The sequence below is a fragment of the Lipophrys pholis genome (genome assembly GCF_963383615.2).
Source record: "Lipophrys pholis genome assembly, chromosome: 6".
Classification (NCBI taxonomy): domain Eukaryota; kingdom Metazoa; phylum Chordata; class Actinopteri; order Blenniiformes; family Blenniidae; genus Lipophrys; species Lipophrys pholis.
The window spans coordinates 23,829,946-23,902,034 of record NC_137629.1 but is presented as its reverse complement, the minus strand read 5'-3'; the positions used below and the strand labels follow the sequence as shown (position 1 = coordinate 23,902,034).

General features: G+C 43.6%; 2 protein-coding genes across 3 annotated transcripts; one reads left to right on the top strand and one right to left on the bottom strand.

Moving 5' to 3' along the window:
- Positions 1 to 25,534: 25,534 nt before the first annotated feature.
- Positions 25,535 to 29,632, top strand: egr1 (early growth response 1). 2 transcript variants are annotated; one of them, XM_080465602.1, is made up of 3 exons: positions 25,535 to 25,869; positions 26,309 to 26,731; positions 27,578 to 29,632. In XM_080465602.1, the coding sequence occupies exons 2-3, from the start codon at positions 26,521 to 26,523 to the stop codon at positions 28,903 to 28,905; spliced, it is 1,539 nt and encodes a 512-aa protein (XP_080321728.1). In that variant the 5' UTR covers positions 25,535 to 25,869; positions 26,309 to 26,520; the 3' UTR covers positions 28,906 to 29,632. The 2 variants fall into 2 exon arrangements, with proteins under 2 accessions (XP_080321728.1, XP_080321727.1); XM_080465601.1 differs by lacking the exon at positions 25,535 to 25,869 and having other exon boundaries at positions 26,030 to 26,731.
- Positions 29,633 to 59,117: 29,485 nt separating this feature from the next.
- Positions 59,118 to 63,781, bottom strand: LOC308111444 (cell adhesion molecule DSCAML1-like). Its single transcript, XM_080466344.1, has 14 exons — positions 63,573 to 63,781; positions 63,148 to 63,486; positions 62,549 to 62,677; positions 62,267 to 62,434; positions 62,131 to 62,201; positions 61,799 to 62,045; positions 61,637 to 61,717; positions 61,484 to 61,540; positions 60,722 to 60,850; positions 60,471 to 60,635; positions 60,117 to 60,163; positions 59,864 to 59,966; positions 59,743 to 59,773; positions 59,118 to 59,641 (listed from the first exon to the last, which is right to left on the bottom strand). Exons 1-14 carry the CDS (start codon positions 63,622 to 63,624, stop codon positions 59,584 to 59,586), a joined length of 1,677 nt encoding a protein of 558 aa, XP_080322470.1. The 5' UTR covers positions 63,625 to 63,781; the 3' UTR covers positions 59,118 to 59,583.
- Between the last annotated feature and the right edge of the window lie 8,308 nt (positions 63,782 to 72,089).

Genomic DNA, 72,089 nt, shown 5'->3' with positions numbered 1-72,089 from the left:
TTGAAAACAGTACAAAGATCTTTTTTTTTTAGTTTTTTTTTTTAAACATTAACAGAAACAGAACTGGAAAGCAACAAAGTGATTTTGTTTGTTTTCTTTATGCTTACAAATATCTGCAGTTTGCATTCTTTATATTTCAATGAAAGGGGGCATTCATTTAGTTTCAGTTTGCACGACTTTAAAACTTTTCCGACACCAAGACTGATATCAACCAAACTGGGACAATAACACTTAGAAAATGTGATGCATTTTTCCATCCATCAGTGCATTTCATTTGCATGACAGGTTAAAAAAAAAAAAGACGAAAGGAAAAGATGTGAGCGGGCGTCTTCGTTGGCTATGATGCCTGCAACAGAGAGAACTAGTACGGCATCATGTGTGAAAGTGAACTTGATCACTTTCTTCTGGAAGACATCCCTTCATCCGTGGTTTTATTTAAGAGAAATGTTTGAAGTTGTCGGCTTGAAGAACAGAAACAACTGAAGACTTTCAAAGATCTACTTTTCACTTTTTATACCTTGAGCACATTTCAGAGACTTTCTGCCTTTTCAACGTGAGTCAGACAGTTGGATCCGTATTTCTACTTACATGATCAATTTGTGCACTTTTGAAATCTCTGTTTAGACATTTTCCTGGTATGTCGTTCTCATTTTGTACTTTAAAAAAAAAAAAAGAAAGAAGGTAAAATCGTCTGCTTGCCTCCAGCGTCCCTTGTTTTATTGCCATCCATCACTCGTTCCATCTCTCTCCCTGTCAGCCTCAGCCCCTACTCTTCTCATTTAATGTCTGCTGTGGGCTGGCCAGATCAATAGTCCAAAACAAACATGGGCAGGCATAAACACATACACACATGCACTCTGACTTTAACTCAGGGAAAAGAGCAAACCACACACACATGCACCTTAAAGAAAAATACCTTAGCTGTGCGGCTGCAGTCCAAAAGGCTCATACTGGAGGGAAGACATTGTTTCTCACAGGTGTTTTTTTTATTTCATTTCTTACAACATTACAGCCTCCAATTGTTGAAGACCGATAAAGATAAACAGGCCGAGAGACAAGAGTGACCGGAATTGAGCGTGAACAGGAAACAAAAAAGAAAAGAATCAAGTAGACTAAAAACCATCAATCCTGCTGCATTCGCACAGGCAGCCTGAGCCAACAATCGCAGGGCACAATTACCATCTTGTGAATGTGCATGAGCAGAGCGGAGCTGAGGTGAAATGACTTGTGTCATGTCTGTAGACCACTGGAGGCTGACGGCCTCCTCGCACATAGCCCCCAGCGGCCCGCATGCAAACCACCGCTCGCCCGTTTGCGTAAAAAACCCGATTATGACTTTTTAGCTTTTCAGATTGCGCCTGCCGCCTGCTCGGCAGCGGATGCAGCCAGTCACAGTTACTCAGTCCTGGCCCGTGGACGATTAGGCACCATCTCAGTCCAAGCATGACCAATTCTTCTGCTCCCCTCTCACACACTCATCGCTCCCCAGCAGGGTCAGGGGACAGACAGGCTGAGGACTTCATTCCTTACGCTTCTGTCGTTTAAATCAGGTCGGATGAGTGTCATCCTCCCCTCTCCTTCAACAGCATGGTAATCTGATTCTTTCTACTCATGCCTCTATCCACTCTCCTCTCTTCTGCCTCTAACTCTCTCACTTTATCCCCCTCCAACTCTGCCTCTCTCGCTTCATCATGGGCTGTGTTATGATTGAATTATGCCCTCTGGAGTGGCTGTATCGGCCCCTGTGTGGCTGCTTCACTGTCACCAACAGGCCTGCATCTCCCCTCGATGCTGCCCAGGCCGCTCCCCATGCCCTCACGCTACATGCTCGCTCGCCCTCTTCACCCCAGCTCTGCCCTGTCACCTTGGATCACCAGGCCAGAATGAAGGCCGGGGACGAAAGAAGGAAAGCAAACACTGACCTCATGGCTGCTTGTTTTGCCTGCAATTTATATGTGCATGTGTAAATTTATGAGAGGGTCTGGTTGTTTTCATGAGAAATGTCAAACTGTGCAGGTCTCCCCCCCCCCCCCCCCAACTTCTGTTTTAATAGAAACGAGTCTGATACAGTCTCACACTTACACAAGATGAAATGCAAATAAACCCTTTGTATTTCTGCTCATTTAGCAATCTATTTAATGAGTTCCCTGATCTCTGTATCAAACTAAGGTATATACAGCCACCATCAGATTCCTACATACATGTGCTTGGTGACACAGTGCAAACATATGCAGGTGCAGCTGATAATTCACACGAGTGAAGTGTGGATGGGGCTGAGAGTCAGAGGTTAACCAAACACACTGGTTACGGGCCTGTTGTCCTCATTACGGCTGACGGCTTTATCAAAGAACATGAACCCCCCCCAACAACCCCCAGCCCAACGGAAAACCTGGACTTGCTCATGTTTCAATGATTGAACGTGTGGTTTACACTTCAGACATGTAATTATTGCATAGATAGTGTGAAAGGGATGTGTGAAAATGTGTTCATGAAAATAAATAAATAAAATAAATAAATCATAGAACGAGAGAGCGAGAGAGAGGAAATCTGACAGAGAGCCAATCACACACGGCAGTATCTCTGCTGTACACAGTGGGCTTGTAAGAAAAAGGAAAATCTATTTGCTATTTATACTGTTGATTCACCCACTTTATAAGAAATGCTCCAAGTGCAACAAAATATTGCCTCTATTCATTGTGTTCAACTCTTTTCAAAGCTTTCAGAAAAGAAGCAACTTTTTTTTTCCCCGTCATTCTTTTTCTCCTGAATCGCAGGCAACTCTAAGCCATGGCCTTTGATTTCCATCTCACTTTATCAGGTTGACCAGAGGGTCCTTGAGTGACTTACCTTTACTACACTGGCTTCCTCTCTCGCTCGCTACCCGGGCTCTCAGAATAGTCATATGCTCGTTACCAAGGCAACCAACCAGGACCCATGTCCAGAGAGGGCTGACAGACAGTGAACGGAGGAGCGTGAAACACTGGCTGCTCTCACTAAACACCCTGTGCTTTTATTTATAGGCTGAAACGGTACCTGTGAGACCGAATCATATAAAGAGCCAGTTAGCAAAAGTGATGATCAAATGAAGGCTCTTTTTTTTTATTTTTTTTTATTTATGCTCTGTGGGCTAACAAGATCACCCGGTGTACTATTTTCCCTCGCCAAATGGATGAAACAAACGATCAGCAGCAAAAGCAGCAGATCCCCTGGGGGTGTAAAAAGAGACTTAATTTCCCTTTCCCCTGGGTCAGCACATGGAGCCGGCTCCATTAACGTGAAGAGAGAAATTAGAGGCGCACAAGAAGTGAATAAGAAAAACAAAAATGAGCGAGCCAGCACGGAGAGAGACGGCTGCTATCAGTGGTCTAATTAATCTGTTGGCTGTGTGATGTCCGGGGACTGGAAGAAGGATAAGGAACTGCAGTGACAACAGGAGACAGGAGTGACAATAGAAATCGCAGTCTCGCACTTCTTGTGTAATCCTGTTATTTAGAGCAGAAGAGCGGGACAATCAGGAGCGAGGCACTCGACACAAAGAGCTTAATTGTTGTCCAGCCTCAAAAAGACAGGGACGCACTGAAGAAACCAGAATACGATCCTGCAAAGAGAAAACTGTCACCTTGTACTGAAAGCTCCCATCAACAGCCTCAGGTCACACATGGGTTTGTGGGCTGCCCCTCAAAGCAGTGCTTTTGCTCTTCAACAGGGGGTGCTGTTTCCTCATTTCAGATGAGGCAAAACTGGATGATGAGCCCTCTCTATTGTCAGACTGCAGGCAAGGCTCTCCCAAATTTATCCCAGCATCCCGACTGACACGAGCCTCCAAGGTAGACATGCGTTAACTGCTGCTTCCCTCCTCTGCTCATCACATTAAATTGTATAAGGAGAGCCATGGTGCGAACGAGCTGCTGTGGTTTCAGCCAAGAGGGCAGAAGAACACACACTTATCACTAAAGTTAGGGTAGAGGAATTTGAGTAAAAGTAATATAAGGTATGATGCACCATCTGTACTTGAGTAAAAGTGAGATCTCTAAATTTTGTAAAGGTAGAAAGTGACACCTATATGGTGGCAAATCCCTTCAGAAATGAGATCCACACACAGTTTATCTATTCTTTTAAATATAAAAGAAATGATGCAATATTCTCATATTTGATATATTTTCTTTTTGTATAATATGGAAGCAAAGCATGGACCTACAGTTGTAGGTCCTCCAACGTCCTTTCAAATATATATCTATAGCTATATGAGCCCTCAATGCAAAATATTTTTATTTTTGCATTAATATTAAAGGAAAAAGTGCAGAAGACAGAAGAAAAACAGCTCAATTTGTGCAACTGCCTGCAAGATTATTTAACTTGATTACACAATGAATTTGGAAAGAAAACATTTATTGAACTGTTTATTTAAAAAGGGCTAACTGTGATTTTCCCAAAAACACATTTTAATTGAAAAAGAGACCTAAACAATTGAGACGTTGGAGGTCTGTCTCTGCACTGTGATGGACTGGGGACCTGTCCAGGGTGTATCCTGCCCTCACCCATAGTTAACTGAGATTGGCTCCAGCACCCCGCACCCTGAGCTGCTGGATTAAGTAGTATAGAAGATGGATGGATGGATACCATGATGACCAGGGTCCACCAAAAAGAAATCCTCTGAGTGAACGTTTCCCAATCAGGAGAGCAAAGAGTGCTTTATGCTCTCCTCTGCACTGGACACAATATTGCTCAAATTAGAGGTTTCCACGGGCCAGTGCTGTGAGATTTCTTGCAAGAAATGTTACGATCCCCCACAAAAGTAAGTACATGAGGTCACACACGACAACTACCGAGGTGGTGGCTGCCGCAGGCTGCTGCTGCCGCCGGGCCGGAATAAGGGAAGAGAGCGAGCTGCAGTCAGTCCCCTCCTCCTCTTTACAGGGACTCCAATTGCTGAGCAGCCACACCTGCTGGGAAGGAGGCAGACTCAGGCCACGTTTACACGCACCCAAACGGATATTTGGGTTTGTATATGTGTGTCTGTGTGTGAATGTGACAGACCATGCAAAGCGGGATGAGTCTGACCAAACAGCAAAATGAGCGACCTCCCGTATGTCTCATCCATCTACATGTTAATTACTACCTAAAGAAATAACCCTTGTGTGAAGTTGCAAGGAGTAATTAGTATAAATATAAATACAGTGTATTTTCTTTGACCAGCAGTTTGCCATCTATTTAATGACCACATCTTGTTTTAGTGTCTCCAACATCCCGGATGAAGTACCTTTTTAAAAAATATAAATTGGCCCTATTTTAAATATTCACGGCCTTATAACCCTGGTTCGACTCCTGGCTGGAAGAAGTTATGGAGTTTGTATGTACACTGCAAGACCATTAGGTCCATTATATCCCGTCGCTGTGTGTCTGTGTGTGTGTGTGTGTGTTTGTGTGTGATTGTCTGTCTCTGTGTCTCCCTGATGATGAGGTGAATTGCTCAGGGTTCACCCTCCCATTTTTCCTTTGTCAGCTGGGATCTAATTTGATTTCCCTCAAACTTACCAGGGACAGAGCAGGTAGAGTAGATGGACGCTTGAGTGGATTTTTCCAGCGGTGATTACTCGTCCCTGTTGATGTGAAAGACATGAGAGAAGGGGCAAGTGACAATGGTGGCTGCACTTGTTTGGGAAATGTTCAAGATGGCTGACTGTTGATATTGAGTTGAAATCACTCTAGTAGGAGAAAAACAAATTGAACTTTGTTCCATTGGTCTGTAAGTACCAGCGACTGAGCAGTAATGTCAGTGAATGACCACAGCCAGCGACTGGAATCTTCTTGATCGCTTGTGGAGTTTGTCGGTATGAGCTGCATAGCAGGCCTGCCTGCTTGATTCATGAAAGAACGCTCAGTTTATAGGACAATGTGAGGCATTTCCCCTGCTGCATCCTAAATGTCGACGACCGTAACAGTTTAAAGTGCCAGAGGGACCGGCAGGGGACATCGTGGTTTCCGCAGCTGGAAAGCCACTTGTAGGGACGGTCAGTGGGCTTTGTGTTTGTCCCTGTGGAGCGCCATCAGAGACATGGCTGGACGGGTTAGAGGGAGCGAGAGTGAGTGGCCTCATCGCCACACCTTCAACCTGACAGACAGTCTCAAAACAATATATAAAGTAAACCTTAAATAATGTTTGGGAAAACAAATAAATAAACAAACAAGAACAAGAATTTCTACAGTCTGAAAGCTCTTGCTAATTTTTTGAATCAAGATTTTCTTTTCTTTTCTTTTTCGAGGCTCGAGATTAAAATGATCAAGGCTTCCCTTTAAAAAATATGGCGCCCCGTTTTCTTTTTTTTTCAAATCCAAATTATAAAGTACCGGTGGAGTTGTGTCGCGCCTCAACCTGTTCATCAACAAATGAAAACCGAATAGCTGAGATCAAAATTGTGAGAAAGGCAAGAAGACGCGGCTATGTTCTCAAATTCAGGTCTTGTACAGTAGATTGGGGAGTCACAGTCCTTCAGTTTTCTTCGAGTAACCCTGCATTTCCCTGTGATGAAGCCTTAAAGATCTGAAGAGCATCAAGAGACATATCTAAGAGAAGTGCCTTCAGTTTTTATTCATGTTCCTTCCCCTTTCTTTTTCAAGTCATCCGCAGCTTCAGAGAGAGGACGATGAGGGAGAGAGACAGAGGGAGAGCGAAAGAGAGAGAGAGAGAGAGAGAGAGAGAGAGAGAGAGAGAGAGAAGTGTTTTCCAATAGAAATGAGGCGAGATGAAGTAGACTCCTCAGTCAGGCTGAGGCTGTCACTGTTCAGTTCAAAACATTCTGCCATGCAAAGCAGCCAAAAGCCCAGAAAACCTGTTAGATGACTTCACTTTGAACATGAGGAAAGCTTATTCACGAGCAGGTCGGACTTTTCCAAACTTTGAATATTTTCAAAGTCAGCTCCTCCCCCTCCAAAACTCCTCAAAAAGCAATAATAACAATAATAATAATAAAAATGATTTGAAAGCTGTTAAATTTCTCTCCTTTCTTTTACGTATATTTGTTTGTGCAAAAATTTATTTCTGGCTTGATATTGCTCTTTGTCAATGAGGATCATTGTCTCGGTTATTGGCAAGCAACATGGAGTGAATTTGTCATAACCACAAGCATGCGCCGCAAACACACAAATACACGCACACACATGCACAGTTCTCATATTCTGGAGGACAGCTGCAGGGGTGTGGAAGCCTTGGGAAAATGGATCGTGGCATCGGGCCAGTCAACTTCCTCTGTAACCGGCACCTGTTTGTCTGTATCTGCTGCTGACACTTTCACAATACAGAATGATTATTGAAAAGTACCTGGATTAATGCAAACATTTGGTATGTAAACACCACAGACAACACTGTCGCAAAACCCGGCTTTTCTACGCATTTTCTTCTGGCGTGGAAAGTCTTGCGGTACAGTACGTAGGTATGATTTTCCGCTCGCATGTTTGCAACCGCCGAGGTTTATTCATCAGAGATTATGTAAATTTGAGTCTATTACACATCCTGGCCTAATTCACTAAACCCTTTTATAATTAAGACACACATCCACCATGAAGACACACACCAACACACACACACACACACACACACACACACACACACACACACACACACACACACACACACACACACACACACACACACACACACACACACACACACACACACACACACACACACACGGAGCACAATAATAAAGTGTTACCTTGAAATATTCCCTGGACCAAAACGAGAGATGAAGAGATGCTGGGATGGTGACAGTTAATATGCCTTCATGTTTTTGTCACTTCGACAACAAGAAAACTGTGTTTGTGTTTGTGCGTGCGTGCATGCATATGTGTCAGTGTGTGTCATGAAGGAGGCTGTGCACGTGTGTGCATGTGCATACGAGCTTTGGGGGGGGTAGACGATCTTCTCTGAAGCGGCCCAGGCAGGCATCAGCACTCAATCATCCCAGATCTGCCAGACGACACCAGCAGAGAAAACACATTACCCGTGTCGTGTCGCCTCGTCTTCTTCTGTTGTCTTCTCTTTATTATATTTAGGGCTGCCTTGCCTCAGGGTCAGGTGACAATCTGCATTCTCTTTCTGCAAGTTTTCTCAAAACTGTCTGGAGTTTTTTTTATTTTTTTTTATCGTATTTCATTTTTCAAATTTTTTTTCTACCTCTCTGTTAAAGGGGAGCTGTTGATGGTTTTTAATCCCTACATGAGTCCCTTTGCAGATGACTCTGCTGGCATGGTGTCAGAAAGAAACTAACAGAGAGCAGCGCTACGCATTAGACAAAAGATGAATACCCTCAGAAGGGAGGGAGGGAATAGAGGGAAGAGGCAAAGAGCCCATTTGAAGTGCTTGTCTAAGTTTTCGTAAAAAAAAAATGAGTTCTTTATAACGGCATATAAATATATAAATGAAACACTTAAAGACATTATCAGGCACTTTCATTCCCCTTGCCTTTTGTGTGCTGGTTGAGGTGGGAAACAGAAGGGAAGTAAACACATCTGCATATCTGAGTCATTGGTTCCAAGGGAGCTGTTATGGGCTGTCTCTGCAAATCTCTTTTCCACGTTGCTTATAGCCCACCAGCAGCAGAATCACCCCCCCTGCACCGCTGATGCCGGGTCAGATATTTCAACAGTATGGTTTCGACTGAGGGTGGCAAATCCGACTTTATATCTCCTGATTCTAAATGGCTGTGCACTCTTTGGGGTTTTTTTTTTTTTCTCTCAGGTCTGAGTGCGTGCGCCCGCAGTTTATAGCAGAGGAAGGCGCCGCACGTGTCGCCGCCATTTAGTGTCCCTGTGACAGTAAGCTGGCACAGTTGGTGTAACAGAGTGGGCCAAGACCGGTCAGGCCCTCTGTCGCCACGGTGGCCATCACCTGGACAAACAAGCATGCTCGCCCCGAGGCCACATCTGATGGATTGGAGTAACGGCATCAGCTGGCAACAACTATTAAAACGGGAAGCTTTTCTTTCTCTACCTGCCTGCACAGCACACTCGTGCATATTACCAGTGCACACGGGAGGAAAGAAAACAATGGTATGCAACATGCACTGTGATTGCCCAGTTCTCACAGCAAGTGCAGCCGAACCGTAACTACGATACTTAATAATAAATCAATATAGGGAAGAAAATAGGTAACAACAGCATGGACACACACACACACACACACACACACACACACACACACACACACACACACACACACACACACACACACACACACACACACACACACACACACACACACACACCGCAAATCTGCAGGTCAGGTTTAACTTTCCCCCTTATATATAATGTACACAAACAGAAGTGTGTCCAGGTTTGTTAATGTTTATAAATGTTTAGAAGTGTTCATATTTATTAATAACTGAAAATCTAAGAGCTTAAAAAAGCACACCGTTTATTTAGCAATTTATTTTAGGTTTTTTTCAAAGCATTCTAAAATGCTTTGAACGATGGATTGATGTATTGTTTGAAAATATATCTGATATACCTTTTGGTTTTTTTTCCTAAACTCAGACTATATCATTTAAAGGAAACCAGCCCCAACACACATTCATTTATCTAAAAGCTTCTGCTTGTATTTGTTTACAAGTATTTTAGTAAAAGAGTCATCTTAATAAGTGCTCTCCATTCATCACTAGGGCCTCTCTCGATCTAAAAAAGGAAAGGCACGATTGCTGTAATGTGGTTTATAAACGCACTGTATTTAAATTAAGTTAACATGGGCTGAAATTGATTAATAATGAAGAGCCTCACCTAAGAAATGTATCACCAGCCAAACCTTTTAACATATATTGTGCCAGAAAGCAAAACAGGCTCAAAACTCTTTTATTCCTGCTGCTATTGTCTCTTAAACACACAATGTTTTTACTTTTGGTATTTCTTTCTGCCCCCCCCCCCCTTTTTTTTTTTAATTAATTGCAGTATATGTTTTTGCCTCCTTGATACTAACATATGAAAAATAGCGACAGTATAAATAATTGTTCAAATTTTATCACCGTAGTGACTTAACTTGTATTGCCTGTTTTAAACTGGAATTCTATTCAGTGAAATGGAAAGAACGGTGCTTTAAGTTGAGGGTCTTAACCTAAACCGTTAAAAGGAGTATATTATAAATGTGGTTCCTGATTTATTGCCTCTATCACCTTTATCGCTTCCCTGAACAAGATGTCAGAGGAAGTTCGAGACAAATGAAGCACTTTGTACTTGTTTATATGCGTTTCTGTGCCCAAGTCGACTGGATTGCTTCGAACCTTGACATCCGTTCTTTTTTACCTTTTGTTAACTTTGTGTATTCCCCCCACCACCGTGTGTGTGTGTGTGTGTGTGTGTGTGTGTGTGTGTGTGTGTGTGTGTGTGTGTGTGTGTGTGTGTGTGTGTGTGTGTGTGTGTGTGTGTGTGTGTGTGTATGTGTGTGTGTGTGTGTGTGTCCCTTCTGGTCAGTGAGAGGAATCTTTCACATCGTCTGTCACCCCCAGGATTGAGCTCATACAACAGGAATAATGAGCAGCTATTCTGTTCTGTTGCCGCAAACCAAACGAGGTTTACAAGAAAGAGCGACTCCGGGGGTCAAGGCTGAGAGCTGGTTCGCTTTCTCCAATAAGGCACACACACACACACACACACACACACACACACACACACACACACACACACACACACACACACACACACACACACACACACACACACACACACACACACTTTCTTACTGATGTCCCTAGTGTGTTGGGGTCACCATGGTAACCTTGTCTTATGCAGCAAAGGGCCGGGATGTTGAGATGGGGTCTTGACCAAAGTTTATTGATTTACAAGATTTGGTGCCTGTTCTTGTTCTGCGTTGTCGAGAGCAGTGATCGATCTGAAGAAATCCCTGGGAACAAACTTGATAAATTTACACTCCTGAGATCATCAAAGTTTATGGCTTGTGTTTATGTGTTATTTGTAGCTCGTGGTTTCTTCCAGCATTGTTCCATTTGCCTATGCATAGTGTATACTGACTGACTGAGTCTGTGTGTGTGTGTGTGTGTGTGTGTGTGTGTGTGTGTGAGAGGGAGAGCGAGAGAGAGAGAGAGAGAGCAAGAGAGAGAGAGAGAGAGAGAGAGAGAGAGAGAGAGTGTGTGTTCCATGGGTACTTCCTGTGGTTAAGTCTGTGCAGCAAAGATGATTCATGACTTTCAGTGTTGTTTTGGAGAGAGAAAATTCACACTATAAATTTGTCCAACACTCTGTCGCTCTCTCTCTCTCTCTCTCTCTCTCTCTCTCTCTTTCTCTCTCTCTCTCTCTCTCTCTTACAGTGTTCCGACTCCCACACAAACAGAAACGAATGCATCTTCCGTTCTGCTCTTTAGGGTAACCGGCAAAAATTAACCAAAAATATCTTTCACGTGTACTCATTTCCTTTGACTAGCAGTTTGTGGTCATGGATAGAAATATTATAATCACATAACAATTGGCAAAATGAACTCAGTAGTGTCTTTTAAATTCAGTCATGTAAACAAGCGGTTTATATAACAGATTATTTTCAGAAATCTGTCTCTTAATTCGAGGCTGTGCTGTCCTTTATCAGGAAACGCTCCAGCACACATGTCTCTCGTACGTTGTACAAAGTCCTTTTTCTGTGGTAGTGAAAAGGCTGCGTGTTGCAAATGATGCACTGCAGAGGTCATCGCAAACAATAGCCTTCAGGAAGTGAGAGTGGCTGCAACGGCTCAAGAGGCTGAAAATATAAAAGAGAATGGAGAGTGTGTGTACATACGTGTGTGCTTGTGGAAATCATTTTGTGCAACAAAGCGCAGAGTGAGACAGAGTAGGGGCAGCAATAACAGCAGCCCCGTATTCAGTCCGTTGCTCACCTTATCACCACTGTCTGTCGTGTTATCTTAAAGGGGAAAGTCCACACACAGGAAACTTTGCAGTTGACTTACTGTATCCAATTACAGTTCGGTTGACAATTTTTCCTTTTTCAAATCAAGCCACAACTTCCTCATTGCTGATTTTCCTCGCCTCTCTGTTGCTCTCTTTTTCTTTTTTCCAAGTGTTGCGTCACTGGGGCTGTGGTTTTCTCACTACTCACAGCGCACAGGAAGTGTGTTGTGGCAAAACAGGTCCCTGTCACTGTTTCCACTCCTCACTGAGGACCGCAGAGCTAAATTTAACACCAATAACAAGATCACAGGTGCCCAAAATACTCACTTCCACATACATAGAGGTTTAAATTAACTTCTCGGAGCTATTTATACTCAACCATGTTAATATGCTTATGTCTGGGCTGAGGTTAAGTTTACTGTGTGACGCAGTCGGCCACAAGGGAAACGGCCTAAGCCAATTAGCAAACCTTGTGGGGTTGGAGAGGAGCAAGTCAACTCAGTAAAGTTTCTCCTTAAGGTGCAACTAGTCATGGCAATCACACAAATAAAATCTGGTCACAAAATAGGCTGACCAACACCTGACTTAGTGCCGGAGCATAGATTTCACGTAGATGTTTTCGTCATTGATCAGTTTATTGGCTTATCCCTTTAGTTCAGCTAAAAATGTGCTCCAGACTGAAGAAAACACAGAAAAACGATTTATATAAAAGTGAGTGACGACAGAGCTCAGGTCAGTTGCCTCCCACAACACAGTTTTGAGGAAGTGAATAGTTCTCCACCTCAAAAGATCTGGTGTCATATGTCAGTGTAAAAATAGAACATGAACATGTTTTTTTTTTTTCCAATTACAAATGGGACTCGAGACTTTATACCAAAAGAAAAAGGGAACCAGAAAAGAGACGCTTGCTTTGAGTGTGTAGGGGAAAAAAAACAACAAAAAAAAAGCACAAATCACAAAATGAAAGAAACATTCTGAACCATCTGAAAGTAAACATGTAACAGAAAAATGTACAGTAGGAAGGATAATTCCAGACATATCAGTCAGACTGAAAGGAGAGGTGAAAAAACCCCCACTGTCGAACAGATCATGTCCTGGAATTTATTGGAAAAAAAAAAGAAAAGAAACAGCAGTATTGATGTCAGCCCTTTTATCTGGAGCTGCTCCTCTCTCCACTCTGCCTTTGTGTCAGAGGTATTGTGAGGCCTCGGCTGATCCGACTCCTGCGTACGCTCGGTATCAGCGCGTCTGAGATGAGGCGGGAATCAGGGGGGGTGAGACGGAGGCCAGTGGACTGGGAGAGCCGCCAGCACCAGCGTGGGTTTTACTCCAACTAAAGTTACACGCTGCTCCCTGTGATGGCCTCTCCGCTCACTCGGGCTGGCTGCGAGCTGAAGCCAGCAGTGGGACAATTACCCGGACACTGCCGAGTCATGTTGGCCAAAGTCTGGTCTGAGTTCATTTGGGTGAAGGTTCAGCCACAGACATGCTCACAAGCTCTACAATACCACTGTTTGAAAGAAAAAAATGGACATATAAGAACAGCTTCACTCTAAATTTTAGCGTCTGTCTTCTTTTCTGTTATTTCCTGCCTCCTACACTTTATTTTTCATGTATTTCATCCTTATTTGTGACATGCACGATTCGAGTCCTTTTGCCAAAACAGGTCTGGGTCGTAGCTGATGTGAGGTAGATGTGGCGAGACTTTGGATGAAGAAGATTAACTCGTATTGTCACCAGTAAAAATGAACCAAACGGCCAGCTATAAATAGACGGATTTACTCCACCCCACTCCTCTGAGCTCTGCAGGAGATCAAGCTTGGGATCACAACTTTAAGGCGAGGGTCAGTGTGTTACTATGGCGACATGGCCACGGCAGTACGTGTGCTTATCAAGGGGTGAGAGCGCGGATGAATGTTGAGCCTCTGTGTGTGTGTGTGTGTGTGTGTGTGTGTGTGTGTGTGTGTGTGTGTGTGTGTGTGTGTGTGTGTGTGTGTGTGTGTGTGTGTGTGTGTGTGTGTGTGTGTGTGTGTGTGTGTGTGTGTGAACACCCCCTTGTTCTCGCTCTTGTGTCTCTCCAGCAGCCGTTCTCTCAGCCCATGTTGAGAGAGAGCATGTTGGGTAACAGCAGTCTGGAGTTCCCCTGGACTCGCTCCAGACCTCCTCTCCCTTCCCTCCTGCCTCGCTCTCTCCCACAGTCCTCCCCTCCCCACTCACCCGCTCGCCCACCCGCTTCCCCTTCTCCCTGCCGGCTGCTTCACTTCGGAGTGATATGAGGATGTGTGTGTGCGTGCATGCATGTGTGTGTGTGTATACGTGGTTGGCTATTCCCAACAGCCCATACAGTGCAACTACTGGTTTATTTGTCCTATTCACAGTGGGTCATCTCCTTTTGACATTTATAGTGTTTTCAACACCACCCTTCCTCCTAACATGGCTCTTGGACCATTTTTCCATTAACCCCCGTGGGCTCCATTTCCTTATTAAACCATTATGTAGAACTGATCTCAGATCGGTGCCTGCTGTCTCAACATCCCAACACATCTGCTCTGACTCATTTTCTCTGGTTCCTCTTTCTGAAAATGAGAAATGAAGGCAGCTTTCAAAACAATTTGAGCCTATTTGTGGCTCTGGCCAAGCCCAGTCAGAACGCCATCATCAACACCGTCGTCATCATCATTATCATCATAGCAAGCAATATTAACTCATGACTGATGACATGGTTCTGTTTGAAGCATTTAGGCTTCAAAATCCCACTCGAACAAGTTTCTCTTTGATTCAGATACTCTGGATTAAATTTGTCATATAAATAAACAGACGTGTCAGTTATTGGTCTCACAAACAATTTTCACAATATGACTACTGTGGGAAAAAATGTAATGACGACAATTTTGCCACAGGATGAACATATACCTAAAAAAGAATAATACAAATTGTATTAGAATGAATTATATAATTGATTAAACTTATAGTTCACTTTATTTATTATATGTTTTGGGATATGCAATCTAATTCTTGGCACCCCAGTTCAGACAAATAGTGTGTTGGTCTTAGTGCATCCATCGTGCCGATAGCATAGCACACCAGCTTAGCACATTAGCTTAGCTTAAGGACTCTGGGAAGCAGTAATGTCCAACTGTAAAAGTGTAACAATCCACACAACTAACCTACGCTGTCTTGTTTGCTGGTTATCTGAATTAAACATTTATCAAGACTACAACAGATGGGAGAAGGAGATGAATGGTAGAAGCTATAATCTAACTACAACCTCCGCTAGACTCAATCCCCCGCTGTCCGTCTTACTGCTAGCTATCGATGTAGACAAAGGGCCTAACTGTGCTTTGTTTACAAGAAATAACCAACCTGTTCGCTAGTGTCCAACGGGACAGATGTCTCCACCTGGTCTATTTCTTCGACTTTAAAGACACAAATAAAACCTCACACTCACCCAAATGTTCATGCAAAATATTCTGTGACAAAACCATCAGGGGGTGTAGGTGAAGGTGGGTGAAAGGGTTTGTAGTATTCTCCCCTTTGGCAGATAGTTTTGTTTGGTTAACTGGTGTGTCGTCGTGTACCTACTTTACAGAACCCGAAAAACTCCCCACACAGGTGAGTTCACTCCTCAAGCGTTAGAGTGTGTTGCAGGTGTGTGTGTGTGTGTGTGTGTGTGTGTGTGTGTGTGTGTGAGTGTTTCCAGAGTGTCACAAACTGAAGGCTCTGTGTACATTGTCTTCAAGTGGCACTGCCTTTTTATTAATTAATACTGCTAACAATACGGCGATTGTCAATATTGATTATTCCAAAAGTTATAATTCAAACACTGTGCGTTGCGGTGGACGTGGAGATTTTGTTTGGCTCTGCATTGATCGCTGCCAGAAACCCCGACACAAAAAAAGGCAGAGACGGAATGACGACAGATAATGAGAAAAAGTAGGTGTAAGAGCGTGAAAGATGTCAACAAGGCAGCTCAACTCCCAAAATGGCCTGTTTTAGCTTGTTTACCTGCACCCACTTCATTCAGTGTTCAGCCTACGTGCCAGGGGAACAAGCCGCTGCACGCTTTTGCCACAAAAGCTCACAACTGTAACTCACCCTGCCTTTACACCCTGCGCTGACGAAGCACCGCGTCACAGTTTCCGAAGCCTCTCCTTCCCTATTTGCATCATAATGCTTGCAACAACAACAAAAAAAAAGAATTTGAAAAAAAAAAAAAAAAGAAGAAGAAATGGTATGATATCTGTTATTAAGAATGTCACGCTGGATTTCTGAAAACAGATACATTTTTTGGGTTACATGCACTGAAATGACAAACATTTAATAAACTTTTTCTTACTTGAAGATTATACAAGCTGCAATGTAAGAGAAAATGTACTAGTAATGTAATCATTTTTGATTATCCTTATTCTTTTTCTCAAATTCAGTTCTCTGAGAGAAAGCATGTATTCTTCATACAGTGTAAAGTACAAATGCCACAGACTCATCCAGCAACTACTGACGTCAGCCAAAGTCTCGCCCAGGAATATTTGAATGCTTGTAATATTATTAAAAACAGCTTCACATGTGGTGTTTCACGACGGTCATCTGAGAGCAAAACAAGATGAAGTAGATAAGTGAGTTAATTTGGGTGTTTTTATTTGTCTGGATGTCTTTAAACACGACCGCAGAGTCTGGGACGTCTGAGCCACAGCCACTGAATGAGAACGAAACCCAGACGACTTCCTCTTTCCACCCATCAGCAGAGCCCCTCTCTGTCTTCTGCCGCTTTTCTTCCTTTCACTCTGTCGCTTCTCTGATGAGGCCCAAGCTTATCATGGAGCAGCGGACATGATGTCACTTCCTGTTTGGTTTTTCAGCTGCGACGAAAAAAGTCTCAGCTTGCTGACAGCTGTGATCTGAGCTGGAAACATGCAAATGAACAGGGTCGAAGGTTCAAGCTTGCCGATTGTAAATGCTTTGCCTTTCACCACAGCCCTTTCAAGTCGCATCAGAATCAACTTATTGTTCGGGTTGTTGCTGGATATATGTCACCGCCAGCTGACTGTAGTGTAGTGTGTGCCTCCTATACAGGTGTCTCCAGATCAGAAATTGCTTGACAAAGGGTATTTAAAAGTTATTTTTTGCATACCACAATATGCATTGCTGGACGACAGTAGTCTGTCATTTACTGTATAATATAAATCTTCTGTATTATCTCTTCTGCCAGGAAGAGCGTCAGTAAGAAAACTCCAACTCCTTTGCCTCATCATCTGTCGTTAGTTGAGAGTCTCCTGGTGACAGACAGGCAGGCGCTGTGACACCCAGCCCTGGTAATAGAAGGCAATTATAAGCCCTGGCGAGAGCAGTGGCAATGGGGAAAACTTTTATACAGCCCCCCTCCTGGGGCGCTGACATGCAGACACACTGAAATTAATTGCTACAAAACATCAGACGAGCTTGACGCACACATGCGCACAGTCAAACTCCTGGAAAGGAGAAGGATGAAACAATACACATCATGCGACGACGCATTGATGCTCGTGAGGAGAAGGAGAAGAAAGAAAAAGCAGCAAAGGAAGCTGCGAAAAAACAAGTAGATCCCTTCCAACAAATCATGTTTTCATCTAAATAAAGAAGCCAAAGACAATAGACTCGGGTACCTTGGAGACCAGGAGGACTATTTCTCCATGGCAACCAGTGTGGTGTGTGACAATGCCGCAGTGCGAGGGTTTGAACTGCTAAAGCTGTCTGGGAATGCAGAGATAGATGGGGAGAGAGAGAGAGAGAGAGAAGCTCAGAGAGTGAGACCCGCGGAGGGCTGTCGGTGTGCTCGTAATGAGAACACACACTGTCACAATCCCACTGCGAGAAGAATGGAAGTTCATGACTTTCCAACTCACGTTACTCCTTTTCTTGACTCTTTAAGTCAATACAAACAGAAATCCTTTCCCCCGCTAAATTATGACACCAAGACTGTTTATGTTTCCAATAGTGCAAATCCAAATATCCTCATTCGTAAACATTTCTCCGGTGTTGCTATGGAGTTGTTCCCCTGTTTGAGTGTCAGAAAAGGCATCGCCATGTGGCCTTCCGACAAGATTTATTTTAATTGTGTGGTGTATTGTGGCCAAGAGCGTGTCAGCCTATACGCTGGGTGTGTGCTGTCAGCACACTTGTGGATACATGTACTGGTGTTGGCCCATGGTCGTGTGTGTGTGTGTGTGTGTGTGTGTGTGTGTGTGCGCGCACGTGTGTATGTGTGTGTGTGTGTGCGTGCATTGGTCTTGTGTTTCTTTGCAGGAAGCAGATCCTGGAAGAAAGCGACACTTGTTGGGTCAAATGTACCTTGTGGCGCCCTAAAAGTGTGAGGATCCACAATAATGTCCTTGCATGTGACGGTTAAGCTGTGGATATAGGGCCAAGGTTACTCGAGACTACTAACAAGATTGAGATTCGTCCAACGAGTTGGCAGATGATACTGGAGAGCTGAGGGTGATGCACAGGCCATTGCTTGTCTTCAGGGTTAAAGTCAGAAGAAGACAGACTTGATATAGAAGTACAGTATATTCAAGGTTGATCCTAGAAACCGAGAAGTTAGGTTAGGGTGTGCATGTGTTTGGACGGCAAGACAAATAAATAAAGGAACATGTTGGCTTGTGTCTTTATTACAATCTCACCTTAATGTTCACGTTGAAAGCTTGTCAAAAAAGGTATTTTAGTTTCTGTTTGATTACTCCGTTTCATCCGAGTGTTAAAAGAATGGATTTGATTGAGATCATTGTTATGCAGCTGAGGTTTTATTTTTTATTTTTTTCATCCAGGGTTCAAACCAGGGCTACTGCGAGTCTTTTGCAAACTGTGTACTACTGCAAGTTTCAACACCGTCCTCACCCATTTCTCCTTGTCAGCATCGCCCGACAACCATCAACATGCAATCTCCTTTGTGTGTCTTTATTTTTATTTGCAGTGCGCTTTATAGAAATTCATTACACTGTCTGCCGCCAGCGTAGGCAGAAAAATATTCTCTCGGCTCGGCTGAACTCTCACCCTCCTTTAATGTAAACACTGCTCACCAGTCACGTTTCTCCTATTAAGGTAAACGGCTGCATTATGCATGAATTCAGTCTGCTTAATCTAGTTGCACCATTAACCTGCGCTCCATGGCACTACCACAGCCTTGGATGAAGAGGACGAAAGAAAAAAAAAATCTGATTTGGTTAATGTGTAATAGATTATCTAAATTTGAAGCATTAGTTCAAATTAGATTATTTATGATTATAGATCACTTACAGTGCCGAGAGGCGCTTTGTTGCCTGGTTAGAGCAGCCTTATATCAGTTGGTAAATCTTTGGTCAAAGTGACCAGAAGTGACATTTGGCCCTCGAGCTTGAACTCCTGAAAAACCCAGTGTCCCATAAGCCGAATACTTTTGACAGTTATTCATTTATTCATTCTCCATTTCTGTCAATTTCCTGTTTGTTTTTTTGTTTGTTTTTTTGCTCTTTAGAAGCATACAACGGGTGTTGCAGTTATTGTTGTTGGTGTCTGTCTGCCTCGTCAGCCGTCATGGCTGTTGACACACGGCACTCAGAGTTAAATGATTATTGTGCGATTGTAAAGGGTTGCAGGGCTTTCTGATGGAGACCTGTCTACCCAGCCCTGTAGGCTATCCCAGATCGGCGGTCTCCAGCTGGGGTTGGCGGGGGAGGGTTGGTTGGAGGGTAGGGGAGTGTGGGGGCTGAGGATGGAGGGGAGGGAGAGGGAGAGGGGCCTACCTGAATCAACCTGTCGTACCTGCCCCCGGGCCCACCTGTCAACAACACGCTAACAGTCGCTTTCTCTTACACTCTCTGTCGCTTTCTGGCTCTTCTTTTCCATCACTTCCTCTGCTTCTGTATCTCTCCTCACCCATTTATTTCCCTGCCTCTCAACCCCTCTACTCCGACACTACAAAACAAATAACTCTCACCTGAGCAGATTTGTCTGTCTCCCTCTCGCTGTCTGTCATTTTCACTTCACAGCGGGTTATTGGAAACAGCTTTGGCCAATGGACCCAGGGAGACTATTTGTCTTGGCAACTTCTGATCTGACTCAAAACTCAAATAAACTCGAGAGAACAAGTTAAAGGTTTGTGTGTGTGTGTGTGTCTGTGTGTGTGTGTGTGTGTGTGTGTGTGCGTGTGTGTGTGTGTGTGTGTGTGTGTGTGTGTGTGTGTGTGTGTGTGTGTGTGTGTGTGTGAGTGTGAGCGTGTGCTTTTTACCTGTTTGTATAAGGCCAGTTTGAGACAGGTCACGCTTTCAGAGACCGAGTGATTTCAGGGTGAGTTTACTAAATCTTCACTAGCTTGGGCTATGAGTTTTCAGCTCTTTATTTAGAAAGAAAAAGATCAAAACCAACTGTCTCCCCTTCCAAGCCATTCTCTCAATAAACGTCACGGGCCAAGGAGTGAGCAGGGTGATGGCGTGACTGCCTGATGCAATAATAAACCCACGCTGCTTTAAGCTGCTCTTCCACATAAGCAGATGTGAACTGGCACAGCTCCGTGTGACTGCAGACTGAAGCAAAGTTTTAAAATTTCGGACAAAAAAACCCCGACGACTGCCGCAGACTAAAAACAGGCCTACGAGTCTGGATGTTTTCTTTTTTCGTCGAATACGTACGCATGTGAGTCACACCCAAACGTGTTCGCTAAAGACAACAAACCAGTTGCGTTGCAGTCTGGACGCTGAGGCTACATTTTTTATTTTTTTTTCCCCCCTCTCTCACTGCTCATCTCTTCCTGTCTGTCTCCCTGCACTCACAGAGACGGCAGCAGCGTGAGGAGCAGATCCAATCAGCAAAGTAAATCAGCGAAAACGCGCCGCAACATCCAGGCAACCATGAGGGGAATCCGAAAATTAGTCTCGTCTGTGAATGATTTTCTTCTTCAGCCAACGGGTTAAAAAGAAGCTCGTGAGGCAGCTTAAATGTCACACAATAGAATAAGCAACTGTAATCCATTTAATATAAAAAAATCTTAATGTAAAAAAAAAAAAAAAAAAAAAAAGTGAAAAACACAATTAAAAATAATTAATGTTGCACATAACTGACAAACTTCAGAAAAGTATTAGAATTAAGAATTTGCTTTATTGTAATCAATTAAATGCTTTTTGTTTGTTTTGATATGTTCACTCATTCACTCGGGTAACCAATTCCTTTATGTAGATGAATGAATTATGATTTGCTTTCAAAATATGAAACAGACGGTTGTTTATGTTTATTTGGGTGACATTTCTATTTGTGTTGATTTTTAATTTCTTCTCTGGTGACATTATTAATGCTAATATTTCCAAATAGCTATATACCAAAAGTTAGTTAACATCAAAGAATATCATTTTTATATTGTGATTTTTATGTGCATTTATACACGCCCCAATATACCATTTACCCAAAGAAAAGTTTATCAATGGACTAAAATGTATATTAAAAAAAAGTATATCTTTTTTAAAGTTCCTCAGTATTTCCACTGTAGACTGGCAAGAAAGAAGAAAATGAAAAGGAAATCATATTTTAATTCTTGGTACAGTTTGTACAAAGTCAGATTAATCAAATGTAATCTCTCATCAGTCAGTAAAAGTGGAACAGGAACCTTTTCTCATCAGGAAAAGTAAAACCTGAGAGCATTTTATATTATTTTCATTAAATTTGCAATCAGAAATCTTTTATTCGAACAGATATTTAATGCACTCGCGTCTTGAGTCAATTCACCAAAAAAGTTCTTTATTACTGCTGCTGAGCGGCGCTGACCTGGTTCTGTAAAGCCCTGTCGAGAGGCGGCGGTCACCCCAGGGTGTCACCGCAGCGCTCTGCTCAGGCAAACATTCAAAAGTGTTTTGTGACAACCTTTAAATGTTACCCGTTGCTGTGCGGCCAATGCTGCATGGTGTTGGGGAAGCCCCGTCTTTCTGGCATGCTACCGGTGACTCATCGGGTGCTGAAAGGTCAGGGGTCAGCTCTTTTGTCGCAAGCATCAAACAAACAAGGCCCGGGGACTCGGTGAGTCACGTATCCTCGGGGGCCACGGTGGGGCCACTTCGTGGTGGGCTTTGTGTTGTGTTTGGTAATCGTCTCTCTGTCACCTAAAACCTTCAGGAGGTAACAACAGACAGATAAGCAGATACAGACGCCATTCGCCGTCGCCGTCGCCGCCGCCGCCACCGCCGCCACCGCCGCCACCGCCGCCACCGCCGCCACCGCCGCCACCGCCGCTCTGTTTCTATGCGATACGCCAGCGGCGGTGCTGCTCCACAGTCTGGGCCGGGGGGAGTGAGGGGTAATAAGACGGAGCCGAGATTGCGGCGATTGTGAAGCTTCAGTCGACTGTTTTAAAACATCAAAGAGTTACTACCTACTGTTAGAGAAATCATATCTTGTAATTACATGGAGCTCCAGTGATCTTTCTGGCTTCATGTGAGAAGAGAGAGAGAGAGAAAAAAGAAAAAGAAAACACGGGAACGCGTCCGAGTGTCAACAGGTGGGCTATTTTCATCTACTGCAATGTGTTCCAGTTCAATCAGTGGGCTGAGGTTTACCATGAAGAGAGAACAGAAGTGAGGTGTTTAAAGCATGCGGTACCGAACGGACTCCCCTTACATCCGTTTGTCTTTTCATATATGTCAATTAGTGGAGATTGTCTTTGACCTCTTTGCACGACCAGTTTCCTCAATGTCTCTCAGAGATTCTATTTCTCTCACGGCTGCTGAACTTTTTGCAGGCGCATTTCACTCTGCGTGTAAAAGGTCAGGTCACACACTCCTGCTGGCGTCATTCTAAAAACTGAAAGAAAAATGACATTTATCAAATAGGCTCCGATCGTGTTCCCTGCTTCTCTCCCCATCACTATATGACTGTGGGCTAATATTCAGCCTGTCACTCTGCCAGAGACGATCGGGCCCCCGCTCTTCTCCCATTTAATTATCAACACGGGCCCCATCGTAGTGAGGCCACATTTAATTTTTACCATATGAAAATCCAGATTTCTCGCCCCTTCCCACTTTGTACAATAAAACCGTGACGGCAGATTTCCGTGTTCAAAAATAACCAGGTCCACTCGCTTTCTCTCTCTATTAAATCATCCCTGCCTCCCTCGCTCCCTCCCGTCGCCTCTTACATAACAGCCAAGCTTTGCTAACTGTCATTACCCACCTTCTAATCTTGGTCCGCCCATCATGGGCACACCTGTATGCTAATGGGGAGGGATTGCACCACCGCTCTGTGTGGGCAGCCGTGGAGGTGAGTAGGTGTGACGGAGGAGCAGTGGTGTCTGCCTGCATGTCAGTCCTGTCTCTTCTGACTGGCACTGACTGCTGACAAATGCCAACACAAAGCTTGGTATTTGCGCCCACGTACACTATGTGGGTGAGAGGATTCTCTCTCAGGCTCTCTATTTTCTGTTTTCCTACAACGCTCACTCTTCATTGCCACCGTCTTCGTATATATTTTCCTTTTTTTTTTTTTTTTTCAATCTGCCTCCAATTCTTTTATATCTATATGTCTCTATTATCTTCCTTGCTCTCCTCTCACCTTTTAATGTTCCAACTCTTCTTCTCTCTTCCACCTTCTATCTTTTTTTGGCTGCTACATCTACCTACTTCCGCGTTTTCTCTTCCTTGGCAGATTGGGGCGTGATTAAATATTAACTAGTTCTCGTGCTGTGTGTGTGTATGTGTGTGTGTGTGTGTGAACAGGGGTGTGGCGAGTGCGTAGGTAATGGTGGAGCTTCTTTTTTTTCCTGCCGGCTGGCAGCGCGTTGGAGTTTGATCAGCCGAGGACTCCTCTGGCTGGCTTGTGTGGGCAGCACTGGGGAACACACCGAGGAGAGCGCACACACACACACACACACACACACACACACACACACACACACACACACACACACACACACACACACACACACACACACACACACACACACACACACACACACACACACACACACACACACACACACACACACACACACACACACACACACTAATTCTCCTTCCACTGCCCTTACAGCATCTGGCTCCCGCCCCCTCCATGCATCAGAGTAAAGGGAGGCCCAAACAGCCACTGTGAACTGTTTATCATCTTTATTACTTTATTACTTTTCTGAGAGTTTTCCCTAACCTGATTTTATTACATTGTCATCAGATGATGAGTTCTCTCATCTAGCTCTCGCTGCTTTTTCTTCTTTGCTTTGCCGCAAATTTATCGACTTTGGTAACTGATGCATGACAGCCAAGGTGGATGCAGATGGGAGTTTAGATATGGTATCATCACCTCACCATGTATGTATAGTCATTTTGTGTTAACTTACCCTCCTCATGTCTCATCTCCTGATCTTTTTCTGCCCGTAAGGTTAGAGGCCCATGGAGGAGCAACATCACATTTACTGAAAAAAATGAAAATAAAGAGTTTGTTAGCAATGGGAGCAGCAGTTTCTTTCTCCTGAAATGTAACACCGCTGTGCCACATACCTTCAAAAAGTTATCAAGGCTGATCATTTATAAGTTGAATATCTGTATGAATAAACAACATTAAACATTCTCCAGCTGTGCCCTCCACTCTGGGCTTATTTGGATTTTGTAAAGGAGGATCTGCTCCAGATCATCCATAATATATGACAGAGTTTTGCAATCAGTCTTGATGGGCGTAAACACAGAGATTTGCCAGCGGCTGAATGGGAAACGCCTGGGAGTGAATGCAACCTGGCGAAGACCAGAAGAGCCTTTGTCAGGATGCAGTAAAATACTATGGTTAACATTTTGGATTGTTTAGTATATTTATCTTTTTTAAGATGACATTACTATTATCTATATTCATTGTCAATATTTTGTTTTGTTTTTAATTGAGCACCTGTGGATATACAGACAGTTTAGACACGCAATCATCAGACTTGATGATAATATCAGAGGGATGCAGGTCTCTCTCTGTCTCTCAGCTCTGTTTTCACATGCACCAGGAGCAGATCTTCTGTCTCTGTCTCACCTTCTCTCGGGCCACCTTAAAGGCTCCTGCCCACGATATTTCCCAATGAGGTTGCTCGCATATAGATCCAGTCAGCAGCAAGAGAAACACATTGATTTCCCGTCAGCATCCACCGAGGAGTGCTGGCGCGCCCACCGGAGCTGGAGCAGCCGGGGGAAACATCGGCATCCCGCGGGCGTCCTGGCAGCTGCGCGCAGCGTTGTTAATGCGGCCCATTAGGCCGCTGAGTGGCAGAGAGATTCCCCCGAATATTGAGCCGGGGACACCCCTCAATTAGACCGATCGCCCCGCACCTCGTCAGCATCCGCGGCGATCTGTTCTCATTAATCAATGACACGGCCGAGAGAGACGGAAAGTTAATTTGGAGGAAGTTTGCTGCCGTGCAGCAGAGTTTTGCAGGGTCGCATTCTGCGCCTGCCTGCATGCATTATGGAGAAAAGTGGTGCAACATGAGGGTGAAATAACAGAATACGACCAAAGGAAAAAAAAAAAAAAAAAAGGAAAATAAAGGTAACTTCACAACCTATCTAATCATTCATGTTTAAACTTCGTTTGTATTTGCAGTTTATGAAACATGTTGAAACAAAGTCAAAGTATTTTTTTTCTCCTCCACATGAAGCCCAGCCTGAGCTTTAAAACCCGGGAGCAGGACTCTGCTGCTGACATTACTTATTGTGAGCGCTGGACATGATTTGCACTCCAGCCTCTCATTCACTGCCAAGCAGCGATCAGCGCTGCCTCAGGAAGTTCCAAATAAGGCCCGGGAAATGGAAACCCACCGGAATAGGTCCTTATGTAGTCACGACCTTATAAGGCACGGCGGAGCCGGGCTTTCCGGCAGCGGCGCAGCCTGCTGCACAGATGGGAAATCCAAATCAAATCTACGGGGCGACGGGGAGAGAGCAAGAATTATGCCGCTGTCTGGCGAAGCTGTTCGTCTATGAAGACACATTGATTCGGGACAGAGGAAGAGCGGCGTTGTCTTCGCAATTTACGGTGAGAGCTTAATATAAAGTGTGTGCGCTCTGCTTTCCCCCCCAGGCCAGCGTCATGTGTCCTCCACTGCAGTGCCTAAATATGGGCTTCCTCTCTTCCATATATGGACATCTACGTCACGACAGGAGTGTATAAAAGGAGCGGGGAAACCTCTCAGCTCAGAGAGCCCTGAGAGTCCACAAGAGCAACTGTTAGAGCAGAGATAGACTGACAAACACATTGAAACTCCCGAACTGAGAAATATCACACCAAAAGTGAAACGTCAATTCAAAACAACATCCATCTAAGGTCAAAACCTGATTGGATCAGTAATTTAATGCAAAAGAAAAAAAATCAACATTGATCTGTTGCTTAATTTGGATGCATCTTAGGGAATGAGTATTAAGGATACATTTGATTTTTTCTGAAAAAGACAAGTGGATCTTTACTCATCTCTCAGTGACAAAGGAAAACACCAAGGACAACTGGAGCGCGAGAGTCACGGAGCCAGGCAGAGAACAGTATCTTGCTCGGCATCAGCAGAAGTGTGCAGCGCTCCCTGCGCTGGGCTGAGTGATTCCCTCCACTGCTCTGCCAGCGTGCACAGCCTCCCTGCGCTCCGCAGCAGCCGCCAGCGCAGCATCAGTCCTGCAGCTTCAGCACCAGCAGAGGATGGCTGCAGCCAAGACCGAGATGATCCTCCCTACCCTGCAGATCTCTGAGCCCCTGAGCTTTCCTCACTCTCCCATGGATAACTACCCCAAGCTGGAGGAGGTGATGATGCTCAGCTCTGCGGGGACCCCCTTCCTCACTGCCTCCGCACCCGAAGGTGCAGGCTTCGGCTCGGGCGAGCCGGGAGAGCAGTACGACCACCTTGCTGGAGGTAAGAGACAAAGAAAACTTGCTTTTTCTTTCGCATCCTCAATGTTGCAAAAATGACTCTATTAATTACAAAATTATAATAAGTGACTGGTCAATACTATATTCGCAATTGATATTTTATGATTTGTTGTTTGGCAATAAATTGATAGAAAAACATGTAAACTCATGTAACTGTAACTTACAAGCTATGATTTGTAAATACAAATCAAATTAGTCTCGCAAGCTACCAACCAGCATGTACCAAAAAAACAATCAGATACAAAAATAATGTTTAATATAAATTTTTAAAAGCAGCTCTAAAACCCTGTTGGCTCTCTGAGGACTCAGACTCTGCTCAGCCACCGCATGCTTCTAGACACTCCTACAGCTCAATTCAAATTGCATTCCTAAAACCAGCTGAACTGCAGTTTTGGTAATCAATTGCCTCTGGCTTTCTGATGAGTTTAGAAATCTGCATGTTGGTGTGTGCGTGCGTATGTGTGTGTGTGTGTGTGTGTGTGTGTGTGTGTGTGTGTGTGTGTGTGTGTGTGTGTGCGTATGTGTGTGTGTGTGTGGCTCGTGTGAGACAGAAAGTGGAAAAGAAAAAAAAAAGCCAGAGTGAGCAGATGAGAATGTGAGTATTAAGCTTGCGCAGCAGTGGTGGTGGAGATGTGGCCGAGACAGTTTTAGAGTTGAGGCAGAAAGAGTTTAGTTGGAGAGTGCTTCTTTGCGTGGGCACCTGACTGATCTGTTACAGAGGAGAGGGGTGACACACTGTCCACTGCTCTGGCAGGATCCTGAACTCCCCTCCTCTCTCTGGATATTGACAGTTTGATTAATGTCTCTCCTTTCTCTGTGCTCCCTGCAGATACGTTACCTGATATCCCCTTCAACTGTGACAAGCCAGTTGTGGAACAGACGTACCCCACCCAGAGGCTGCCCCCCATTTCTTACACAGGCCGCTTCACACTTGAGCCTGCGACCACCTGCAGCAACAGCCTCTGGGCGGAGCCCATCCTGGGCCTGTTCACCGGGCTGATGGGCAATGTTGCGCCCAGCTCCAGCGCTTCCTCCACTGCCTCACAGAACACCTCATCCTCTTCAACCGTTCCGTCCTCCTCCACGTCCTCCTCTTCTACCTCCTCTTCCTCATCTCAGAGCTCCAGCCTCAGTTCCTCGATTCACCACAGTGAGCCCAATCCAATCTATTCCGCCGCCCCGACATACTCCAGCCCAAATTCTGACATCTTCCCTGACCAGGGCCAGGTTTTTCCGAACTCAGCGGGAGCAGTGCAGTACCCACCGCCTGCCTACCCCAACAGCAAGACCTGTGGCACAAGTTTCCCCGTGCCCATGATCCCTGACTATCTTTTTCCTCAGCAGCAGGGAGAGATCAGCTTGGTGCCTCCTGACCAAAAGCCTTTCCAGAGTCAGTCCAGCCAGCCCTCCCTCACTCCTCTGTCCACAATTAAGGCTTTTGCCACCCAAACTGGTTCCCAGGACTTAAAAAGTGTCTACCAGTCGCAGCTGATTAAGCCCAGCCGCATGCGCAAGTACCCCACACGGCCAAGCAAGACGCCGCCGCACGAAAGGCCTTACGCGTGCCCCGTGGAGACCTGCGATCGCCGCTTCTCGCGGTCCGACGAGCTCACACGTCACATCCGCATCCACACGGGTCAGAAACCCTTCCAGTGTCGCATCTGCATGCGCAACTTCAGCCGCAGTGACCACCTAACAACACACATCCGCACTCACACTGGCGAGAAGCCCTTCGCCTGTGAAATTTGCGGACGCAAGTTTGCTCGCAGCGATGAGAGGAAAAGGCACACGAAGATCCATCTAAGACAGAAGGACAAGAAAGCAGAGAAAGCGGGAGCAGTGGTGGCAACAACAGCACCGGTATCCGCCGCCTCACCTGCTTCCAGCTACCCCTCTCCCATCACTTCCTACCCCTCACCGGTGTCCTCTTATGCCTCCCCAGTAACCTCCTGTTACTCCTCTCCAGTCCACACTTCCTATCCGTCTCCCTCTGTCGCGACAACCTACCCATCAGTCTCCATGTCCAGCACCTTTCAGTCACAGGTCACCTCCTCTTTCCCTTCATCAGTCGTATCCAACATCTACAGTTCCCCCGTCCCCACCCCTCTGTCAGACATGCAGACCACCCTTTCCCCAAGGACAATTGAGATCTGCTAAAAACAGAAAGAGCAAAGAGAAAAACTTTTAAGTCTCACCAAACTTGTCCTTTCTTAAGGTTTTTTGAGGGGAATGAAATCAGCATCAAAAGGATTTTTTTTTTCTTCCCTCCTCCCCTCCAAAAAGCACTTTTCTGCTCCCTGTGCAGAGTTAGGTGAATCTTGAGATTTACCCGAAAGAGAGAAAAAGACACATGCCAAGGACTGGGCAAAGACAAACGAAGATAAAAAGGGATTCTTTTTTTTTTTTTATGTCTCTGTAAAACAAATGCAACGTTTCAAATGCATAAGGGACTTCAGAGATACTGAGAAGAAACCTCTGCTATTAGGTACTCAAAAACCAAGAGACAAACAGGTTGCCAGCCGTCGTGGTGCTGTGGCACGTTCGCCCTTGCAGGCACAGAAACAGTACAAAAGACATTGAATGATATACATAAGCTATCATATATGTATATTGTACATGTGCCATGTTTTGTTTTTATCATTCTTTGGTACCACAGATGTGAACAAAATTATTTGCATATTTGCATTGTATTATTTTAAGTGAGCAGGGCCATATTTTCTACATACTTTCTCTATTATGTAGTGATGATGCTGTGATCCGTTTTGACTTTGTTTGAAAAAAAAAGAAAAAAAAAAGCACTTAAGTATTCAAGCATGAGTAAGAGTGATGTTAGTTTCTGTTTGTAAATATCATCCACTGGTACTATCTCTTTCTCTCTTTCTCACATGTGACATATCGCTCGGTTATATGGAAAAATAGAGAAAAGGAGAAAAAAAAAAAAAAAACAAGTTCAAAAGAATTTCAACAAGACAAACGCTCCCGTTATTTGGTGCCTTTTGTGAAGCCTTGCTGGTGTTGTGACTCGGCTGCGCGCAAGAGAGGATGCACTGCATCTCGCCTTAAGGGTTGAGGGAATATTTTTGTTACAGAATGTAAGTCATACTCAGAGAGAGGAAAAGGGACGAGCTACGAGGGCACCGCTTCATTTTACCAGAATGTAAGCAAAAAAGGATTAAAAACTATAAAGTATATTTTTGTAAAACTTAAGTGTAAATATCCACATCTTCAAGAGCTGGAATGTTGAAGTTACCTACTGAGTAGGCATGGGATTCTTTTGTATGTTATATACATGCAGTTCATTATTTTGTGGTTATCTTTATTTTGTATTTGTGTTTGTTAAAACAAGTGACTGTTTCTGGCTTCTAAACACATTGAATGCGCTTAACTGCCAATGGGATATTTGATGTACAAGATATCCTCCCAGAAATGAAATATAAATAAAAATATGAATATATATGTATATTGTTATCATACTTTTATTGTTTGACTTGTGTGCTTTCAAATATTTCCATTGGTGCTTCCAGCCTTTTCATTACATTATTTCCTTCCCTATGTTGCATCATATACTCCCCATACGTGAATTTCATATATACTATTATCTTTATATGGTAATTGTATGCAGATTATTAGTAGATTCATACCATCACATTACATGGACCTTCTCTTTAATTAAAAAAGAAATGAAAAAAAAACCCTCCAACACATCATAATCTTGTGAAAACTCTCCATTTCAATCACTCTTCCCCCCCATGAAACCTTGTATGATAACACTAACGCATGACGACTCCCATGCCTATAAACACTGATGATGAGGATTTCTTATCGACATCTAACTTGCTCTTGAAGATATTACGCTTATCTGGATTTTCATTTCATTTCAGATTTGATGATATGCTTTCGGCTCTTTCTGTTGAGTACACAGACCTCTAACAATCTGATGTTTAAACAAAATGGCAAAAAAGAAAAAAAAAAAAAAAGGGAGAAAAAAAAATCCTCTGTATGCTGATGGAGAAATGATTTTTAGATGGGGATATTTTAAACCGACTCTACTTAGACATGCACGGGGTTATTTCTGCAGGGTGCAGGTGGAATCCATCACACAATAATTACCTACTTTTCCCACAAATGTTGGCGAGATGCTGTCACCTCGTAGTGAATGAGCTGTAACACACAATTGGGCAATATCGGTGTAGGTTAGAGTGAATTGTTGCACAGGAGCAGCTGAACAGACTGGGCCTGAAGGTTTAAATGCTGTTTCTTTGGGTTTTTCAAGCAGAATATAATAACAGCTTTATCGCACCATCATTATTCATCTGCCACTGTTCCCTCGGCAAGAAATTCTTGCTACATGTTTGAGTATGGAAATAAAACAGCTCAGTTTTTTTAGTCTGTGTAGACATAAACCCCCCCCCCTCTCTCTGAGCTTTGGAGTAATTTTTGCGTTGTGAAATGCACAAACCAAAATACTCACAAATGCAAACACAGCTAAAATAGAAAGCAGAAAAACAAGTACAAGAGAGTGATGGCAGGAAAGGGGAAATAATTAAGGTAATTGGTCTCCTGATCTCAGATTTTCAAACGGGGTCTTATTAGTTGAGCGTGTTTGTGCATGCGCGCAGGCGTCGGTACACAATGTACACACTGTCTATAGAAGGAACTTAATCGAGTTAGTTCCTGCCTTGTGTCTGCACGCTGCCCATGTATGTGAAGCTGCGTGTGAAATGAGCTGGATTTCCACCACCTATAGCAGGGCTGTCCAACATATGACCTGCGCTCCACCCATGGGTCTGAGATGACCTGCCAGATGACATCGCGAGGTGTGAAAATGACAAAGAAGGTGTTAACAAGACTTTTTTTTTTTTTTTTTTTACTTAAACATAACTGCTATTTCTTTTTCTTTTATTCCCACAAAAGAGTCGACAAATAACACAAATTTGGTGTTGCAGCAGTGACAGTTAGCTACGTTATAGAATCATCAGCAACGCAGTCATAACGCCAGGTTGGATTTGTAATATATGCATTCTAAAGTCTGCAAAACACAAAATGGAAGACAGTTTTTTTTTTTTTTTACTGTATTTGACACCCATTGAGGTACATTCAAAACCACATAATTTTAATTGCCTTCATTTTTCATGAAAACTTTTACTTGTTCAGGTTATTTTAAAAAAGCTCCTTTAATTCAATGCAAACTTTTTCAAAGAGATTTTCTTGTACTTTGCTCTAAAACAAAGGAAAACATTTGGCGTAAAGCAGATGTACCTGGATGAAGGTGTGGTCTTCGCGTTGGTGTGAATCCTGTGTGTATGAGAGTGTGTGTGTATTATACGTTTGTATATGTTTAATTAAACACACGTACAGCTGAAGAAGAAATATCAACAAAAGACGGTAACAACAGTCCACTCTCTTGGATTAAATCGACATCACTGCGCCATTTTGTGTGTGTGTGCGTGGACACGTGGACGCACGAGGAAATCACACGAACAAAATCAGTGGTGTGGTTGCTGTCTGCGCTCAGTGAAATCATCTTGATGTTTAAATCATGATGTTTCTCACTAAGAAGAATATCTTTCTTTTTTTTTTTAAAGCAAATCTGAAGACTCCTTGTTTGGCTTGAAATCCTGAAAATCTCTCCTTTCCCGCCATTGTTTACAGCATATCCTGGTCCCTGGCTGCAAATAAAAAGTCATACTGCAGCTTTGGCATGAAAACTTTCTCCTGTTGCTATGCGTTTAAGAAAAGTCTTTTATTCAATGTGAGAACCACAGACTTTGCTTCTCTCAGCCCTTTTCTTGTGTCAGGAGACTGTATTTCAGCCAGTGTTGGTCACACAAAGATGGACGCTATTGCCCAACTTTGTCACAAGTCCCTGGCCCACATGCTGAAACGACAGGCAGCCAATATCATAGAGAGTATTAGGGAGATTGTGTCGATGGTGATTGAAGGCTCTTCCTCGCATATCAAAGCTCACGTGCTGGGCCCGTTCTGTTTAGGGAGGTGTGAGAGGAGTATAAGAGGATTTGGGAGTGCAGATGCGTCGTGGCTTCACTCTGTTGTAACCCACAATGGAGCCACCTCACGTCCCCAACAGGCTTCCACTTCAAGAGCCCTGCCTTTGTTCAAAAATGTATTTGTTCTCTTATTCTTTTTGGGAACTGTGTAGAACAAAAAAGAACGAATGGCGAAAAGAACCCATTCTTTCTCCCACAACCCTCCAACCCCATCCTGCTACCACCTCTCTCTCTCTTTCTCCCTCCCTCACTGACTGTACCTCTCTCTCCCTATCTGGTAGTGCATATTTTGCTGGAGATGCTAATGATCTCCCCCCGCTGTATTCTGATGCAAGGTCTGTCTACACTTTTCCCTTTCATCCACATACAAATGTGCTCTTATTGCCTCTTCGCCCTCGGGCCTTTTAAGATGCCTTTTTGAAATATGCCGTTTGATAAGCACATCATTGGCCAAGTCCCCGCAGTGATTAGAGCTCTCTTTAATGTGAGCAAGTTATAGAGTGAATGAGGGGCTCCGGGGCCGGCAGCTATCCATTCTCCTCTGCCCTCACCCCCTGACATCTCCCGGGCCGCTGGGAAAAGCTCAGCGTCGGCTCGGGTGACCCAGAGCCCAGCTTAGCTCTGAGACACAACTGGCCATCCTCCATCTTTCATCTCCACATGGAGATTAAGCACAGGAGGAATGACACTGGAGGATCGCCTTTATAGAGACACGGTACTGTATGCTGGAAGGCTAGATTCCTGTACTCTATCACAGGAATGTGACAGGAGGACTGCTCTCTAATGTCTTTTAAATATGCTCCATTGATCTCATGTTCAGAGCCTCTCTCTGCCTCGCCGGGATGGCTTTTTTATCTTGCCAAAAGGGAATGCTGAGACGGTCGCCAGGCGCTTTCTCCTGTTCTGCTTCTTGCACTCGACACCTGTTGCGCCTTTTGGGATAAGTAGGTTATATTTAAACTGCTTGATTTCCAGCCTCTTCACAGGTACATTTCACATAGATTGCAACATTTACAAAGACGTGGCGCGCCAAAAACGTGCTTGGCATACCGCAGGTTGAAACGAATGTCGTTCAGAAACTATGAGGAGCGACAGACACGGACAAAAAGCAGCCGTCCGTCTATATCCAAACACTTTCTCGTGTTGTAAATGGAAAAATAGCTCAGCTAAACAAGGAGCAACAGATGCTCACTTTGTGTCTGAAGACACACGGAGCACATAATAGACAGAGAAGATGTCACAATTTTGTTCTCCATTTCTGGGTTAAGATGTGCGAGTGTGTCGCATGTGTGTTTGCAGTGTACCTGTTCAAAACATGAGATGTAAGAACGGCACAACTCACGAGCATCTTTGAAATTATTTGTGGCGCACAAAGGAGATTTTTGACATGTCATTTCCACAATAATCTACAGGTGTCCTGGCAACTTTCGCTCTACTTAATAAGCCACGCTTGTTTGAAGTACATGGCTTTGAACAAGACAACAAAACAATGCATGCTTAAGTACCTCCAAATATGACACCTCTTCAACTCAGCATCAAGTACACTAGAGCTTTACAAAAGGCACCTGGGTGGCTCTGAAATGCAAACAGGCCCTCATAAGTCTTTATGTGTCAAGGCTAGTAAGTGGGCTTGAGTTGTTTTCTCTTCTGTCTGTGACTGAGAATATTATATTCAATGCCTGAGCAGGGTCGGTGAGGCTCGGTAAATAAAGTGCAGACACCTTAAACTTATCTACTTTTATCAGCCGGATGCAGAGCAGATGGCTTCCATCTGTACGTTACAGGCATTTGACAGCCGTGTGCAAGACCTTTGTTCCGAAATAACAATACTTCAAGCAGAAAGGTGCATATGGTTGAGACTGTTGAGATGATAGCAGAGTCGTAGTAGAGTGTGCAACATTGCCCTCCATTTCAAATTAATGATCTATACTGAAAACGTGCCCTGTAATCTGCCCGGTTCTCTGACCCATTTAATCTCATGTGTAGCAGTAAGGTGCGTTTCAGGATCAGGATCTTTTTTTGTTTTGTTTTGTTTTTTTCCTGAGTTGCGGTTCAAGAGTTCAGACCAACCTCTCAATTGTCACAACAGTCCAGATTAGAGGCGAGTGCTCCAGTACTGAGTGCGTGTGTGTGTCTGCAGGCTTTTTAATCAAATATTTTAATGAAATCATACTCAAAACAAACAATAATATAAAAACATTTGCTTTCATTTACGTGACCCTAGTCACTGGGGCAGTGTCATTTTTAAAAAAAAAATTTATAAGAGAACCACAGCATAGCGATATCAAGACAATAAAAGCCAGCCAACAGGCTCCTGTGATCATAACGCAGCATCCTATGTCTCACTCTGATACATCAAAAGCTGGTAGGGACAGAGACCTGATAGAAAATCAGTGTCTCTCTCTCCACCCTGCAGATGTGCCCTGCAGTGACTTCACCACCTGTCATTCAAAAGGCGGAGGCCAGGTGTCTGCTCCAGTAGCACAGCCACCTGTTCAGAGCCGAAGGTCCTGTAAGTACACCGCTTTTTCCACAGAACATCGTCTCTCACTATACCTTAATCTCACCCTGTGTATCTGGTCCACGCACCGCCGAAAATAATCCCTAACCCACTTATTAGGTAATACCTGTGGAACGATTCAATAATAAATAATGCTTTTGGCAGCTGAAATGAAGCACACAGTCGTACAGCATTACTAGTTTGGGTTTGAAGATAATGGAATCAGGACTAGGAGCAGCAGACGGGGACATCATTTGTCCTGGTGTTGTAAAGCTCTGACGAGCTCTGACAATGGCGCTGTGTGCTGCGACTCCTGCTTTCAGAAAAAAAGCAGCACAAGAATTACAAAAGCACCATTTATTAACCGTCTGCTGCTACGCCTTTTTTTTTTTTTAATGTTTGTGATAGGATCACAAACAGGAAATAGTAAATGTTCATGCAAATAAAAGGTAGAACATGTGGTATGGTTGGAGGCCAGATGTCATTGTCCAGACGAAGGCCTTTCTGTTAGTTTGCATGTTCTCCTTGTGCTTGAAAGTTCAAAGACATTGATGTTCACTTGTGACTTAATGTGCCAGTGAGTGTGTCTGGGTTCTTTTCTGTGTCAGGCCACTGATGGCTGTCACTCATCTTGTGTTAACATGGACCGGATGGAAAATTAAAAAGTTTGAATTATGTTTTGTGGTGTCTTGTTATTTTTTTCTTGTCGTTTTTTGTTTTGTTTTGTTCTGGTGTTCCGTTTTTCTGTGGTGAGTCTACCTGACCTTGTATGGCCCGAGGACCAAAATGACGTTTGTTTTTTTTTTGTTTGTGTTGTTGCTGTTACTACTTTTCTTCCTTTCTTTTTCTACCTGGATTGCATTAATTTGAGTCAATAAACATTTGCACACCTTACAACATATACAGTATACAACGGTGCGCGCCTGTTTGGGTCACATGTGCCTGATCATATGTGACGACCACAAGGTGTATCAGTCTAAGGGGTGACAGTATGATCGCAGGGGAGTGGGAGAAGTGAGAATCAGGGAGGAGGCGGAACGTGGTGAATGTGTATCATCATCTGGCCAGGTTTCCTCTCCCGCCCCCTCACTACAGCTGTCCTCCATGTCTGATGAAAGCCTTGCATTGCTATATTTGTCCCTCAGTGATGAGGTGGAACTAATGGCCACTTTCACACCAGCTGATGTCATCAGTGTGCTTCGTCTGGGGAGCAGAAGGTTGGGATACCTGCTGGGAGCTTCTGTTGTCCACCGGAACACCAACACACATTACTCAGTCATATGTGTATCACATCATGTCATCACAACAGTCAGATCAGAAGAAAAAAAAAAGATTCACTGTCAAGTAAAGAAACACGAGGAAGCGTTGATGAAACGGCAAATAGGTTTTCGTCACTGGTGTCAGTCCTATCACTAAGAACTTTTATTCAAAATGTACAACTCATTTAATGTAATGTTGTTTTTGGGTTATTTAAGAAAATACAAATCCAAACAATATCTCTTTCTCTCTCTCTCTCTCTCTCTCTCTCTCTCTGTATGTCTCTTCTCGTCTAGCCCCTAACAGCTAGTTAACAGGAAGCAGAGCACAGCCACATCTCTGTCACATCCACACCGTTAGCTCCTCATTTAGGCCCTGTGACTGCATGCAGTGGCATGTCAGCATCTGTCAGCTCTGTCAAGTGTGTATGTAGACTTTTACGCTTCCTAATGTGAAACAGTTGACAGGTTATTACTGCCAAAGTGAAGTCATGAGCCTTGACCACAGCTATAAACCTAACTTTAACCTGGGAAGTTTTTTGCTCAGTGCTTAAATGCTTTGACAAGGTGATAGAAAAGCAAAGTTTTCTATATAGTAGACTCAAACCTTGTATACGTTGCAGTATTCGTGCTATCGTGTTTCCATTAGGTTACATCTGTGATCAGATCATGAACTCAGTATGCTTTCAACGCTTCAATCGTTTGGCTATAAATACCTCAGATGCCCCCTCGGTGAAATTACCCCTTCAGCAGCAATATCTCCTCCCGCTTTCCATCATTTTCATCCTCTAATGTACATGAAGCCGCCAGTAATGGTGCTAGATTACAAAGAGTGTGCAAAGCTTGTGTGTGTGTATGTTTTTTTTACAGCTCGGAACTATCCCTGCAGTTAAGTATAATTCACACAAAGAGGGCCACACATTTGACCCATTCCCATGTGAATACGCACGCACGCACACACTCACACACACGCACGCACGCACGCACACACACGCACACGCACACGCGCACACGCACACACACACACACACACACACACACACACACACGCACTTCACTGTTCTCTCTTTACACCTCGGGGTGTCAGTGTGTGTGTGTGTGTTTAGCGCTGTACACTGCTGCTTAATAGAGTCCTCCATTGTGAGTAATGACCCCAGTTCTTTTCTGTTATTCTATCCAGACCAGCGGCCTAAAAGCTGCTGTGAGGATGAGAATAAGGGTGTATCTTTTATTCTAAAGCAGTAAAATAAGGACAAATTGTGGTTAAATGAATGGTTGTTTACCAGATTTGTTGTTCCCAAACACACTTCATCTGTCTTCCTCTGTGGAAGTTAAGTGCACTTTTGCATTCTCACTATTTGACTTATACCTTTAACACTGTTTATTGCTTTTATTTTCAGACATGTTCACTCAAATCAAGCACATTTGTCTACATTTGTTTTAAAAGAGTGTTTTGTTTTCCCACTTATTTCCACAATTACTACATGTTTACCCTGGCACTGTTGGTATGAAGCCGCAGAGCGCGCTTCCCTGCTGTGCATCATGCGGTAAATCATCAAGACATCAAGAGAGACGTGGCAGCATAGAAGAAATGTGCGTTGAGGTATAGATGACCGTGTGTGTGTGTGTGTGTGTGTGTGTGTGTGTGTGTGTGTGTTGTGTACTTATGTTTATTTGTGAGTGTTTGTGTCTGGAACTATAATTGTCTACCATCCATCCTTGTTCCTGTTCCTCAGTCTGCAGTCTTTCCTTTGTGTGTGTGTGTGTGTGTGTGTGGGGGGGGTTGCAGGATTTGACTTGTGGCTTTACAAATGTATGTATATCTGATTGCTGCATTTGCTGTTTACCAGGAAACATCTGTCTGAGTATCCGTCGGTTGGTCCAACCAGTTGCAGTTGAAGTCAATTGTTTGGACACATACGCAGATGGCTGATCAATAAGCAATGAAGCATGAGGCTCCACCGCGGTTTCAGGCAGTGTCTGAAAAGTGTCTGAGTTTGCATTTTGCCATTTTCCTATTTTCACATCTTTCAGAAAAGGTAAGAGGAGGAGATTGAGTCAGTCAGCAGGCTGAGCGGAGCTCAAACACAACAGGCTGATGTCTTTCTGGACTTGCGGAAGGATAAATGGAAACAAAATGCACTTTGAATGTCAGAGCACACTGTAAAATAGCAGGCACTTATTATTTTCAGAATGATTTTCCCTCATGTTTTTTCCCCCCAGTTGACATGTTACATTTTCCATGTAGTAATAGGCAAGAAATGGTTTCATGGCATTATAGGCTTTGTTAGCAAAGGTAAGCTACTGATTTTAAAACCAGGCACTTGAATGACGGGCAAGAAAGAAAATATGTTCACACAGTTCACACGCTGAAATCTAGCACCATGCAGAGAGTAATTTTTTGTCTTATATCTGATTACCACTCTACATTTTTCGTCAATACACGTCAAAAATGTCCAAAAAAAGGTTTTATTTATTCTTCTAAAATTTGCAGTGGAAAAATAGTGACTTATTGTTACTATTGATTCCGATTGAGGTGCACAAAGAACATCCATTACATTTGTTGCACATGCTAGAAGCTACATGTGTTGAGGTCTGGCTGCAAACGTATACTAATACACAAAATAAGTTTTTGGAGGGTTTGTAAAATTGGATGGGCCGTGAGTGTTGAAGTGGTTAGTGAGTTTGCATGTTCTCCTCGTGCATGCATGATGTGAGTGTGTGTGTGACTGTCTGACTCTCTGTGTTGTCCCTGTGGCAGAAAGCTGATTGGTCGAGAGGTTTACGATACTTTCACTCATCGTAAGCTGCAATCCTTGCATGACCATTAGCTGGATAAAGCATTACACCAGATAGACGTGTGGAAAACTAAAGGCCCGATCAAAGTTCAAATGTTTGGGCTCAGGAGGTGAACCAAACTCTGACAGCGCAGCTCTAGATTCTTGTAGTCGTGTTTGCAGCCCTGTGGTTGTGTACTCTGGCATGGCGACGCGTTAAATGTACAAATCATCCCGTCAACATGTTCGGTGACTATGGAAACAAACCGATGATCATCAGACGTTAGATTTACCGCGATGCTTCTCGTTGAGGATATCATGGCTTGTATTTTCTATAAGAACAGCATACATACACAAATCGGCAATAGCGTTATGACTACTGCAGGTGAAGTGATTAGCACGTATTATCTTTTCACAATGGCGCCTGTGGTGGTTGGGATAAATCAGGTGGTGAGTAAATGTTATGTCCTCAAAGTTGATGCATCAAAAGCTTGAAATAATGGGTTTGGCAAGGGGCCAGATTTTGATGTTTAGACAAACCAAAACACTTGTGAGGTATTCCCAGTCTAAAGTGGGTAGAATCTATCAAATTAATCCACAGAAAAAGAAGCTGGGGAAAGTGCATTCGTTCAAATCATGTTGATGTATATAATAATGCACCGTACGTCAAGTCAACAGATCCAGTGTCATGCTTTGGTAGACGAACTGCTGGTAAACCTTTGGATCTTCGGACACATGAAGCCTACCTAAACTTTATTGCACACCATGTACAGCCTTTCATGGAAACGTTATCCCAGTTGCGTCCTCAGGGACGCTGTCATTAAGCAGAAGGGGTTCACACCTGGTTTGAGGAACACAGTTATGACTTTGAGGTGTTCATTGTGCTAAGCCGAGTCCGTAGATGTTTGTAAGAAAGAACAGGCAAAGTAAATAAGCTATCATTAAATATTTTGATGTTCCAAACTCAAAGGAAGTCTTCAGCTAAACGTAGCTAAACTGTGTTAATGTTTAGTTTTAAGGTAGGTAAGTCCTGCTTGCTGGTCCCTGATACATATAATGTCAGAGTTCTGGAGATAGTTCTCTAAGTGATACAATCCATAGCTGCTTTATTCGCTTTAATAACAACCAAAGAAATGATCCTTCGCTGTCATGACTGATTTCATTGTGTCACACAGGCCTGAAGGAAATGTTTTGTCCTCATTCACCGCTCCCGTGCAGTGACATTGACAGCCCAACACCAATCAAAATGAAGGACGTGGCTTCTATAAAATGTTACAAAAGTGGATGGATGGAGGCTGACAGGCATTTTGTGGTACGTAATTGTGCTGTTTAATACAGCTAAACACAACAACCAAAGAACCTAATTAGAATCATCACAACTATTGTTTGTATTCAGGTACAAAAAAGCATTAGTCAGCAATCAAGAGGTTAACATTTGTCATCTATACAGGAATATGAAAAAACAAAAACCGGTTTCTCTATGAAAAAGTGGGATCCTGGAGTCACGGTAAACACAGTCATGGAGCAACAAACACAACGGTATAATGCAAACACTCTGGAATAAACTACAAACTGCTACTCCCAAAGCCACAGCAGTGGTGTTAAAATGACTTTAAATCCGTAAATAAACACAAAAGTGAGTGCCAATGGGAAATGTAAAGCTGTCACTATTGAACAGACACATGCAGATGTTTACTACATGTTCACGTCTCGCTTCTCATGCGTTTTCCTCTGAATGTGAAGCCGTGCTAATAGAGCAACATTCCTGGCTGTGCTGTGTTGTCATAAGCGTCGAGAATGAATGCTGACCTGGTAAGTGTCTGCTACAGCAATAAGGCAAGAGCTGCAGGCTACGCAGGGAGCGAAGTACACACAGAAGTACAGAGCGAGCACTGGAGCTGAAACCAGAGAATGGGCCAGGCCCATCCCAACTGGCGGCCCACCACCACCACCACCACCACCACCACCCCTGCAGCCTCCTACAAGCCTTCATGTGATCCCCTCTCCAGAAGCCAAGCAGTAAAGGAAATGTCAGTCTTCCAGCCAGCCAGGAAACCTCCATGCCCAAACAAGGAGCTTCCTGCCCTGACACAGCTCTTCCTGAGGCCTATGTAAGGACTTTCCTGCTCTCTCCCTCACTCTCTCTCTGTGTGTCTGTCTCTCTCTCGCTCTCTCTCTCTCCCACTCTTTTGGCGGGCTGCCCTCCAGAAAGCTGCCTCGGTTCAAGCCTTTCCCCCCCCCCCCCCCTCGCGCGAGGTGTGTTTTTGTGTGGGTGTGTTTGCATGTGTGTTTTTATTTTACACTATAGTCTATCTACTTGCGGAATAATGCGGCGTCCTGTAACACGTTGAGAATATTTAACCATTCTGCTGCATAAACTTTCCATTTCTCCTCCCATGTTTTATAAATCTCAGGAGAATTCTCAGGAAGGCGTTTTGTGTTAAAAGGCATCCTGTCCTTTCTATTCCTACACTGGCCCCTTTTTACAGTCTAGTAAATGTGTTCTAAGACCACAGCTCAGGGAGGAGCATAGATGTCAACTGTCTATAACATAACTATAAATTATGACTGTAGATGTCAGGCAGGACTTGTTTTTCAGACACACCTCTGGAGACTTTGGGAGAATTGTGAGGAAACATTACACTCTAACAAATCTAAAATATACATTTATTATTAGAGCAACAATACATTGGGGAAAAATGCATCTTATAAATGCAGATATGTGATCTTGTAAGAAAAAAAAAAAGGAAAATTATAAATAAATAAATCAGCTTCTCTGACTTTTAACAGTTAAAGGGGAGTGTGCCTGATAGTTTGTTTTAATTATGACACCCAAGTGTTCATTATTGATAATTGCCCTGGTCCCCTCTTATTTAGGGTTGATGTCATTCACGGACTGGCATCAACAGGTTTTACAAAATACTGTGAGAAATTGTTGGAAGAAACTTTTTTTTTTTCCATCACCCAACCTTTTGATATGGCTCACGGCAGTTTGTGCTGATCTGTTGGTCTTGGCAGAAATATAATAAAAAAAACATTACATCTGCAGCCAACAAGACTAGGCACTTACAATAATGCACTAATTTAGTTTTTACTGTCACAGTGGAGGAACCCAACAGTTGCACAGAGACGCCCTCCGCCCTTAATCATGCAAGAGTTTAAACATGTCTGTGTTTGCATTTTATATGTGTGTTGAAAAAAATAAAAATCTGCAGAGTTGTGGCCTCGCTTATATCACACATAGACATACAGTATCTCTGCCTGCTGCCACAGCACGATGTGGCACAGTATTTATCTTACAGCTGTAGTTAGCCCCAAGTGGTACATTTAATCTGTACCGCTTTCAATAGTATTCAGACGTGGGAGTGGGAGCACAGGGTTGCTTCGTTGTAGCCGTATCGCTCACAAAGCACAGCGGCATGCTGCTGTAACTTTATCTGATTTATGGCGAGGGGGGGGGGGGGGGGGGGGGGGGGGGGGTGAGGGGTGGGGGTGGGGGTGGGGGTGGGGGGGCTTTGCAACTTCCAGCCGGTTGACAATCAGCTGGGTCCTTTGTGCATCACAGTGGGACATTTCTGTTTCTAAAGTATTTTACTACTTTATTGCAAAGAGTATTGTAACACTAGATAGATAGATAGATAGATAGATAGATAGATAGATAGATAGATAGATAGATAGATAGATAGATAGATAGAAAGATAGATAGATAGATAGATGCCTGTCTGCATGTGCAGCTGAGTGCATTTCACGACCTGTTTGTGGAGTCAAGTTTACTTTTACCAAAGTAAACCAAGCATCTGTATTCCTACTTTAGTAAAGAATGTGAGTACTTTCGCCAACTCTGGACTTAATGAGATGGTCAGCGGGACGATGTAGCACACAGGCACACATTATGACTACCAGATAGGAGTTTGAGCGCAGCAAAGCAAGTCTGTGATTTTCGAAAGAAGCATTTTATTTGGCCTTGGTTTGGTGGTGACAGTGAAGAAGGCAATCCCTTCCCTTCTCTCTGCCAGTTGACTGTGCAGCCATCCTGTCGAGTGCCCTCTTAGTAATAAGTCTCTTTGCTGTTAAGTGCTCATATACTTTTAGTAGGTCTGCTTTCAGGTGCTGAGATTTTGTGCCTCTTCATGAATTGCCTCCTGGCTAAGCAAACCCTTGTGGAAACGTCAGTGCTGGCTTGGGTAGTTTTGTTGAGAGATGTCTGACACGACAAAATTAAAACTACAGCACACTTATGTTTCAGCCCACAACAGCGAGGAATGGCATCCATAAATAGGGACTTTACATGGCCTTTGAAGAGACTTTTCCTACAAAGAGTTGCAAAGCTCTACTGACCTCAAAACATTTATAAGCTGGAGTGGAGGACCTAAAAAAAAAAAAAAAAAGAAGGCCATGGACGTCTCCTGTTAAAGCCACAGTGATGGCACTGTGTGAGAATAAACACATTAATTGAATTCCAATGGGGGGAGAATATCTTTTGATCCGTGCAAATTGATTTTTAACGAAGTAGTAAGTAGTCATTTTGCAGAAATGCAGCTGTCTGCATGCATCAAAGCTGTTAAGATTTTGTTCTGAAGGTGTTGCGGTTTGACAGGACGTGAGCTGTGCTGCTACAACACCTTGGAAAGCATCACCATCATCACTCTTTCTGTCACACACACACACACACACACACACACACACACACACACACACACACACACACACACACACACACACACACACACACACACACACACACACACACACACACACACACACATACAGTAACATGAATTCTCTCATATGGCTGCCTGTCTTGCAGCAATTACATGATGTGCGGTAATTGCCAGTCTCTGAAGCGGCTCTTCAGACACACTTCAAAGGGAGCGGAGCGCGTCCACGGACGCAATTAACAAGATCAACGGAGCCCAGATGAGCTGGCGGGCCCCGCGCTCCTCGCCCCATTGTTCTCATTTTCACTCTCATTAGCGAGCGCGCGGTGGGTGGGGGGGCGGGGCGAGGTGGACACCTGCGGAAAAGCGCGTGGCGCACGGTGCGCGCACGAGCGACAGAGAGCGAGAGCGAGAGAGAGAGAGCAGCACAGGGACACTGGTGTTAATGATGGTTGTCTAAGCTCGTGGAGGGAAGGGCACAAACAGCCAGCTGTGGGTGTCGAGGTATGTGGGTGTGCGTGTGTGTGTGTGCGCGCGTGTGTGTGTGTGTGTGTCTTTGTGTGTGTTGCACCTGGGAGAGGATATCACCACGGCAACTGGATTGAAGCTGTCAGCGCACCGGAGAGGCAGCAGCAGCTTTTCTTCTTCTTCTTCTTCTTTTATTTATTTATTTCCACGCACCCACAGGCTCGCACATGGACACGCACACGCACACACACACACTTAACACTCACTCCAGATAAGGCAGCCTCAGTCTAGTCTGGACCCTGAACACCTCTAGTGACACCTAGAGGACACCAGGTAGAAACAGCCGGACAGGCGCGTGCACGCACACTGATAGAGACACATTATTGTCATTTCTCAACCTGAAGCAGTGTAGAATTTCAGACTTTCCACATTTCCCCCGCGATGTTTCCCATTGCCCTTGTTTGGGATAAACCAGAGTTGATCCTGAGTGTTGCAGACAGTTAATGTATGTGATGACACACCGTCGTTCATCAAAAGCTTCCACAAGGTCCCAGTCCTTCACTCATATGTCTTTATGGTCGAATAGCCGCTCTTCTCCAGCCCCCTTAAGATCTGAATATTGCATCTTTGTGGCACCAATTCAATTTCTTTCTAGCAATAAACCAAATGAGTATATATAGCGATGTGGTACACTGTAACGCATTTGCCGCCACCAAAGGGGAAAACATTTAACTCTAGTTGTTGTATTCTTTCAAAGTTGGATTTCCTGCTGTCTAGACCACTTTAGTCTTTGTTTTTATTCGAATGCAGCCATGGTAGGCTTGTAAAAACCGATTGGTTAGAGCTTTTAAGAGAGCTTTTCATTTGTTTCTGCTGAATGTTTAATGCTATGAGGCACAGCGGTGCGTATGACTTAGAGATGTAGAGGGATGAACACTCAAGTGTGGCAGATGTAACAGCAGCCGGTCAACTTCTATCATGTAGAGGTGCATTAAAATACATTACTGCCATTCTGCACTGCAGTACCTCTGAGATAAATGGAGCAGAGGGATGAGGGGGAAGTAATCACACTAACCAGACCCTTTCCAGCTAATTCCAGCCTTGGCCTTTCTCAAAGATCCACTGCTTAAGAATATTAAAGTGAAGGCAAAGGTGGGACTCAGTAAACATGCAATTTATTTTGCACTATAACAGAGTGTACCAAGTGTGGCATTCAATTTTTTTTACAACGCAGACAAGTGACATTAAAACATCTGAGTCTGACCATGCTATCCCGTCTACCCACACCACAGGCTTCTTGTGCCAAACCACACGAGGACAAAGAAGGTGGAGGAGCTGGGACCACTGGCTGGCTGCAATACCGGTTTTAAAGAAGACTTTTGTTCACACCAAACACATTCTGGTTTTCTTGTACATGCTATTGTTATTGTCATTTGGCTTTTATAAGCTGGAGTGAAAAACTGCTTGTGTGAAAACAAGGTATTAAAACTGTTGGATGTGTTTGTTCTTGGCAGCTGGCCTGGTGAGGGTAATAGACTGAGCTAGCTATAGTTGGGTGTCGGGCTGTGATTTCGACAGAGAGTCAAGTGCCTTGGAACAAATTGTACCGTGCAGCACAGAGTATAGAATTTGCAGCGTTATTCTGGCTGCTTAAAGCAGTGTAAGAAAGAGAATCTTGGCTGATGCAGCCACACGTTTCTGTCCGTGTGCACTTAGACACATTCACACAAACGCAGGTCCGCATTCACACACACACACCATTAAACCACTTTTGGCTGGTACAGATACGCGACATACAGCACAGTTTGGTAAATGTCTGTCTCTGCAGCTTAGCGAGAAAGAGAACACTGTGTGAATGTGTGTTTACATCTCAACTCCAATGCTGTGAACTTCATTTCACAGCGGCCAGATGGAGATTTAGCATGTGAACATGCGCACCACAGAGATGAAAATACACTTAGTGAAACGCACTTAAAACAGTCTTGCCACTCTAATCGGGACTTAGTGATTGTGGCTTTTGGAACAAGGTGAGAATATTGTTCAGTTACAAATTTATCGAGGTCTCAGCGGTTACTGAGCTGCTGAACTGAAATGTCCAGTCAAGCCATAACCCAATCAATACCATTATATATTGATCACTGATAAACAGTAGAGAAAGAAAAAGAACCAGATTTGAAATAAACAGGTCAGAGCTTGTTGTTTCAGGCTGTGAAACATTTCTAAAGGACAAAACAAAAGAGTTTTTTTAAACTCCTGACAAAAAAAACAAAGTTTTGAGCCACATCTGCCAGTGTTCCTGTATGTTTGTGTGCATGCATGCCTGTGAATGTGTGTTTGTATGTAGATGGGAGTGGCCATGACTGGTACCAGGACCAGGAGGCAGACAGACAGAGAGCGCGCCCCAGCTTTTACAGGGCCTGTGTAATTATGGTCAACCACACTCCCCACCGCCACCTTTATTTATAGGGTTGCAAACACACTGGGGCTTCAGAGTGCTTTTCCCCGTGCATTCCAGCGCATTGGGACTTTTTGGTAAGGGATGTAAACAAATGATATTTTAAGGTGGGTGTTAAAGGGTGGGGATTGTTTTAATGTTTGTGTTTTAAAATGTAAAGACTGATCAAACTCCCAATTTACAAATATAAAGCCATTCTGTTTGGGTTAGGTTCAAACGGTGCTGTGAGAATTCAGAAAGTTTTCACACCCAAAAGTCCACAAGTTGTTACCACAAAAAGTGTTGTACTTCATTCACTGACTCAGGGAAAACTTTGATCAGGATGAAAAGTAACTCGTGCTGACTATTTCCGACAGAGCTCATCAAAGAAACATGCCGTTGAGGTTTGGTCAGAATCGATGGGGACAGATGGCCTCTGGTCACAAACCTCTAAGGACAGCAGGCCCATTTGCCCTGTAGCCTTTAGGCATGAGCCGCGATAGCAGAAGCCAGCCGTCACCTTGGGGATGCAGCAGAGTGGAAGTGAACGGACGTGAGTTAACATGAAGAGAAAAGAAGAAACACACGAATGTGAGCCGGTAGCTGGCTGTTAGATGACCGAGAGCAGTTCCAGGTCTGCCTTTCTTTCTCTTTTGCTTTGTGCCCGTCCAGCACATCTGCTGCACAACTGAAGGAAATGTTAAATGTTCAGGATATCCTGTTGCAATGAAACTCTAGGTTGAATGACAGGACCCGGCGTGGGCTGCAGGAGGGGGAGCTCATGTGTAATGCCTGTCCGTGGACACATGACACAGAGCGATGACGAAGCCGAGGGCCGCCGAGAAACACATGAGCGAAACGTGTGCAATATGTGTAATATGGTGGCGAGTTCAGGGCACTCATATTGAGTGCAGGTGTGCTCTAAGAGAGCGAGGTGGAGGTGGGGCCGCAAGATATGAACAGAGAAAATTAGGGGCTTTGATGAAAACCAAAGACGTCTGTGATTATGGTGCACGTGCTAATGCATGCCGTGCAGATGCTTCGCTGCTGTAACCTCCGGTTTTTCTATCGATCTGTATATCCGTCTATCTCTCTATATAGGTGCAGAATCTCAAGAGGTTGGGCAATACCCTTCAAATACAAAACACCTGTTCAGTGTCCATGATTGTTGTCTTCGTGAAATCATTGGTGGATAGGTGGACAGGTTAGTGTGCTGTATATGGACAAGTGGTTGCATTTTTTTGTGTGTTTTGTTTTTAACTAAAAATCAGTGAGGTCACCTTCCACCTCAGATCAATTTGGAGGAGGTGAATATTTCTGCCTCAGCCTTCCTCAAGGATCTGCACGTACAACACACACATTGGTCTCACACTCTGTAGTCATCATCGGTTGACACTGTTTAGCATTGCATATACAATTAATACAGTATATGCAATGTTTGTAGTTGTCTTACATGTTAAAATGACATTCAGCTCTAAAAAATATCTTGTAACAAGATACAATCATAATTACCGTTACCTCACAATCAGGCAATCACAAAATGATTTGCCAAACAAGAGGCTCATCTTCAGAAAGTTGTAAAAAATCAGTCACATTCATGTCATTCCTTCACAAGACAGCAGTTTTCATTCTTGCAACTCTATAATTTTCACCATAAGGCCCTGTCAGGGCAGCTGAAACAACTGTGGCAAAAGCTTTGGATTAAGACCTTACATGCCTCTGCAATGTAACGCTGCTGCACATTGTTATGCTATTGCAAGAAATGCATAAAAAGCATACATGTGGTCTCTGCAGAACCCAGATGGCTGACAAATAGGGAATCATTGGAACCGCAGATAAACAGAGGAAAAGACCGAGAGGGAGGCTTCGCGCAATAACAAGCGGTGTGTCGTGAGCCTTTTCTCAGTGGTTGTGTTTACCCTTGCTCAGTCCTCCAGGGGTAATTTAGGGAGGGGGAGAGAGACAGAAAGTTAGAGCACAGAGAGACCAAAACTAGCAAATAACTGTCAGGAGGCAGCCTGTCTCCTTCAATGTTAGGTGTTTGTGCTGACAAACACACAAAGACAAGTACACAGAGGCACACCGATACATCAGTTCACGCGCAGGCAATACTTCTGTACTTTTTCTCCTTCCAGACAAACTCTGCGCAGAGCTCTAATCGTGTACATGAGTATGAGGGTTTTCTTTGTTGCAGTTGTTTGGCAAGGAATAGTTAACAATGCACCTTCAAACTGAAGCATCGGTGACAATATCTCACTGCCATTCATCACTTGATGCTGGCTTGTAGAAGTGGGCATAGATTCACACCTTTCACGAGTCTGTTCTTAACTAGCAGCAGGATGAGAAAATACCCAGACAAAGGTCAGCGGTTGGGTCAAGCTTCTTCAGCCAACTTGGTCCTATCTGTGTGTGAGCGAGTCAAGGTGACATGCCGGGAGGGGGGGGGGGGGGTATTCCTCGTTTCCACAGAGAGACACCAAGCCCGGGGTCAATATTGACTGTCAACCATCCGTGAGCTTGGCTGGACACCACTTGACTTCTCAGTCCTGGGTTCGCTTTAGTTTATCAGAGTTTGGGGGGGGTTGGTGGAGGGAGTCAAGTGTGGAATAAAACCAGGCTTAGCAGTACACACACACACACACACACACACACACACACACACACACACACACACACACACACACACACACACACACCTCAACCTGCCATCTGGAGACGACAGGCAGGTATGAGGAGGCTTTATGGTGAACTGAGGGGGAGTTGCAGCGGTTTGGGCAGAGTGACAGAAAAGGTGACAGAGAGAGGGAGAGAAAGTGAGAGGGAAAAAGAGAGAAGTGTTAGCAGGCGAGGAGGGAATGCAGTGAAATGTAAAATGGGATAATAACAGCATCACTGAGGCCCTTTATATTTGTTTTAACTGGACATGGTCATCCCATGTTGCCTGGAGGGCCGTCCAAGCTTGACCTGGCGAGTGCGTACACACACACACACACACACACACACACCGGCACAGACACACACACACACACACACTACTGGATTGCAGTCAGAGTTGAGATATGACCCAAAATTGTCTACGCAGAAAGACAGAAGAACCTGTGCTGGGCCAGTAGCAGTACTATATACATGAAAACACTTCAGACACCGCCACAAACCAGCAGCGCTGAAGGGGAACTATGCTATGGCTGTACTTGTATGTAACAGTCCAAGTTTAAGCCTTTACTTTAAACAACAACACCGTTTGAGCAAAACCGACATTCAAAATAAAAACTGACACGCTCACTGGACATCAACGACTCTGATCTGTAGGCTTTTCATAAAAGCTTGTTCAAGTCCCGGCCAAGGAGGGCAGTGCAGACTAAACAAGCTGTCTGCCCATGGCCTCATGGGAAGCTGCCCTCACTACATGACGGACGTCAGATGAAACCCGTGAAGATGAATCAGATGCTAATAAACTTTGCCATTCAGGAGCACTCTGAGACGTCAGCCTTGTTCCACTTCATGACTGCTTTTCACATTGTGTTCATGTCTTCAAAACATTTCTGAAAGTTGTCTCGAAAGAAAATGTGAAAAAGAGAGGAAAAAGACGACAATGGGCAGTGAAGAAGTGATGAGGGGATGGTGAGTGGAGGACGGGGAGAGAGGAGTTGTGAGCATCTTGGAGAGACTGTTCTTTTGTTCCGTTGCATTAATCTGCTTTTTCCCCCCGTTCCCCTGCTTGTTCTTTTGATCTACTGTTGGATCATCCCCTTGATGATTCAGTAACAGCAAAAGAAATTAAATACATCGGATTGACGACCCGCTCCCCGATCTCCTCCTCTCCCTGTTTCTCCCCTCTCTTTGCCACCATTCCCTCCCTCCTCGTCTCCTTCCTTCCCCCTTCTCCCCGAGGCCTCCATTTCTTCAATAGATAAGCAGCGGATCTGTTCTTTATCGCTCCGCTCTCCATCTCTATCCCTTTCCCTTCTTCCTTCTTGTCTTTTTTTCTCCTTCTTCTGCGCTGCGTTTAATCCCAGCCTTGCGGTGAATGCATGTCAGAGATGTAATTCTATTGTTTAACATGCTCTTCTGAGCCCCCACCCCACCCCAAACTCAATCACTCCCGGGGCCACATGCATATTCATCAGCTATCAAAAACAAAAGGCAGATCACACTGTTTGTCATGTACTGCAACTAGTGCCATTCAGTTCTCTCCTTTCTTTGCTGCTTCCAGCGGATTAGTGCATGTTAAACATATCTCAGACACGCAAATCCTAAGCACTAACATATAGACATTCAATCAGGGGAAGAGAGTTTTCTGAACATGCAGGCCAAAGCTCCTTATGCTACTTTCCCTCGTAGTGAGATGCAAGAATATCTGGGGAGAGCATTGAGTCGAGTTATACTGTAGTTGGGGGCAATCAACAACAAAGGCAGAGGATTTAAGAGCAACATAGGAAAAGGGGTCAGTTATGCAAAGGGACATGTATGTCTTTTTGAGACTGTAGGCCATTCATCAGGCGGCCCGAGTGAGAGTCAGTCCTCAGGTCCCGCTCCAGTCTGCTGGGTAATGTCCAGGATGCACCGGCGCGCTGCTCCAGGTTCCAGGCTTCAGGCTCCAGGGCCAGACAGATGTAAACACGGCCTGACCGCACACAGAGGCGCAGTGCCAGCCTGTCCTCACCTCGCACATAAGCAGCCAAGGAGGCTACACTGTGGGCCAAAGGACGGACAGCACTGAACTTGGCTGGAGGCAAAGCGGGAAGGAGAAGAGGAGGGAGAGGGGGCGAGCGGGGAGGAGAGGAAGAGGCAATCATTTTATGCTTGTTAGAGCAGTTTGCATTTTAGAAAAAAAAAAGAAATAGGTGTTTAGAAGGCTCCCTTGTCTTAACATTGTATACATTTATTGTTCTCATTATGTGCAGCTCCTAATTGCTGTTCATACCACCAACAGAGTGTGTGTTCTGGTGGATCCGCGTGGATATTTTCTCCAACGCCCTGTCATGACAGATGCGCCGGGCTCCTCAGTGCCTGTTTGATTTATGCGTCAGGACAAATATGGGTCAAAATGAAACATCCAACACTGTGGCTTCTTCTTGCTTGTTCTTCTTTCTTCTTTTTCATTCCCTTTACACTTTCTTCCTTTCAAAGCTCAGCTCAGCGGGGCCGTGTGTGTGTGTGTGTGTGTGTGTGTCTCTGCTGTCGCACCACAGCCAGGTTGTGTGTGTGTGTGTGTGTACACGTTTGTGTGATGAGACGTGACAACCGCCTTCATCCTCCCCTCAGACACCACATTCCACAGCGCTCCGCCACTCGCTCTGTGTGGCGGGCTTTTCATCTCTCTCTACCCATTCCTTCCTTCTCTCTTCTTCTTCTTCTTCTTCTTTCTCTTCTTCCTCTTCTTCTGATTCTAGTCCTTTTTCTTCGTCTTCTTCTCTCTCCACGCTCTTCTTCTCGCTCTCACAGGTGGAAGAAAGGCAAACGGAGGAATGAAAAGGACAAGATTCTAATTAGAGGAGGAGGCTGAGACAAAAGCAGGGGGATAACGAAGGGAAGCAACGATAACACATGTAAAACACAAAGCCTTAATCTTAGAGAGCGTTTGGAGGGATCTCTGGTTTCTCTCCCTCTACAGTCAGGCGAGGCAGGGGGGTTGTGTGTATGGGAACATGCGGGGATAGGATGTGATTATGAGCACAGAGCTGACAGACAGATAGATTGGCGTGTGTGTGTGTGTGTTTGTCTGAGGATATGTGAGTGTGTGTATCCCCACAGGGCCTTCAAGCTCCCTCTGTTCATAGAGACCAACTTAAAAAACAGAGCTGAGTAAAAACAAGCAGGCAGTTGTACTTTTAGCATTATTTACTTTTTTGCAAACAAGCGCAACAAAGTAACAATTTATTTAGGTAACCACGTTTCAATTCAGCTCCTGTGAAGAAGTTTCATATACAAGTTAAGTTCATCTTTGTTTTTCTTTTGTCAGGCAGTCGGAAGGGACGCAAAAGCCAAGATATCAAGTCCATAAACCCAAATGTCATTTTAATTCGTTCTTTTTTGCTCGGCCAAAGCAACGGTCGCCTGCTTCTAAGTCCCTTCCCATTGCTTCCTCCAGTTTTTCCTCACTTTGCATGTGGATTCTGTCTGTTTACTTATTTGTGTCGCCTCTGAGCTGCTCTGACATGCTGCTGCCCCTCCAGGGTCTCTCGGTGATGGGATGGAGCTCAGGGACTTTAGTTTTCCTGCCACTGCTGTGAAACTCCATTCAGATGATGAAAGTGCGGTGCAGCTGTGTCTGCGGCTCACGGTGGGATGCTGGTGTCTTTGCGGCTCAGTGCGAGGCTAAGGCGGGTTCGCACTGATGAAAGAGTCTGCAAATGTTTCTCTTTAGCCTGCGCCTGTACATCTTCTCAATGGAAAGCCATTGTGACTGTAAATGACACTCACATGCCTGGGAGTATTTGGAATTTCAGGCATTTAAGTGAATACTTTTCAGGTGTGATCTTTAACAGTCATGTATGTATTAATTACAAGAGCGGCTCAGTATTTCTACATGTATAGATTGATAACTCATGGACGTACGCACTGGAGTGAAAAATACAAAACAAACATCATTGATAGTTGCACAAATGACCGGCTTCAGTTTCGCTTGCTTCTTTAAAACAATTTTTATTTCTCACTAATCTTGCCATGAAGTTCAGATCCCGTGAGTCACAGGGAGACAGAAAATAACAGCGAAAGATAACCCGGCAAAGCACATTTCCACAGAGTCTTCCCTGAGGTGATGCAAGACTTTAGACAAATGTCTTGTTTGTTCACCGTTGAATGGCCATCTTTCAAGGGGTGGCATGCCAGCACACACACACACACACACACACACACACACACACACACACACACACACACACACACACACACACACACACACACACACACAAATATGCACACAGGAGCAGATCATTTTTCTCCCTCATGAAGTAGGTAGCAAGAATATTACAAACCAAAATCATAACACATTGCCGTTGGCCAGAGGTTGGACGAGGCGAGGAGAGGCAGCTGTGTAATTGAATTACCGTCTGACAGACAGGATGGATGGATGGATAGATATAGATAGATAGATAGATAGATAGATAGATAGATAGCTAGATAGATAGATAGATAGATAGATAGATAGATAGATAGATAGATAGATAGATAGATAGATAGATAGATAGATAGATAGATAGATAGATAGATAGATAGATAGATAGATAGATAGATAGATAGATAGATAGATAGATAGATAGATAGATAGATAGATAGATAGATAGACAGATAGATCGACAGATAGATAGATAGATAGATAGATAGAATGTGTGTGTTTGCGTGCACATGTGAGAGTGACAGTAAAAAGCCTTATCCTCCATTAATAACAGCCACTAATCCCCTGATGTGATTACCTCTCCCTCCCTCCCCCTCTACTTTACCCCCTCTCCCTCCATCCATCCACAGCTCCTTCTCCCATTCAGCAGAGCCAGCCACTTGTCTTCCACAGCAGAGCTCAGCTGGTCCAATCCCCTGAACAGATCCAAGACTTCCACTGTGTTCAGCTGCCAGGACGATGGAGGTCTTCCAATTTGACGCCTCTCCTTACTAGAACTCGCCTCTGGGCAGGTGTATAAAAAAGCAAAAGTCAGTGGTGTTAGTATGGCAGAAGGAAGCAAATTTAAACAGATTAAGACCCATGTCTCTGTTCAAAGCTGTGACACTTAATGCTGCCTGAATGAGAGGTGACGTGTGATATGAATCGTGCAAGATATGGTTTTGGATGTTCAAACGTTTATGGAAATATCTGTGAGCATTAAGGATTATGGGTGTGCAAAGGAAAGCAACAAGCATGTCAGTATAGCTATTTCTGTCCTCAATGACTTGCTGCCAAATACATTTTTTTTTCTCAGCATTTCATAAACTCGCTACATCAATATAAAGTCTTCTGTGTTTCTATGGAAACTTAGACCTACAAGAAGGTTGAAATTTGCCACTTAGCTCAAAACCCTCTCAATATTACACTAACGTGCATTGGGGAGTCTTTACAATTACTTCACATGTACATCACAGTTTTTTACATGATGAGATCATGCCATTATGTTTATGATCACAAGTCAGTTACTTTATTTATTATTATTGCTGCTGGTACAAAATAAATAGTTTTATTCTTATTCTACCACTTTGTTATTTTTCTCCATTACATAATTTTGAAAAAGGTGATGTCCACAGAATGTTTCTGCTATCCTGTACACATAATCACAGCTACACATGATCAGATATGTGTATATAGTATACATTTCACTCGGGCTGATACTCTGGGGAAGTGACACTTGTCTCCATGGTAACTGTAAACTCCATGGTAAATGTCTGACCTTCAAACATGTTCGCCGCTTCCCATCCAGGTTACTCAGGTTGGCTAATCAGATCACATCAACACAAAAGCGCTGTTAAATCAAATTATGAATGAGGTGATTTTTAGATTGCTGCTTCACAGTCACTCTCAACTTTTAATCACATCCAGCGTTTCCCTCAGTTTTTTCTTTCCGGCTCAAACTTTTGGCCCTGGCTTCATGATTACTACTTCACCATGTTTTCATTGCCTCATTGACAGGCATGCTGTAGCTCTAACAAGATGAAAAGTTCCCTTTGAGCTGCTGTAAGTTTGCAGGGGGCCTGGATAAAGACTTGAATCAATTAGTCCTTCTTTCATCAGCAAAAGGCCATACCCCAGCTCTCTACATGCTTTCACAGACTGCCTCTGTGCCGCCCTGTTCCTCTTTGTTCCACCTCAAATCCCCGCCCCTTTCATTTCTGCTCTGTTCAATACTCTCATCTGTTCTGTTGTTCTCAAGTTCATAAGGCGCTCCAGAAGGGCCAACATCTGGCAGTTCCTCAGGCCCAGGACCATGCATCCGTTCTGGGGCAAAGAGGCCTGGATATCAGCCCCTTCCTGCGGAGCTCGGTCTTTGGTGTATGTGGTACGTTTCACAGTCTCCACTTCCTGAGTGTTGGCGCCTTGATGTGGTCACAACTACAGAGATGATTTATTACGGTCCCGACTCCGTCCCCCTGCTCGTGCTGCCGTTATTATAACCATAAACTGCCTCCTCGGTTCTCAATCTCCCACCTGCAGTTTCACAAGTGAAGCTTTCAGCAGGCACAGCTGACACAGCTCCGTATGGCTTGAATGAGGACTGCTGCGCTGGTGCCTTAATGGATGTTTGGTCTCAGATGTTTAAGGAGAGTGTGGAGTCGCGCTGTGAATGAGGTGACAAAACAGTTGAGCAGATGACACTTATTGTAAATTCTTTGCAGGTCGGCAACGTCCGACGTCACCACTTGTGTTTCAACTTGTTCTTTGTGCACTGGCCCACAGGTTCGTTGCTTTGTGGGGGTTACTGATAGCTGCCGAGGTCCAGCTACAAATAACCAGTGGTAAGGGTGGGGTGGGATGGGGTGGGGGTGGGGGGGGGGGGGGGGGGGGGGGGGGGGACGGGGGGTGGGGGTGTAAGTTGTTTTTTTTCTGTGTGGCCAATCAAAGGGACCTCATCAAAGTCACCCAACCAGTGGATCCCACAAGTCTCCCTGCCTTTTTTCTTCTGTTTATATAAATGCCACACAGTGTAATCAGCAGGGCATGAAGAAAGCGAGAGATGGATGAAAGGAGGAAAGGACGGGGAAGTCTGACACGGAGGAAAGCACCGGTACAGGAAGAAGGCGCTGCAGTTTGTATAAGCGAAGCCAAAGGAAAAAGACGCATGAAAGCAGGAAAATGGCAGCGGGCAGCAGAGGCGAAGGGTCAGGAGATGAGCGGAAGTTCAGGAGGAGGGATGTGGTGGAGTCGTGTTTACAGGCCGCGGACACACCATGCAGAGTGACTGTGCGTCAGCGTCTCCGAGTTTGTGATGGGTAACCGCAGCAAACCAATAATCTACAATATTTACATCCCTGTGGGCCAATAGTATATTCCTCAGGAAGTGCCAGACTTCTGTTTGCCAACTTCGAAACAACCAAAGCAACAGTTGTTTCACCAGTAGCTTACAGAGATATAAACAGTAGAGGAGGAAGTGGAAGTCACTTTTCAAACATCCATTCATGTATACATCCATTCATGCACGTACAAACATTGATCCCTGCTGTGCCGCGTGGTCCCCGCAGAGACACGAGGCTTAGGTATCCCCCTGTGAGCCCCCATTAGTGGGGAGACTCCCTCACTGGCAGATGCCTCAAAGCTCCGTAGAGGTATCAGATCTCTTCCTCTGATCCTTAATTAGAACAATTAAGAGATTTACAGGACAGATGGATGGAAATCCAGCTGGCTGCAGCGCCTGCCCCCAAGGACCGCTCCGATGATGATGATGATGATCATGATGATGATGATGATGATGATGTGAGCTGTGACTGATATCTGAAGAGCGCGGCATTCACCGTGAGATGAAACTCTAATGCCCTCTAGTGGGCATTATGAAGCACTGCTAGATGACCATTCGTTTTAACTACTCATACAAGACACACACTGAAATTAAGTAAAGTGCAGCCATTAGAGGTCCTGTCATCATGGAGAGAATAGAATAAATAATGAACAATTAAATTAAATTGCTATATTTATCCAATGGTTTGAACTATAATTGATTTTCCCTACAACTTAAACAATTGCCAGTTTGCTCCAGTTTTCATTTCCTCTTTTCTCTTATTGATATTCACTTATTTAATATTCTCTTCTTACTCATTTGAAATCTGATTATTCTATTCTATCTGTGGAGCAACAGTAAAGAATTTTCCTCGAGGATTAATAAAGTATGACTGAATGTTGGAGCAGCGGTACCATACAGTAAGGTCAAATACTGGCTGGGCCTTTCTGTGTGGAGTTTACATGTTCTGTGTGTGTGTGTGTGTGGGTGGGTGGGTGGGGTGGGTGGGGGGGGGGGGGTGTCTGGTTTCCTCCAACAGTCCCAAATCATGCATGTGTAGTTAATTGGTGTCTCTAAATTGTCCCGAGGTGTGAATGTGAATGTGTGGCTGAGATGGACTGGTGATCCCTCCATGACTCTGCCCATAGTTTGCTGGGATTGGCTCCAGCGCCCTGCGGTCCTGCACAGGATTAAACGGTATAGAGGGTGGATGGATAAATTAATAAAGAATTTTCTCTCTATGTGGAAAGGATGCTGATATGAGATCTGAAACATAACCCCTTAACTGCTGCCAAAAGAACAGCAGCAATTGTGCAAAACGACATGAATTGGGCACATTTATTGATTTATAGGTTTAAATTGTGTTCAAATGGAATATATTTCTGATTGATTCATGAATGAGATGATGAAATCTTGTTCACACAATTAAATTCAGTAATGTCCCACGATGTAATGTGATGTGGAACCAATATTGCTAAACGTGCCGCCAATATGTGCATTTTCACCAGTTTCTTCCGTGCCATAGTGAAATATGCTCACACATTATTATCACATTATATCGGCCTATCCACCTCCTAAACTATCCAAAGAGTTTGAGGCGCTTTATCAAAACAAAGAGAAAATAACTGACAATATTTTTGTGTTTATAAGAGAAAGCTGAAGCAGGAGTCTCCTTAGTTTTCATCTACAGGAACAATTCAAATAAATTCATATATCCGTGTGTGATTGTTTGTTCCTTTGCTTCTCTTAATGATATGAACATAATAGACATAACAAAAATGAATTTGAGCCAGAGGACTATTCATTTATCGCAAATTCTACTCTCCCTTGGACAAAAGGTGTATGGATTTTATGAAATATTTGAAGCTGATTCTTTGCAGATTGTTTCCTTCCTGTTTATCTTTACCAGGATGAGACCGTTTATGTCTGATCTACGTGGCAATATTTGCTTTCCCCAACTTTTAATATCATCAATGTATGTTTTCCCACAAAGGTGACAAAAGTGTAGAAGGACAGAGCAGTTAGAGTGCAGACTGTATGGACAATACTTACACAATGTACTATACGAGGAAAGATATATATATATATATATAACGGTGCAGTGGTGCAAGTGAGGAGCTGTAATTGCAATAAAAGGAGAGACGGGGATGACAGAATGACAGGGCAATGAGGAGTAGGTAGAGGTGTTTCTGTGGAGTGAATCTAAAGTTACTGACTCTTTACCTTAGAATGAGAGGGAGTGTGTTAGTCACCAGAATAAAGCAGGTCCCAAATATAGAAACGGTCGAGTAGAATAAAAGAACCAAAACAACAGCAGTGTGTCTGGTCAGAAGAGAATAACATGATCCAGCAAGAGCTGTTTAGGTCAGCGAGTATTTAATTTATTCAGATGAATAAATTTGAGGCGTTGATCTTCTTCTAATGTCATGAGAAACAATAAACTGTACAGTTGACACCGACGATGATTAGCAGGGAAAATAGTGACACTTTCTTACCTTTTAAGGATAAGTGATTGTTACACACACAAAATAAAAATAAAAGTGTGTAATTTAATGTGGGAATAAAATACAAATCTGGTAAATCAGAGAGAGAATTCTGGTGTAAAACCTGAACCACACTTTACTTTTGTTTAGGATTATTTAGTGTAAATTCTGGGGGGGGGGGGGTTCTACATGGGGAAAAAAAAGATAACATGAACAAGAATTTAAGACACCTTTTGCATCTTTTGGTTGCAAAAGCAATATTGATGCTTATTATCTGTAAGTTGTTTTTTTTTTTTTTAATGTTGCCACAGGCTAAAATGCTGAGTAATGCAAAATTTTACAACTCTTGTAGTGACTCGGCACCTCTGAAACGAAGCCCTCCTCCGGTCAGCCACCTGAAACAAACAAACAGGACATTTTCAGATATTTTAGAAGTAAATGCGTTTCAAGACGCAGGATTCTCTGTATATATGTAGAAAACTGCACAAATACGCACATGCTCAGGTTGCCTTTTTTACGTTTTATTCCTGTGAAGATGGATGGTAGATATCAAATTAGATTAACACAGTGTGTCTAATCTGAATCTCCATGAGAGACGACGCGCTGAGTGCACTCACGTCGGAGTTGCCATGCAGTCACTATGGCAACAGTCAACAGCACCAGCACCACTGGCACCACGATGGCTGCGAGGTGACCACCGGGACGCTCCTCAGCACTCACCTAGCAGGGAGAATTTAGTCAGAGTTAACAGAGCAGCAGAAAACAAGGAGGTTGCAGCTCTGTGTGTTTCTCATTAGAGGGGAATCCGTCAGCATCAGACACAGCTGGCTGAGTCAGTGTGAGTAATTGAAGTCTCTGTTTGACACTCACGGCCTGAGTGTCAGTTGATACGGTGGTGAAATGTCCCCGCTGGTGACCTGTCAGACACATTAAACACACAAGCAATCAGCCAGGAGGAAGTTTAGAAAGTGCCGTTTTCCACAGATCTGCAAAATGTGCAGGAACAAACGAAAGCGCTGAGCTGAGACGTGACCACGCTTCCTTTTGTTTGAGGAACTGTGGCGTTGATGTTTTTGACCACCTTGTGGAGGGTAAGGAACACCACTTCTCCTGTCACGGAGGTTTGAAAGGAAAACAATCTACCTGCTGTTAATGAGCGGCAGTCTGCTGAAAGCGCATACAGAATATCCAGCTGAGACAGCAAGAATCATAATAGCACAACACCTGGCTCTCCGGTGGTGATGGTGAGCACGTTGCTGGGTTTACTGGTGACCCCACTATTCCTGGCAAACATGCGTAGGTTGTACGTTGAGGGATTTATCTCTATTATCGTTGCCTCTGTCTGGTTGGGACCAAAGTCCACGACAGTCTTTGTGTTATCCCACGAGGCTGCACAGAAAAACACAGTGGACGTATCGCCAAAAGGATTAACGACATAAGTTCAGCTCTCAGAGTTCAGTGAAGTTTTCTCGTACCGTTGGCTGCTTTGTACTCCAGGCAGTAGGACGTGATGGGACTGTCACCTTCAAAGCCAGGAGTCCAAAAGAGGGAAATGGTATTGTCTTTCACCTCTTTCAACTCAACCACTGGGGGATCTGGGGCAACTAGAAGGAATACACCAAGGACGTTTAGCAGAAGTAAACAGAAGTAAACACTTCATCTTTATACAGCACAGTTTTCATTTGTGTATATATATATATATATTTTTTATTTTTTTTTCTATTTGATTATCACCTGTGGGAATATGTTTTCTGCTTTTGGAGGCACAGTTGTAAGTACTCAAATCAAAGCAAGTCAAACTTTATCTCTGAATCAGTATCACTCCTTCAACTTCAATTCTCCTTCATTTGAGTATACTTAATAGACTACCTGAATGAACAAGTAACATCCTTTTTTGCCTATTAGATTTCACTACACAGACATAGTGACAAAGACATGCTGAATTCTGAAAGATATATACGTATATATATATATATATATGTTGAATTGGTTCAAAATGCTTTAAATACTCAAGATAAAAGAATGTAAACAGAAATTACAATATCACAACAAATAATGTTAGTGTGATCAATTTATTATTCATAACAGTTTAGCTGATCTATACATGTATATGTATATGTGTGAACTACAATAGAATAGAATGGAAAAGAACTGAATAGAACTGAATAGAATAGAACTGAATAGAATAGAATAGAATAGAATAGAATAGAATAGAATAGAATCCTCCCCAGGTGTACCTGCTGTGCTGCGGACTGTGCTTTGTTCCCAGACTGTGGCTTCAGGGACAATCTCTTCTGACGATGGTTGAAATTTCAGCAAAGTTAGTTGAAAAGAAAAGTCCAGGCAAAATGAAATGAATCTAATAGTTTCAGCAGCCCACCGACATGTACCTGTAGTTGAACCTAAGTCTTGTATCCGTGCTGTGGCACCAGGAGACGTCGATAGACTGGACGCTGTCGTTATTTCAAAAGCTGGAGAGACGATAGAAACACCAAATTGACATCTGCAGTATTTCATTTGTGATATTTGATGAATGGTGTTTCCGGGCCTACCCTCGTCCAGGGTGGAGCAGAGAGGCGCAGTCGAAGCAGGTCCTATCCCCGCATTTGTTCTGGCCTGTACGAGAACGCCGTACTTGCTGGACGGCTTCAGGTTCTTCAGGACGACGCTCTCGTCTTCACTTCTGGGTGTGACGCTCAAGTGCTTCCACTGTCTGAAATGTCTTCCCGCGGGGTCGTACTCTCTGTAGCTGATGCTGTAACTCCGCAGGACACCGTTTCTCAGCTCGGCTCTTGGAGGCTGATCCACAGCGAACAAATCACATCAAGTCACAGAAGGAAAGGACGCAATAAAGCTGTGACAACAAGTAAAATAAAGACTTCACCTTCCAGCTAACTTTGATACTGTGAGAGCTGACGGCCTCAAGCGTCATATCCAGAGGAGGACCCTCCGGCGCTGCAGAGAAAACATCGTTATGATTTTATTTTGTGTGATTATATCTTCCTAACGCCTGAATGTACCTGCTTCTTTAGTTGTCACTGTGATGACTTCGCTGGCTTCACTCAGTCCCACGCTGTTGTCAGCGTACATGCGAATGTTGTAGGCCTTGGCTGGACGTAAATCCACAAGAGTCACCTGGGTCAGTGCAGGATTGTATATTTCGGTTCTCACGGCAGTGTCCCATTGCGCTGAGCAACAGGAGGGCAAAGATTAAAACCCAGACTGCACATTTGTTCTGAAAAATAAGTTGGTCAAATTGATTGCCAGGAGAGTTTTGGGGGTTTTTTTCTCTCTGTGCTTACCCTGTTTGTGCTTCAGATGAACTATATAGCTTGTGATGGGCCGGCCCCCATCAAACCCAGGAGTCCAGCGAATGGTGATTGATCTTTCTTTAACCTCGCTTATCTCTATCTTCAGGGGATTAGGACGCACTAGATAGAAAGTGGAGTGAATTTACCAGTTGCCACATTAAACAATATTGGTAATACACACACACACACACACACACACACACACACACACACACACACACACACACACACACACACACACACACACACACACACACACACACACACACACACACACACACACACACACACACACACACACACACACACTCTTTTTTTAAGTCAAGACACCTGATGGCAATATTGTTTTTCATTAAGAAAAGAAATCCCCGAAGATCAGTCAACACCGATTCCATTATGATAAAGGCCAAATGAAAAACCTCCTGCTCTGTGTTGGAACAATACTTAGAAAGGTGAGATAAGAAAGTCTCTCTGTCCCCATTGAAGGAGGAAAAGAAAAAAGAAAAGAAAACAAACTGAAGACATTGACGTCTTTTTCCAAACGGTCACAGCTGCTATTTGTTTCAATGGTTAATGTCTGCTGGTCTGACCTGCGTTGACTGTCAGGGTCATCTGATGTTTCAAGTCATTGAACCAGCCCGGGACTTCCACACGACAGCCGTACACCCCCGAGTCTCCCTCTTCAACCTGCCTGATGGTCATCGACACGTCGCCCTCGCCCGTGTTCCCCAGCAGCAGGTAACGCTCGGACAGCCTGCTGACCACCGACGTCCCATCAAACTTGATCAGCTCGTTGGCGCAGCCTCTGTTGGGTATGGGCCCTCGGCCCCAGCACGCAGAAAGCTTGCCGTGGTATTGAGCGTCATAGCTGCACCTTAACGTTACATCTGTTCCCACTGTGGCGATGATCATTTCTGAAGACACACGACCTGACGAGGCAATACGAGACTTTAAACACAATGATCATTAATATAAATTCTAACTAAACAGTAAATCTGCTGCATGACTGTCTTACCTATGAGCACACAAATGAGAAGACCGCCGCGCACAGTGTCCCAGGCCATCATTTTACTGCTCTCGCCTGTCGATCAGTGGAAGGATCAGTTTCACCTGCTGAATGACACTAAACCGACCGCTCTGTGGTTTAACCTCTGAAATCCCCCCCAGGTCACATGACCCTGGCCTCGATATGTTCACACAAACAACTTCTGTCCAAAGAAGAGGAATGCAGAAAAGAGTCATTTCCTTCTCTGTGGTTTTGGTTCCTTCTACGATGAGGGCAGAAACTGCTTCTTTCTGATCATTAGACAGAAACGGGATCGAGGTTACCAACGTGACAACTGCCTTCCGTCTGTCGGCTTTCAGTCTCTGGGGTGGCGGTTGTAGGGAAAGACCGACTTCCCGGCCGTTTTGTGAGGGACTGAGGAGAAAAGCTTTGCATCGAGGGTCTCTTCGCTTTTAAGCAAAGCATATAATAAAATGTTGCTGAGGCACAAGGGAATCAAACAACTCCAAGGCCAACTAGTGTTGCTTATCGGCCTGCAAGCACAGTTGCAAGATGTTTTTCTTTGTTCGTTTTTTTTTTGTGTAATGTATGAAGCACATTCATTTTCCATAAAAACGTGCATCTATTGTGGCCTCACTCAAATACGCCACTGATGAAAATAGAAAGTCTGGTTTACTCCGGGGCTGTTGACTCTTGTTGCTTGGACTGCTGAGTAAACATTTAGGTCTGTTGGATGTTTAGTAACCCAACAGAGGACTTCCTCTGTTCTGACCCCCAGAAACAGATGGACGGCTTCATATGTACCGTGAACTATAAGAACTTCTCAACAATTCTAAGAGTTGCATTGCAGGGGGGGGGGGGGGGGTCGACAAGACTATCAGTATAATCGTTTTTTAATCTACTATAAAATGTGACTTATTGAGAGGATTTTCTCTCTTATTGATTCAGAGAAAGACACTTCCTCTTTTTTTGTCCACAATTCTCCCTTTTTCTTTCTTTTTTATTAGTTTCACTCTCGTTCATTAGATATCTATAAAGATAAATAATATTTGGTGCTTCCTGGCTGCTTGGAATTGACCAATTTTCGCAAATTATCACGAGTGTCACAACTTAACCATCTCTGCTCATCTCTCAGATGCATGTTTGTTCTGAATCAGGCTTTCCACTTATTGCTATGAAGAATTTGTTTCGACAAAGAAATAAGGTCGCCATTAAAAAACTAAAATAGTTTTTAGCATGCAGCTTCAGATAGTCTCTGTTAATATTTACTGTAACTCTTTATCTAATGGAAATTAATGTGGAAACAGGAGCAGAACAAAAGCTGCAGTGGACTGCACCGTCAACTCACGGGCAAGAGGCCCTTGTTCGAAACCTTTCCTCTAATGGAGAGCAGTGTGTGGATAGTTATGTCTTCATGGGTTTTGTGTAGGTCCTCAAGCCTTCTTCCACCTTCAATCTCACTCATTAGACTAACGAATGGCTCGATATTGTACGTGTGTGTGTGAATGTCTGCACCTTCTCTTAACCCCTTCAGACTATAACCTCTCCACAGCTCATGAACGGTCACCAAATCCCTCCAACCAAGATCTGAATAAAGCCGCTATAAAAGATAGATGGATACAGTTTGTGCTTGTGATTTCCCTCGGCGCTGGCAGTGGAAGTGTGTCATCCATCACACACACACACACACACACACACACACACACACACACACACACACACACACACACACACACACACACACACACACACACACACACACACACACACACACACACACACACACACACACACACACACACACACACACACACACACACACACACACACACACACACACGAAGTGGCTATTACTTGATATTTTTATCTTAATGTGTTACGTCCAGTAGGTGGCAATGCATCTCTGCATCTGCATCTGCATCCATGAAATTTAAACAAACCCTTTCATGCTCTGGCATCAATTCACTAAACTGCTCGATCCAAGAGCTGCAGGGTGTTGGAGCCGATCCCAACTCGGTTCACTTTCAAGGGCCAAACTATGAAAGAGAATTAAAGTCACATTCCTTCCAGTATACACCCCGGAGCTGGTCATGTCTGCTCTGTGGTCGACTCATCCAGGTTGTACCCTGTCTTCTCCCATAGTCAAACACAGAGACAGACAACCAGACACACTCACACCTACAGGCATTTTACTGCCATTAGTTCACCTCAAACACCTGATTTTGGACTGCAGGTGGACACAGGTACATCAGAAGAAACAGGCGAGGCAAAGGCACCCAAGCCTGGACCCAAACCGAGGATTTTAATGCAGTGAGGCGAGAGTGATAACTTAACACTTACCAATAGCAAAAGTGAGTTGATGAATTTACAGTTGGGCAATGATGATGATGATGACGACAATTTCACCCAATAGTGAAGACCCTCTCAATTTGTTTTTAGAGCATTTAAAGAGTTTAAAATATGTACAGTTACACAAAAAATCAACATGAACCAAAGAAAAAAAAGCGATAAATTACCCTCAGTGGATTAAACTTTAACAAAACAACAACAAGCAAACTACTGAATAACCTGAATATGTTTGAGCCACTGTTGTTTATTAGTATTTTATAAATAAGAATGCTATGCTATGTTAGGTCTCCCTTCCTAATAACAGTCACTGAGAGTGAAATGTACTACAAAATAAGGAAAAACAGAACCAATGTAACTAAAGAACATAAAAAAGGACAGCCTTCACTCAGGGGCTGTAACCTTTAAATAGACACCCTCTTATAATGTGTAAAATCTGAGGGAAGCTATCACCTATTTCACATTGAGGACAAACACAATGAGGAATCTCAAGTAAGGAAGACAATTGCTGCAAATGTTCCCACCTGGAGGACCCATCGCCAGGGGGAGTCTGTCAATTATAAAGTGTGTAATGTGTTACTGGAGTTGGCCACATGTGCTGGAGCAAATTGTTCATATCATGATGTACGGAGCACATACGGCTGTTTCACAACCATTATTATATATATACTATTATTATAACAATTATTGTCTGTCTCTGAAGGATTGGACCTGCGAGGGAACAGATGCACGTTAAAGGACATTAAAGCAACAATAATGTTCAAGGTTAAAGATGGGAAGAATTTAAAACGTCACTTTATCTTCTCAAATAATAGAACAATAATGCATATTAGAGTAATTGATACACACTGGATCATTACATGCCTGAATAAAATGTTCAATGGTTTCAGCATCAAAACACACAACTTCACTGTGACAAACCAACTCCAATCATTTCTTTATCCTAAAAGCAAACACCTCTCAGGGGGAAGAGCTGAACCTCATCTGAACTGTGCAATTACTCCTATGTGAATAAAAAAATTGAACCGGGGCTGTGCTTTCCTTTCACTCATAGTAAGTACAGTTTAACCAGTATAAACATTCAGAGCTTGATTTTCACCAGATGACAGGTAAACAAATAAAAGTCACAGTGGAGGCCTGTCTAATACAATTCACGTCAATACATTGTGAAACAACTAAACAAACTAAAAAAACACAAATTTTGGTTCACTTGACATAATTTTGGATGTTTATCAGCCTTCTGAGTGGACATAAACATGTTCAGAAATCCAGCAGAGAAATTTAAGGGTTTCAACAAACAACACACAAATCTTATTACAAATATTTTGTGAATCAGATCAAACTGCTCTACTGCAACTTTTAATTATAAAGTAAAACAACAAATATTTATACAGGCAGATGGGGCCACTTTAAATGAATTATGCTTTTACAGACATGATGAAAGTACTGAAGTCTCCATGTGGTCATAACTCATTATTCTTTATTCTTTATAGCAAACCAACGTTGTGGACTACTCTCTCCGTGCCACTGCTGGAGCACAGCCTCACAACTCCCGAACTACAGTAACTCAGTAACATGAAAAATGTAAGACTGTGGTGATTTACAGCTCAAAATAAACGATTATTTATCTTAATAAAAGCAGTTTGCAGGTTAACAACTTCTCTCTGCTGTTTCTTCTCATTGCCACTAGTTTATAAATACATTTCTATCAATGACAGCTGTTATGCCAAGTTCTGCATGGCTGCTGGATCGTATTCCGTCATGGGGAGTTGTGTTGTGTGTCTTTAACAATGGCCGAGCGTTATTTTTCTTCTTTACATTAAAATGGACCTTTACAGCCTCTATTTACACATTCACTCAGCAAAGATGGCTTTTTGTAAAAAAAAAAAAAAAAAAAGTGCTCCTGATGAAAGTGCTCAGTAGGTCCAGAAGGTGGCGTTGTAGTCACAGATATGAAGTATTTATCAACAGGCTTCTTCGAGAAGGCACAAAAAAACAGAAAAGGACAGCAAATGAACCTGCAGATTTTATTTTTTATTTATTTTTTTTTTTCCCCCATCTGTTGGAATATATTTATATTTACTCCTTTGAATATCAGCTGAAAACACTGGAGCATACGCCGCTTCGCTGAAGTTTTCTCTTCCTGGTTTGGAAGAAATCTGAAGATCTGAGGAGATTCATTATGTGACTGGCAGGAACAGAAGGTCCCTTGCTTGTGGAGCCATTTGTTCTCATGTTTGTCATCATTAAAATGTCCGGACAGTTTAATAAATATTCTCAGCGGCAGAGGTGTTGACGTGTTGATGAGCTCCTCCACAGCAGAAACATCCTCCCTGGGTTGAAGAAATGCAAACAATAAATACCAGTCCCAGTGTAAAAGGAGGAAGACCCTCCCTGTGAGTTCAGCTGCTGGAAAAAAAAAAAAAACAACCCACCCACTTCTAATGTAAAATTAATCTGAATGGCAAATGAGTCACAAACTATAATCCTTTTGGTACTCACGGAAAATAAAAACGAGGATTATGATTACGGTGGAGAGGAACATAGCAGCCTTCCTCACAATGTTCTTCACTCAAGAAGGCTTTGAATTTTCCCTGCAATGGAAATGAACCTCATCATCAGCCATTTTTTCAATTATTGTTGGTATATATATATATATATATACACACACACACACATACTACGTGTGCCCTAAAAGAACTATATATTATATTAAATACTATAATATTAATTCGATTTCTCTCCCTCAAAAATGCAATTCACTGACATTATCATTCATAATAAGACGTGAGAGTATTGTTTTGTTATTTTTGATCCATATTTTATCATTCATGTGACAAAATGTTATGAAATTAGAGTTTATTATCGAATAAAATGAGATATTGCTAATATAGGATAAATCTGAAAACAAGTATTTTCATGTAGTTATTCACATCCTTATAGTGCAACACCCTGTCACATTATGTGAGCACGGGGCCGTTCCCAGCCTGGATTGTAAAGCTCTAAATACACTGTGTGCAGTGATCATGTTTTAAAACAATGCCTCTTTGTTATTAGAAATTAAACTGTATTTTGAGTTTGCACGATCCAACAAGCATACACTCCTGCTTTTAGGTTCATCAGCAGCACATCGCCCGGCAGCTGATAGCTGGTGGACAAAGAGATGACAGCATCTGGACCCGGGCACCGTCCCACATCCTCATCAGGAACCCTGGATGATGTGTTTCTGGACACTGCATCTGTAGGACAGCGTGGCTTTTTGCCCCGTCGGGCCAATGATTCCGACGGTGCTGGCACGCGCTACACATTTCATCTGTGATTCCTGCAGATGATTCCTACTACTGCACCCGCACGCCTCCACACAAAGCCCTCCACCAACAAACGCTCCACAAATAGCAGAAACAGGGGAGCAGGAAGAAAAAAAAAAATCGACTTTCCTCGGACCAGGATCGAAAGCAAAAGAAAGCAGGCTCCTGCTGCGTGTGTGTAGGCTATTGTATAACATCCTAAAGTGAGAAATGTCTCCCCCCCACATACACTTGAGGGCAGATAGCATCACACAGCAATGGTGTACCTTCCTCGTTTTAAAAATCAGGAAGGAAATCAATAGCCCCCTCATTCTGACTCGTCTCCTCATGATCCCAGCGTCTTTGAGTTTAGAGATGCACATAAAAACTCTGGCTTCCATCTGTGTGTGAAAATATTGTGTTTTGCAAAATGATGTCGTAACATCCAATTTTTTTTTTACCCGTGACATAAAGGCAGCGCTTCAACACCCACTTTTATCATTTCTACATCCAAAAAGAAAAAAGTCCTTAAGTTTAGCTGAGAGCTTTCACGATGATATTTTAATGCGAATATTTCACTGTTCATATGGAGCACGAGTGGCAACCTCAGGCGCCACCTTTCGACCCAGTGTGATCAGAATCGGGACAGACCTGTAAAAAATGATCTGTCTAGTTTTGGAAGTTTTTCTACACACATTATTCAGATTGCCTTATTCATTCTCATTTTTAGAACTGTACACAACACTTAATGGTTCGACCCACTCAGATCAATGAATATGTTTGAATCAAAACTCTCTTCCCACTTGATTAATGCTGCACACATCCACTGTTGTTTATGCTTTGCTTTTTTTCTGCCCGAGCTGAGGAGAGGTGGCATTTCTCAAACGATGCACTAAATTAGTCAAACCTGTCTCAATCACTTATTTTTTTTAATTCTAATCGATTTAATTCGAATCATCAGGAGATTGCATGAAATTGCACTTTTCCTATTATCCGTGTGAATGTGAATGCGAGTGCGTAAGTGTGTGTGGCCATGTGTGTGTGAAAAGCTCATTGTTTCAGTGCCATTACTCATGGGAAGGAAGTGTCATTGTGCATACGTGATGACAGCAGACTAAGAAAAATATTTTGTCTTCGCCAGCCATTATCTGCCCTCTGCTCACCTCCGACAGGCCTGTCTACACCTCCACTTGTCAGCATTGTCAGCCACAACTGAACTGACCAAGCGCCCCATAAATCACTGTCCTCCCACCTCCAAGCCTGGTGTTAACTCACTTTGTAGCTTCTCCAGGACTGAGAAGAGGCATGGTGAAATGGAGGCCTTTGCATGAACACAAACGTGGGGAGGGATTATAAATTAACGCCAGCTCAGAGAAAATGTGTTTCTTAGCAACTCCTTTTCAATTCATATCCTCATAACAAGCGAACACAATAGGTCAACTTCCACCGACTCCAGGAGTCGTTGATATGAGTGATTTAGCGTCGTCTATGGGGCCACTTCATTCTTACAGCCAAACAACAGAGCTGGTCATGTGAACAACTTTGTCATCGAGGCGACAATAAAAAGCATGTGGTTAACACAGTGTGGCAGAAAAGTTTGATTTATTGGGGTCATCCCCTTGAATATGGGATGTGGCTAACATTATGTATGAAACAAGCAAACCAAACACTCTGCGCCATTTTAGCTGATATATTTAATCTCGCTGGAGCAGTAACTACTGTGTGACCATCAAGGTGACACCAGTCACCACCAAAACAATCATTTCCAGATTCAATATGGATGCCACTTTCTGGAAAACATCCACCAGCTATATCCATTACTTAAAAGAAATTCTGGATGTTCTGGGTCTCACCGTTGCATCAACAGGGCAACGGGACGTTTTAAGCAGGCAGGCTAATGACTGACAGTGCTTGGACACGCTGCAAGAAACACCAACAGTTATGGACAGTGAGCTTTTTCTCTGACCGTCCATCTCTGGAGGATGATAACACTTTTGTTCTAAGGTGGTCCTAAGCAGTCACCTCTGATTCAGTGCAGAGCAGCATCATACAGTCAAACTTTCTGTCAAATCCACAAATATGACAAAGTAACAGGCAATAAATGTAAAACCGGTCTGTTTGTTACAATGTCTAAGAAAATATTGAGAAAAGTACCAAATAATTGTAATAGACTTGGGACATGACGAAAAAAAACAAAAACACATACACCTATCACCCATGCTCTTGTCATAATTCCAACAACCACTAGAGGTCACACTTGTTGCACCGTGATCTGACCACCATCCAGGAATCATTTTTGAAGAAAGGATGAAACTTTAATGACTTTAATGTCCCTGTTCCAGCACAACCTGACGAAAGTGTCACAGTCATTCATTACAATCAGATGCGTTGAAGCAGAGTCATTTCTAAAACCTGCAGGACTGTGGTCTTCAATGATGATGATTCGGCGCCTCCAACTTAAGGTAACAAGATAATTATTAGAGTTGTTTTTAAAGGTGATGTTTATGGATTTGTATTGAATTATTTACACTGAATGTGCAAAAACCAGCGTGTGGTCTGAAATTGGAGTACCGGTGCGTTGTGTGCTGTGCATTCACCGCAATCACAGATTCTCCTGCAGTTTCGACTGAAGCCATAAAACAACTTATTAAATAATCTTCTCTGCATGATAATGTATTTCTAATGAGAGATTAACACTTTCCCAAAGTACCTGCTATCAGGGTTGATGTATTTCTCTCGCTTTCTATTTCTGTCTCTCTGTGAAGCCTCTCATGTCTGACTGAACTTAAACTTTGCTCTGGTAAAAGAGGAGTTCTGTCTACTTTAATTTCATGTTCACAACAAAACTGGAGCCACTGTCAATCTCAAATGCAGATAAAGATTCAAAAATGAC

Excerpts from the sequence above, each read along its gene's own strand:
- LOC308111444 (XM_080466344.1), bottom strand. The coding sequence starts at position 63,624 with ATGATGGCCTGGGACACTGTGCGCGGCGGTCTTCTCATTTGTGTGCTC. Across the intron at positions 62,678-63,147 it reads GACCCTGACAGTCAACGCAG|TGCGTCCTAATCCCCTGAAG; the intron begins GTCAGACCAGCA and ends CTTTCTATCTAG. Across the intron at positions 61,718-61,798 it reads CTGCTCCACCCTGGACGAGG|CTTTTGAAATAACGACAGCG; the intron begins GTAGGCCCGGAA and ends TCGTCTCTCCAG.
- egr1 (XM_080465602.1), top strand. The coding sequence starts at position 26,521 with ATGGCTGCAGCCAAGACCGAGATGATCCTCCCTACCCTGCAGATCTCT. Across the intron at positions 26,732-27,577 it reads GTACGACCACCTTGCTGGAG|ATACGTTACCTGATATCCCC; the intron begins GTAAGAGACAAA and ends TGCTCCCTGCAG.